Consider the following 66,791-nt stretch of genomic DNA (forward strand, 5'->3'; position numbering starts at 1 on the left):
TAGGGAGTGAGTCCCGGTCCTTTGTTCAGTGAGATTTTGTAGGTTTTGGGGGGTACTCTATGCATCACAACATCACACAGCAAATCATTCCATACTGCGGGAAAATCAAACAACAACTCTTAACATTGATTAGCACATTCACTGGCGGGAACAAGTTGGGTAGGGGTGATTAGTTAAGTACAAGAGGGGGATTCCTTTGAACTGATTGGTTTAATCCACGAGGGGTGTACGTGCTAAACTACATGGTTTCCCAACATGTTATCAGCCACCATAAACTACTGGGGGGTCATCTGGAATCCCAGATATTTTCCCTGTCTCATGCTGATTGGAGGTTGCTAGGGGGTTGCTATGGATCCTCACCTAGCCTAACTGAGTCAGGGACACCTGGACCTGCAGATCTCTTGTGTTATTTGTAGAAAAACAACTCAGCAGGGTGGATATGTACTTAGGAGTGCTCTGTTGGTTTTTCCAAGGACAAGGGTCACATCCCCTTCCTTGGACAGGCTTTGAGACAGCTGTTTTCAAAAATGGAGTCATATCATTTTCTCACATCCTCCCTATCAGTCCATAAGGTATAGACCTATGGGAGAAATACATTAGAATTCAGAATTCATATCTTCGTTTTATTTCTAGTTACAGGCAATATGAATACAATATTGCATGATGCTCTAGGACAAAGACTATGAAATTTGGAAGTGACGTCCATCATTTAGTTTGTGGATGTGAAGCTGCTGAACTATTCACCAGAGCTTCCTTCTTAGGAAAGAGGGCAACAAATAGGGAAGAAGATTACCAGGGGAACCTTACTTTATTTGTTTTCAAAGTAGCAGATATAAACGCCAGTGTACAGATTCACATTGAAGGAGACACACACATGCAGTTGGACTGCTCAGAAACATAATCCCTGTCATTACTTTACCCCTGCCATACAGAACAACATGAATCAGGGAGGCTCCTGGGGCCTGGGAAAATGGAAATATGGCTCTAATATTCAGGCCATCATGGTTACTGCTCCCATCCATGTCCCCAGTGCCACCTGGGAGTCTCTTTGGTGGGAAGTTCCTGTCTTAGAGATCACAGATAGTGTGTAACTTTTTGTTAAATAAAGGTATGCCTATGTGGGGCTAACCCCACAGCCCTGGATCAGGGTCTGTTCATTTATATGGGGCACTGGAAGTTTAGCACAAGTTCTAACTCTAGATTAATGCCCCCTTGTCCCAAACACATACCACTTTATACTCCTTTGTGACATGAAGTCAAATCTACCCCTTCAATTATGTAACTCTCAAAGGTATGCCCTTTTCCATCCTTTGTGTACAAATCATGCTGCCACACAATCATGATGATCTTCTATAAGGAAAAAGCAATGGATGTCACATAGCTTCACATTTGTGGCTGAAAGAAATTCCTGCATCGAAGACATGCTAGGAGCAGGCTTCTGCATTAGGGAAAGAAAGAAGAAGAAGAAGAATATACAGAAAGAAAGTCAAACAAAAAAAATAGTATTTAAAAAAGTGACTTGGTTATGTGCCTACATATTCAATTTAGGAGTTACATCTCCTTTGAGGAAAAGGTTTTGTGGTTTAAAATAACGTTAAAAACCATTGTTATAGGCCTTTATCATACTCAGGAAGAGGAAAAAGAAAGGAATGTCCAGGAAAGGTGTGTCCAAAGGTGTTCACACCAAGCCCAGGTCCCCCCACCACCATGCCAGAAAGGGACCTTAAGTGTCTCTAACACTCAGCCTGGGGTGGCTTCCCAGCATCTCCAGGCAGGAGATGAGCTGCTTTCTGCTCAGAAACCTCCCTAGAGAGAAAGTCTCTGCGCCCTCCTGCAGTTGCTCAGTGACAGGATTTCATAGCACCTTCCTCTAGTAGTAGAAACCACCCAGAGGCACAAGTGGGTGGATTCAAATGTCAATTGAAAATCTCTCTGGTAAAGTTAACTACATGGATAAATATGAAAGCTAGTATTGTTGTATTTTTTAGTCTCTAGATCCTCTTTTTCTCCTAAATGATTTAAAAGAAAAATGCATAAAATAATGTTAATTTGTTGAGAGCCACAGCCGAAGGGGCCCCAGCAAACTTCCAGCTGCCAGCAAACTTCCAGCTGCCGGCTGATGATTGGCTCACAGCGGCCCCAACAACATCTAGCTGATTGGCTCCTCTGCGGTGATGCTCATTGGGCTGTTTCCCTGCCCTTTCAGACCACGGAGCTGCTCATTGGGGGACTTTTTTGGCTCCGCCCACATGACCCAGCCAATCGGCCTCAAGAGCAGGAGGATTGTGGGAGGTGGAGAGAGGCTTGTGTTGTTGGGGAGAGAGGCTTGTTGGAGAGAGAGGCTGGTTGGAGAGAGAGGCTTGTGTGGTTGGAGAGAGAGGCTTGTGGAAAGCCGGTGGTGGCAGTTGGGTCTCTGAGGGTTTTTCCTGAGAGGCTGTTTTGTTTGGCATGTGTGGTTCTAAAAATAAAGTTAGTTTCTTTTGACAAGTGGCTCCTGATTGTGCCCAGCCAGACTGCGGCATTAATTGGCACACAGTATATTAGGACATAATTTGTGATGATAACAAAGAGCAGTATGGATCTGGATAGGAGCAGAGTTAAGTTGTGTTGTTGAAGCTACATTGGTATTAATTCAAGCAACATCAGTATACTTGTAGGATATTTACTGTATATTATATAGTGATCATTAAGAAAATAACTTAAAAATATACTCAGAAAAGTAAACAAATCATTCAAAATTGAGCTTTAGAAAAAAATCCACCATAAAAGACAGCAATATTGGATGAATTGAGGAGCAAAAAATATACAACATAAAAAGCACACAGCAAAATGGCAGAAAAATGTTTCTTGTTATCAATAATCACTTCAGTGTAAATGGACTACTCTTATACCAATTATGTCAGGAATTGAAAAAATGGATTAAAACTGTGATCTAACTATATGCTGCTTTTGAGACTTACCTTAGATGCTACTATATAACAAGGGTGAAAATGAAATAACAGGGGAAGATATTCCATGCAAAAGTAATCTAAAGAGAGCTGGGGTGGCTATGTTAACATCAGACAAAATAGACTGTAAAATAAATCATATTAAAAGACACAAAGAACATTGCATATTGAATAAAAATCAATACCTCAAGAAGACAATATAGTGTAACCTTCACAGAAATATAGGCACCCAACATCAGCTCTCCAGAAAGATGAAGCAAACATTGGCAGAGCTGAAGGGAGAAATTAACAGTTCCATAAAAATCCTTGGGAGCTTCAATACCTTGCTGTAATAGTAGATAGAACATCTAGACAGAAGTTCAACAGGATGCAGAATTCTTGAACAACACATAAATCATCCAGACTCTCTGATAGCAAAATAATGCACATCTCTCTCAAGTGCATATATAACGTTCTTCAGAATAAACAATACATTATGCCATAAACCAATTTTCAGTATGTTCAAAAAATATTGAAATAATTCAATCTGCTGCATTTTGAAATGTTCCATAAGTTTGTTAGGTCCATGTGGTATATGAGGCAGGTGATTTTTTTTATTTTTTTGAGACAGAATCTGAGCTACCTAGACTTGTCAAGCTCACCATCCTCCTCCCATTATCTTCCCTGTAGCTGGCATTTTAAATGTATACTTCATGTCTGGACCCATTTCTTCAAAATTGTAGTTCAAGTCTAATGTTTCCTTATTAGTTTTCTATCTAGATAATCTGTCCATGGTCAACTTGTGGTATTGAAGTACTCTACTAGTACTGTATTGCAATCTTTTCTCTACTTTTTACATGTATTTTACAGAGGGTCTAATGTTGGGTACCAACATAATTATAATTGTTATATAATTGTCACTTTGTCACTATCAAAAAAAAGAACTAATAAAAAATCAAATAAATAACTCAACCCAGCCAAAGAAAGAAAATTATAAAGATTATAAAGAAATCAGCAAAATGGAAAGAAATAAAATCACAAGTGGTTTCTTTCAAAAGATAACAAAATCGACAAGCTTTCAGCTAGATCAACTCAGAACAAAATATTTATATTACGAAAGGCAGAATTGAAAGTACAGACTTCTAACCATGAAATAGATTATAAAAGAACAATTGAACTCAGTAAAACTAGATAATTTACATGTAATGGACAAACTCCTAGAAATCCAGAAATCATCACAACTGATTCAAGAAAAATAAGAAAACTGACTAGACCTATAACCACAAAAGAGTTTGAGTCAATAATTTTAAAATTTCCAATAAAGAAAACCTCAGGACTAGAGAGCATCACTGGCAATTTCTACCAAACATTTACCTAAGAATGTCACCAAATTCTTCTTTTAAAAAAATCTAATAGGGGCTGGGGTAGTGGCTCAGCAGAAGAGCGCTTGCCTTGCACGTGCAAGGACCTGGGTTCAAACCTGAGCACCACATAAAAATAAATAAATAAAACTATTGCGTCCAAATGCAAATTAAAAATAAATATTGAAAAAAATTGAAGAGGAGGTAACATTCCCTGACATTCAAAGAGACCAAAACACAGATACAAAAGTCAAGTAATTATGTCCAAAGAAAAGAAAATCACACACCAATATTCTTTATGAATATACATGCACAAATCCTAACAAAATTATAGTAAATCAAAACTTACTGCACAATAAAAGGATTACATATCCATGACTAAGTGAGATTTGTTCCAGGAAAGCAGGGTGTGATTCAACATAAGGAAATAATCAAGGTGATACACTATATTGAGACAATGGAGAAGAAAGGCCATACAATCATCAAAACAGATGCAGAAAAACACATTAGAAAAAATTCAAAACTCCTTCATGATTTACAAAATTCAACAAACTAGGAAAAAGAGAAATTCCTTAACATAATGAAGGATGTTTATCAAAAACTCAAAGCTATCATCATACACAGTGTTGGAAGACTGAAAGCTTCCCCCTAGCTTTACCACAAGATGTATATATAAAACACTAGAAAAACCAGGCACAGTAGGAACTTACCTCAACATTGTAAAAGCTATGTATGCTAAACCCAAACCCAAAAACATTCTAAATGGAAAAAAAAAGTAAGCATTCCCTCTAAAAACTGGAACAAGACAGGGATGCCCTCTTTCACCACTTCTATTACATAATCCTCTTTGACCACTTCTACATAATCCTTGAACCTCTAGCCAGAGCAATTAGACAGATGAAAGAAATGAAAGGGAAACAGATAGGAAAAAGAAAAACTCAAATTAGCACTATTTACCAATGATATGATTCTATAACTAGAAGACCCAAAAAATTCCATCAGAAAACTTCTAGAACTAGTAAATTAATTCAGCAAAGTAGAAAGATATGAAATCAATACCCACAAATCAAATGCATTTCCATATATCAATGATGAAGTCACTGAAAGAGAAATTAGGAAAACTGCCCCATTCATAATAGCCTCAAAAACTAAAAAAATAAAATACTTGGGAATCAACTTAACAAAAGAGGTGAAAGATATCTACAATGAAAACTACGGAACACTAAAGAAAGAAATTGAATAAGACCTTAGAAGATGGAAAGATCTCCCATGTTCTTGGATAGGCAGAATTCATATTGTCAAAATGGCCATACTACCAAAAGAACTATACAGATTCAATGCAATTCCAATTAAAATACCAATGACATGCCTTATAGAAATAGAAAGGCAATCATGAAATTCATCTGGAAAAATAAGAAACCTTAAATAGCTAAAGCAATTCTTAGCAAGAAGAGTGAAGCAGGAGGCATCACAATACCAGAACTTAACCTATACTACAAAGCTATAGTAACAAAAATGGATACTATTGGCACAAAATAGACATGTAGACCAATGGTACAGAATAGAAGACACAGAGACAAACCCATATAAATACAGTTATGCCATACTAGACAAAGGTGCCAAAAACGTACATTGGAAAAAACATATGGTGCTGGGAAAACTGGAGATCCATATGCACCAAAATAAAAATTCTTATCTCTCATCATGCATAAGACTCAACTGTATGTGGATCAAGGACCTAGGAATTAGACCAGAGACCCTGCGTCTAAGAGAAGAAAAAGCAGGCCCCAATCTTCATCTTGTTAGATTAGGCAATGACTTCCTTAACAAGACTCCTAAAGTACAAAAAATAAAATAAAGAATCAATAAATAGGATGGATTCAAACTAAAAAGCTTCTTCTCAGCAAAAGAAACAATGAGGTGAAAAGAGAGCCTAGAGAGTGGAAGAATATCTTAACCACATGCAAATCAGATAGAGCACTAATCTCCAGGATATATAAAGAACTCAAAAAGCTTAACACACACACACACACACACACACACACACACAATAACCCAATCAATAAATGGGCTAAGAAATTGAACAGACACTTCACAGAACATGTACAAGGGACCAACAAGTATATGAAAACAAATGTTCAACATCTCTAATAATTAGAGAAATGCAAATCAAAATTACGATTTCATCTCACTCCAGACAGATGGTAGTTATCAAGAATACAAACAACAATAAGTATTGGCAAGGATGTGGGGAAAAAGGTACATTCATACATCGCTGGTGGGAATGCAAATTGGTGCAGCCAATATCGAAAGCAGTATGGAGATTCCTTGGAAATCTGGAAATGGAACCACCATTTGACCCAGCTATCCCTCTCCTCCAACTCTACACAAAGGACTTAAAAACAGCATACTACAGGGACACAGTCACATCAATGTTTATAGCAGCACAATTCATAATAGCTAAACTGTGGAGCCAACCTATATGCCCTTCAGTGGATGAATGGATAACAAAATGTGGCATATATATATACAATGGAATTTTACTCAGCAGTAAAAGAGAATAAAATCATGGCATTTTCAGGTAAATGGATGGTGTTGGAGAAGATAATGCTAAGTGAAGTTAGCCAATTCCAAAAAAACAAATACTTAATGTTTTCTCTGATATAAGGAAGCTGACTCATAGTGGAGTAGGGATGGGGAACATGGGACAAATAGATGAATTCTACATAGGGAAGAGGGGAGGAAGGGTAAAGGAAGAGGTAGGTGCTGAACAAGGATGGTTGAACGTGATGGACATCACTATCCAAAGTACATGTATGAAGACAGATGGGTGTCAACCTACTTTACATACAAACAGAGATATGAAAAATTGTGGTATATATGTGTAATAAGAATTGTAATGAAAAAAAACAAGTGCATGTATAAAGACATGAATTGGCATGAACATACTTCATGCAAAGATATGAAAAATTGTGATCTGCAGTGTAATAAAAATTGTAATACATCCCACTGTTGTGTATCTAAAAAAAATAAAATAAATTAAAAAAAAGAAAAAATACAAGCAATGATAAGTGTTGATAAGGATGTGAGGGGAAAGGTACACTCATACATTTCTGGTGGGACTGCAACTTGGTGTAACCATCCAGAAAGCAGTATGGAGATTCATTAGAAAACTTGGAATGGAACCACCATTTGACCCAGCTTGGTCTATACCCTTGGTCTATACTCCTTGGTCTATACCCAAAGGATTTAAAATCAGCATACTATAGTGACACAGCCACATCAAAGTTTATAGCAGGTGAATTCCCAACAGCTAAACTGTGGAACCAACCTAGATGCCCACCAATAGAAGAATGGATAAAGATAATGTAGTGTATATATATAATGAATTATTATTCAGCATTAAAAGGGAATAAAGTTATTTGCAGGTAAATGGATGAAGATGGAGAATATCATGCTAAGCAAAATAAGCCAATCTCAAAAAAACCAAAGGCCAAATGTTTTCTCTGATAAGTGGATGCTGATCCATAATGGGGGGGGGGGGGGAAAAATGGAGAAACTTTGGACTGGGCAAAGGAGAGGATTAGGAGGAGAGAGGATATAGTGCAGGAAAGATGGTAGAATGAGACCTATTACCCTAAGTACACATACAATTGCACAAATGTTGCAACTCTACATCGTGTACAATCAGAGAAATGACAAACTATGCTCTATTTGTGTACAATGAATTGAAATGCATTCAGCTGTCATGTATAACTAATTAGAACAAATTTTAAAAAGTTTTTAAAAAGACTATATATAAAGAAAACATCAAAGATCCAAACCAAAAACAGACATAGTTTAGTAAATGAATTCAGCAATTTGAAAGATACAAGATTAGTTGTGTTTCTATATACCAGCAATGTGTATGATAGAAAAAGGAAATTTGGAAAACAATTCTATTGATGAGAACATACAAAAGAACAAAACACCTAAAACTAAATTTCACCAAATAAATGAAAAAATTTACACTGAAAACTACAGCGCATTGCTGAAATAAAATAAAGAAGATCTAATTAAAAGGACAGACACATCTATGTTCACAGACTGAAAGACAATATTGGTAAATGGCAATACTCTATGAAAATTCCAGTGGCTTTTTGTTTTCTCAAATGGAAAAGACAATGCAATGGAATTGCGAGAATCCCCAAAAAGCGCTAAGGCTGTAGCTCAGTGGCAGAGCACTTGCCTAGCATGTGTGAGGCACTGGGTTTGATCCTCAGGACCACATAAAAATAAACAAATAAAATAAAGTCATTTTGTCAATCTACAAACTACAACTACAAAAAATAAAATAAAAATTAATCCCAAGAGGCAAAAACCATATTGACAATGAAAAAAAGTTAAAAGACTTCCATTTCTCAATTTCAAAACTTACAAATTATAGTAATCAAAACATGGTGGTACTGGCATAAAGAGAGACACATGGACCAATGGAATGGAATTGAGAGTTCAGAAATAACCAGTTTATAGCCAATTGATTTTTTTCCTCCAAGCAGATTTATTTAACCTAACAAAATTTTATATACAAAGTGATCTGGACATGCTGCTTCAAAACATGATCCTTATTAATATCCTGATACATTGGTTAAAAAGCAACTTAATCTAAAATAAATAGAAAAGTACCCAATGCATATTCAATGAATGGCTTAATCAGTGCAACTTAACTAGTTTTGTAAGATGATTAACATAGTAGGATTGAGTCCCTGTGACAGGCTGCTGGAAAACTGATGAGAGACATCAAGAGGCCATTTTGTGCACTGCCACAGTGATGCCATTATGATTTTGGATCATAATGTTCCCATTATCTGATTCTAGGCAAACCACAGGAATATCAGTGGGGTCAGAGGTTAGCTTAGCTGCTTGTTGGGCAAGAACAGATATAACCCCAGCATGTTCATCTGAAAGAGTCCCACTGACAGCCCAGATTAAGTCCTTGTGAATCTGTGCACAGGACTCCAACAATGGACGGATCCTCCAAGTGCTGCTCCAAAGTCGCCTCCATCCGCTAGAAGCCCACCTCGGCGCAGGACACCGCAGTGCATCCGGTCTTCGGCCGCCAATTGATTTTTAATAAAAGTGGTCAAGGAAGTCTTCACCATTCATGAAGAAAGAATAATATCTTCGACAAATGGAACTGAGACACATGGACAACCACAGGCAAAAGAATATGGTGGACCTCCATCTCATTCCGTGCTTCATAATCAAATCAAAATAGATCAACAGCCTATATAATAGTTAAAAACATAAAACTCTTAGAAGAAATCCTCAGGGAAATCTTCACGCCCTTCTGATTTGACAATGGATTCTTGGGTCTGACACCAAAAGAATAAACAAACCATGAAATAAATAAGTTGGACTTCACAAAAATCTTTTGTATTAAATGACAGTGTTGAGAAAAATGAAAAGACAACCAGCAGAAAGGGAGAAAATGCTTAAAAATCACATATCTTAAAATAGTTTGGTATCCATGACATATGAAGAACTCTGATAACTCAACAATGAAACACCAAACAATGTAATATTTTAAATGGGCCTAGGGCTTGAGTTAACATCTTTCCAAAGAAGATATGCAAATGAACACTCAAAAAGGGGCACAATATTATTAGTCATGAAGGAAATGAAAATCAAAAACCAAAGTGTCACCCCACTTCACACCACTACAACAAGTATAATAACAATAGCAATTGGCAAGTATGTGGAGAAATAGGTACCCTCATATATTGTGGGTTGGAATGTAAAACAGTGCAGCTACTGTGGATAATGCTTTGGTTCCTAAAGAGTTTCAACATTGGATTACCATATGACCCAGAAATTCCATTCCTAGATATGTATCCAAGAGAAAGAAAGAAAAACATATTGGGCAACAGAAATTTGTAAACAAATGTTTATCTCTGAATTAACCATAACAGTCAGAATGTAGAAACAATATGAATGCTCATCAAGAGATGAATGAATAAATTGTGGTGTAACACAATAGTCATAGGATAGAATAAATACCAATACATGCTGTGGCTTGGATGGATCTCAGCACACTATTCTAAGTGAAAGAAGCCAGGCCCAATAGATACATACATGATTCCAATTCTATGAAATATCCAGAATATGCAAATCCATAGAGATTGAAACAGTAGTGGTTGCCAGGGGCGGTGTGGGGGATGGTAGAGTAAAGGGGAAAGTGGAGTGACTGACAGGCTACAGAGTGTCCTGGGCTGATGAGAAACTTGGAATTACAGAGAGGTTGTGGTTTGCACATTTTGAAACCATGAAATGTCACCGAAATTATACACATTTTTTCTTTGTTTGTTTGCTCTAATTAGTTATATATGACAAAGAATGCACTTTAACACATCATACATAAATGTAAGATAACTTCTCATTCTTTTGATTGTACATGATGTAAAATCTCACTGGTCAGGTAGACCTATATGTACATAGGGTAATAATGTCTGGTTCATTCTACTATCCTTCCTAGTGCCATACCTACCCACTCCCTTTAGTCCACTCTGCCTTATAGGAAATAACTCTGTTCTTCCCTAGGTTCCCCTGACACATACTTATTGTGAATTATCATCTACATATCAGAGAAAACACTCTGGTTTTGGTCTTTTAGGTTTGGCTTATTTCACTTAGTACAATATTCTCCAGCTTTATCCATTTACCAGCAAATGCCATCATTTCATTCTTCTTGAAGGTCGAGTAAAATTCTACTGGATATATACACCACATTTTCTTTATCCATTCACCTGTTGAAGGACATCTAGGTTGGTTTCATAGTTTAGCTATTGTGAGTTGAGCTGCTATAAATACTGATGTGGCTGCATTGCTGTAGTATTCTGATTTTAAGCCCTTTGTATAAACCAAGGATGGCCGAGTCAAAGGTGATTCCATTTCCAGTTTTCTGAGAAATATTCACACCACTTTCCATAATGGTTGCACCAGTTTGCAGTCCCACCAGTAATGTATGAGTGTACCTTTTCCCCCACATCCTCGCCAACATTCATTGTTGCTTGTAATGTGCAGGTTGAAATTGTACACTTTTAAGTGATTAATTTGTATATTATATTAATTTCACCTCAATATTTATTTATTTTTCTGCAGTGCTGGGAATCAAAGTCAGGGCTTCATACATGCTAGGCAAACACTGTACCACTAAGGTACACCTCCAGATCCAAACCTAAATGGTTTTTAAATAGGCCATACCAATGCTTAGCATAATACATTTTTGAATTAAAAAATGAAGATATTACATGAGAAAAAATGTGTTAGATCATAGAAGACATTAAAGGTAATTATCAATGTATGGTAAGAAATCAGGTAATTTTAATTCATTTGCTTAAGCTATTTATAAATCTTACAACATTAAGAATTAAATGCATATAAATTTTTAACAACTAGGAAAAAGATACTATGGAAATATTAACTGTTTTTTTTTTTCCACTATTAGGGATTGAACTCAGGGCCCTGCATGTGCACAGACTCTACCAATGAGCTACATCTCTAGCACTGTTTATTTTTTTTACTTGTACTAATTAGTTATACATGGCAGTAGAATGCACTTATATACTTTGATGTTTCATACATAGATGGGATATAATTTCATTTATCTGAATTTACGTATTGTAGAATCACATTGGTCATACAGTCACAATAATGGATGTTTCATTCTACTATTTTTCTTATCCCCATATCCCCTGCCTTCCCCTCCTTTCACTTCCCTCTACCTAATCTATGGTAACGCTATTTTTTTTACATTACAATTCTTATTACACATATATACCACACTTTTTATATTTCTCTTTGTATATAAAGTGTGTTGACATCCAATTCAAGTCTTCATACATGTAGTTTGTATGATGATGACCATCATATTCCACCATCCTTGTTACTCCCCTACCTCCTCCCTTTCCCTCCCACCCCTCTTCCCTATCTTGAATTCATCTATTCTTCCCATGCTCTCCCTCCCAATCCCACTATGAGTCAACCTCCCTATATCAGAGAAAACATTCAGTATTTGTTTTCTTGGGATTGGATGACTTCACTTAGCATTATCTTCTCCAACACCATCCATTTACCTGCAAATGCCATGGTTTTGTTCTTTTTTAATGCTAAATAAAATTCCATTGTGTATATATACCACATTTTTTTATCCATTCATCCACTGAAGGGCATCTAGGTTGGCTCCACAGTTTAGCTCTTGTTAATTGGGCTGCTATAAACATTGATGTGGCTGTGACCCTGTAGTATGCTGTTTTTAAGTCCTTTGTGTAGTGTCCGAGGAGAGGGATAGCTGGGTCAAAAGTGGTTCCATTCCCAGATTTCTAAGGAATCTCCATACTGCTTTCGATACTGGCTGCACCAATTTGCATTCCCACCAGCAATGTATGAGGGTATCTTTTTCCCCACATCCTCTCCTATGCTTATTGTTGTTTGTCTTCATAATAGCTGCCATTCTGACTGGAGTGAGATGATATCTTAGAGTGGTATTGATTTGCATTTTTCTGATTGCTAGAATTTATGAGAATTTTTTCATATGTTTATTAATTGATTGTATATCCTCTTCTGAGAAGTGTCTGTTCAGGTCCTTAGCCCATTTGTTAATTGGGTTATTTGTCTTTTTTGGTGTTTAGCTTTTTGAGTTCTTCATATACCCTAGAGATTAGTGCTCTAATTGATGTGTGAGGTAAAAATTTGCTCCCAGGATGTAGAGGTAGGCTCTTTGTTCGCCTCACAGACTGTTTCTTTTTCTGAAAAGAAACTTTTTAGTTTGATTCCATCTCATTTATTGATTCTTGGTTTTAATTTTTGCGCTATAGGAGTCTTATTAAGGAAATTGGGGCCTAATCCCACATGATGACGATTAGGACCTAATTTTTCTTCTATTAGATGCAGAGTCTCTGGTTTTAATTCCTAGGTCCTTCATCCATTTTGAGTTAAGTTTTGTGCATGGTGAGAGATAGGGGTTTAATTTCATTTTGTTGCATATGGATTTCCAATTTTCCTAGCATCATTTATTGAAGATGCTATCTTTTCTCCAGAGCATGTTTTTGGCACCTTTGTCTAATATAAGATAATTGTAATTTTGTGGATTAGTCTCTGTGTCCTCTATGCTGTATCATTGGTCTACCAGTCTGTTTTGGTGCCAATACTATTATGTTTTTGTTACTATTGCTCTGAAGTATAGTTTAAGGTCTGGTATAGTGATACCACCTGCTTCACTCTTCCTGCTCAGGATTGCTTTAACTATTTTGGGTCTCTTATTTTTACAGTTGAATTTCTTGATTGCTTTTTCTATTTCTATGAGGAATGACATTGAGATTTTGATTGGAATTGCATTAAATCTATATAGTGCTTTTGGTAGTATGGTCATTTTGATAATATTAATTCTGCCTATCCAAGAGCAAAGTAGATCCTTCCATTTTCTAAGGTATTCTTTTATTTCTTTCTTTAGGGTTCTGCAGTTTTCATCATATAGTTCTTTCACCTCTTTTGTTAAGTTGATTCCCAAGTATCTTATTTTTTTTTTGAGGACATTGTGAATGGGGTGGTTTTCTCATTTCCTTCTCAGAGGATTTGTCACTGATATATAGAAATGCCTTTGATTTATGGTTGTTGATTTTATATCCTGATACTTTGCTGAATTCATTTACTAGTTCTAGAAGTTTCTGGTGGAATTTTTGGGGTCTTCTAGGTATAGAATCATATTGTCAACAAATAGAGATAATTTCTTTTTTTTTCCTATACATATCCCCTTAATTTCTTTCGTCTAATTGCTCTGGCCAGTGTTTCAAGAACTATGTTAAATAGAAGTGGTGAAAGAGGGCATCCCTGTCTTGTTCCAGATTTTAGAGGGAATGCCTTCAATTTTTCTCTGTTTAGAATGATGTTGGCCTGAGGCTTAGTGTAGGTAGCCTTTATGATATTGAGATATGTTCCTGTTATCCCTAGTTTTTCTAGTGTCTTGAGCATAAAGGGGTGCTGTATTTTGTCAAATGATTTTTCTGCATCTATAGAGATGATCATATGATTCTTATCTTTAAGTCTATTGATGTGATGAATTACATTTATTGATTTCCATATATTGAACCATCCTTGCATCCCTGGGATGAATCCCATTTGAGCATGCTGCACAATCTTTTTGATGTGTTTTTGTATTCTATTTGCCAGAATTTTATTGAGAATTTTTGCATCTATGTTCATTAGAGATATTGGTCTGAAGTTTTCTTTCTTTGAAGTGTCTTTTTCTGGTTTTGGAATCAGGGTGATGTTGGCCTCATAGAATGAGTTTGGAAGTGCTCCTTCTTTTTCTATTTCCTGAAATAAATTGAAGAGTATTGGTATTAGTTCTTTTTTAAAGGTCTCGAAGAACTCAGCTGTGTATCCATCTGGTCCTGGGCTTTTCTTCATTGGTAAACTTTTGATGGCTTCTTCTATTTCCTTGCTCAATATTGGTCTGTTTAAGTTGTGTATATCTTCCTGACTCAATCTAGGCAGATCATATGACTTAAGAAATTTGTTGATGCCTTCAATGTCTTCTATTTTCTTGGAGTATAAGGTTTCAAAATAATTTTTAATTATCTTCTATATTTCTGTAGTGTCTGTTGTGATATTTCCTTTTTTGCCACATATGCTGGTAATTGGAGTTGTCTCTCTCCTTCTCTTCATTAGCATGGCTAAGGGTCTGTTAATTTTATTTATTTTTTCAAAGAACCAACTTTTAGTTTTGTCATTTTTTTCAATTGTTTCTTTTGTTTCAAGGTAATTGATTTCTCCTCTAATTTTAGTTATTTCTTGACTTCTACTGCTTTTGCTGCTGATTTGTTCTTCTTTTTCTAGGGCTTTGAGATGTAGTGTGAGGTCATTTATTTGTTAACTTTTTCTCCTTTTAAGGAATGAGCTCCATGCACTGAATTTTCCTCTTAGTACTGCTTTCATAGTATCCCAGAGATTTCAATATGTTGTGTCTGTGTTCTCATCTACCTCTCAGAATTTTTTAATCTCCTCCTTTATATCTTCTGTAACCCATTGTTCATTCAGTAGCATATCGTTAAGTCTCTATATAATGCATAAAGTTTTCTTTTTTATTTTGTTGTTGATTTCCAATTTCATTCCATTATGATCTGATAAAATACATGGTACTATCTCTACTTTTTTGTATTTGCTAAGAGTTGCTTTGTGACATAGTATATGGTCTATTTTAGAGAAGGATCCATGTACTGCTGAGAAGAAAGTGTATCTGCTTGATGCTGACTCAAATATTTTATATATGTCAGTTAAATCTAAGTTATTAATTGTGTTATTGAGCTCTATAGTTTCTTTATTCAACTTTTTTTGGATGATCTATCCAGTGGTGAGAGAGGTGTGTTAAAGTCACCCATGATTATTGTGTTGTGCTCAATTTGACTCTAGAATTTGAGAAAAGTTTATTTGATGAACATAGCTGCACCTTTGTTTGGGGCATATATATTTACGATTGTTATGTCTTGTTGGTGTTTGGTTCCCTTGAGCAGTATGTAATGTCCATCTTTATCCCTTTTGATTAACTTTGGCTTGAAGTCTACTTTATTTGATATGAGGATGGAAACCCTTGCTTGCTTCCATAATCCACTGAGTGGTAGATTTTTCCCAACCTTTCACCTTCAGTCTGTGTATGTCTTTTCCTAGCAGATGAGTATCCTGGAGGCAGCATATTGTTGGATCTTTTTTTTTTAATCCAATCTGCTAGCCTATGTCTTTTGATTGGTGAGTTTAAGCTATTAACATTTAGGGTTACTATTAGACATGGTTTTTGTTTCCAGCCATATTTGTTTATTTCTCTTTTTTAATTTGACTTGGTTTTCCTCTTAGATTAGTTTTTCCTTTAGTGTGCTACTTCCCTCTGCTGGTTTTCATTGTTGTTTTCCATTTCCTTTTCATGAAATATTTAGTCAAGGATGTTTTGTAGTGCCGGTTTTCTAGCTATAATTTTTTTTAACTTTTGTTTATCGTGGAAGGTTTTTATTTCATCTTCGAATTTGAAGCTTAATGTTGTTGGATACAAGATTCATGGTTGGCACCCATTATCTTTCAGAGCTTGAAAAATGTTGTTCCAGTATCTTCTAGCTTTCAGGGTCTGTGTTGAAAAATCTGCTGTTATCCTAATTGGTTTACCCCTATATGTAATCTGATTCCTTTCTCTTGTGGCTTTTAAAATTCTCTCCTTATTCTGTATGTTGGTCATTTTTATTATAATGTGTCTTGGTGTGGATCTATTGTGATTTTGTACATTCGGTGTCCTGTAGGTTTCTTGGATATAGATTTCTGTTTCATTCTTCATGTCTGGAAAGTTTTCTGACAATACTTTTTTTGGGGGGGTACCAAATTTCTTTATTTGAAGGAATGGTACAAATTAAAGAACATAAGTGGATGTTTTGGTACAACTTATAGAAAAGGTAAAGGTAACCCCAACATGCATGCACTGCCTTGGTGACCAGGTAAGTCACTTCCACTGCTATGGGAAAATCAGCCTAAGGTTTAGCTCTCATTATCACTTTCTCCCAGGGTATGCTTGTCAAAGAAATACTCTGCCATACCAGATTCTGGGGCTCCCATCTTGCCCAAGTTGGTTACATGGTCACTCAATTCTTTGATGTATGTCACCTACTCATTCAGGTAATGAGTCTCAATGAAGTCACACAAGTGGGGGTCATTTTTGTCAGTGGCCAGTTTGTGCAGTTCCAGAAGTGACTGTTCACACTTTTCTCCGAGTGCAAAGCACACTCCATTGCATTGAGCCCACTCTCCCAGTCATCACGATCTGGTTTCTTGATATCCTGAAGGAAAATTCGGCCACCTCCTTTGTTCTGCAGCTTCATCAGTTTCTCGGCATGTTCCCTCTCCTCATAAGATTGGTGAAGAAAATATTTGGCAAAGCTCTTCAAAGCCACATCATCACGGTCAAAGTAGTAAGACATGGACAGACATAGGAGGCACAGAGATCCAGGTTGATCTGGTGGTAGTTCTGGTACACCTGCAAGGGGGACATGGTAGTCATGGTGGGGGCTGAGGAGAGGTGCAGCGCTGGAGTGGCAGCCAAGGCCTTGGGTGGTCCGAGGGCGCTGTGAAGAGGGGGTGAAGGACTGCGGCCCGAGCAGCCAGCCGGGGTGGGGGTCAAGCGCCGGATTCTATCCAAGCACTGTTGAAGCAGGAAATAATATATCTCTTCTGATATTATTTCATTGAACAGCTTGCTCATTCCTTTGATTTGGACCTCTATGCCTTCCTCTTCCCCATAATTTAAAAATTTGGTCTTTTTATGCTATCCCATATTTCTTGGATGTTCTGCTTGTGGTTTCTTATCACTTTCACTGTGCTGTCTACGTTCTTTTCAATATGATATAATTTATCTTCAATATTGATGTCCTTCATTATTGATGGTCTACTCTATTGGTGATGCTCTCATTTGAGTTTTTAATTTGGTTTAATATTTTCTTCATTTCAAGGATTTCTGATTGGTTTTTTTGTATAACCTCTATCTCCCTGTTGAGTTGATCTTTGGCTTCTTGGATTTGTTTATGTAGCTCATTGTCAAAGTGATCTTTTTCTGCCTGTATTTGTTGTCTAATGTTTTCTTGAGACCCCAAAACAATTTATTCATGTATATCCTGAAGTCTTTCTCTGTAATTCTTTCTGCTGTAGCTGTCAATTGTTCTAATGATGTGTTGTCCTGAATTATTTGTGGTACTTTCTTCCCTTGTCTTTTCATGTTGCTCGTGTTTATTTTTTTTTCCCCTGCTGTATGTGACTGGTGTGTTGTTGTTTTTACTCTATAGATTTGTAGTGCTCTTGTATTGTTCCAAGATCCCTCCTTTGTGGGGAAGGACAATGTTAACAGATCCTAATATCATCAGTACATCACCTATGAACAAATTATTGTTATTAAGACATTTCTATTTAGTCTAAATGTCCAAAAATGTTGGATTCAATTATTATTTAAAATATAATCAGTAGTTTCATAAAATTTTCTGGTGGCAGACAGTGAACTGGGTGATGGGCATAGGACAATATGCTAAGTGGGAAAGATATGAGGGTTAATTTACCTTAGGAAATTTGAAGGAGAACTCTAATGAAGAGGATTAGAGGCCGGGGAATAGATAGGAGGTAATTTAAGGTAGACAAGTACATGGGAGGACAGTAGAGTACATAAAAACAGACACACATATGTATTTAGAAAATTAAAGATTGTTAAAATAGTAAAGTTTGGAGGGTATAAGAAGAAGAAAGAAGAGAAAAGGGGAAAGAAAAAAAGGGAAAAGAGAGATAGAAGAAAAAGAAAAGAGAATAATAATAAAAATTTTTAAATAAGTAAATAAAAACCAACAACAGCAAACAAAACTCTTAGAATTCCATTTCCTTTCTGCTTCTCTTCTCTTCCAGTAGGTGGAGTTGTCTTAACCAGGGTGAGAGGATTTGAGCCCCCACCCCCACCCCTCCCTCTATTTTCTCCCTCTTCTGCCTGGAGCTTCCCAATCCTGGTTTCTCTGATTTGCTTCAGGTTTTCCACTCTTAAGTCACTAGATCCCTTCCCTCCTTTGCTTATCAGGTCTCAACTGCGGTACTTCTCACTCTGGGCTCGCACCAGATGGGCGGTACCCTAGTTGCACTGTGCTCCAGCTCCCATTCAGCTGAGAGAGGTTTTTGAGCTGGGTAGTCACTGTGCTGAGTAATGGCCTCTGGGGAGGGAGGAAGGGGGAAACCAGGTGCCGGTTCAAATAGAGGTCTGTGCTGATAGCCAGTGCTCCCATTCCCATTTAGCAGCTACTGGTTTTTGCACTGGATAGTCACTGTGCTGAGTAATCACAACTGGGGAGGGGGGAGGGGGAGGAAGTTGGGAACCAGGTACCTGTTAAAACAGAAATCCCCACTGATAGCCACGCCCACCAAAAAATGGCGAGAGGGGTTTTCCGAGATGGAGTCGGTCTGTCTCTAGCCCTGGGGTGTCTGGTAAGGTGGGGAGAGCTGGGATAGTTTTGTGCTATGGCTAGATTGCAGCCTTGTGGCCTGTGTGGGAGCAATGCGCAGCTGATTAAGTGTTTCTTTTACTCTACTTGAGTGCCATGTGTGCGCTAGAACTGCTGTCTTTGGGTCTGGAGTCTTACTGGAACATAGAGGCTCTGATTTACATGTAGTTGGTCACAGATCTGATGTATTCTATGAAAAATCCGCTGTGTAGGGGTCCTGGTACATGCTCTGAGATGTTGTATTCCATCTAGGTGAGGCCTTGTGGAGATGCCGCCTGACTATTTTCTTGGTTTAATTCCACAGAGCAGCCAGAAACAGTACCCCCTCTATTCTGCCATCTTGGATCCCCCTTCCAATCCTGTTTATTTTGAGACAGAGTCTCACTAAAATGCCCAGGCTGTCCTCAAAACTTGTAATCCTCCTGCCTCAGCCTCCCATGTACCTGAGAATAACAGATTTTTTTTAAGCATTAAGACAATGTTTAAGCTGTAGGTTTGAGGATAAAAGGAAATTTCATTACATGTACAGTATTGTCCCAAGTAGAATACACTGCTTAACTTTGAACATATGTCTGTGGGAGACAGGAAAATATGTGTTACTTTTCCTTTCTACTTTCTAAATTTACTTAATGACACATAATAACCACAATCAGACAGGTAATTTATTTTTTAAATGCTTGCTGTTGGGCACATAAAGTTTCGTTTAAAAGCAAAGCTTTTAATAAATGTAGATGGTTTTCCACTGACAAGAAGGATGCCTACACTGGAATCACTCATTTTGAAACTTAACGTTCTGCCTAGAAAGATTGTAAAATGCAGAGAACACAAAGATGGAATCTTAATTCACCAGAATCTAACAATTTCAAGACATAGTTAACTCTTTAACAACATCGGTTTGAACTGGATAGGTCCACTTGGATGTGGACTTTGGCGGGATGGATTTGTGAAAATTTTTAAAAAGAAAAAGGAACTTTATAGCCTAGACTATTGAGAAAAATTAAGAAAAGGGTATGTCATAAATGCATTTTATGATTTTCTATAATTAAATATGCATAAATCTATTATAAAAGTTAAAATTTATCAAAACTCACACACATAATCACAGATCATACACAATGCCATTCAGTGGAGAGAAAGGCAAAAAAAAAAGTGAATAAGCTGCATTAAATCTTACTGCATGAATGAACTGCAGCACATCCTCATCCACTGCAGTAATTTCATAGCCATCTCCAGTTACTGTTGCTGTGAGCTCCCATGTTGTAATTCTTTAAAAGCCCCTGTGATGCTGATCATCTCCAGGTGTGCTCCACACTTTCAAAGGTGGACAGTAATTAGTTGTTCTTGTAACAGACCTGAGAATGGGCTCAGCTAGAAGCAATCCTTCACTTCCAGTGGAGTATGAACATTGGCATTACCAGTGTCTACTGTGAGACTTCTGTCAAGAGCTTCCCTCTCTGGCCAAACATACGGAGGACTAAAAGGACAATTATTGTCATTTGGCTGCCCAGCTTGCTTTCTCATGTCACATTGTATTAGTGACCTGACTATCTTTTAGGATATCAGCCCTCTTTTATCCTTAGTTCAATTGGTTTGGGTGGAACCTACCCCAGTCTACTGAGAAGTAGGAGTAACCTGGCTGAGGTCAATCAGAGGATTCAACTCTTTGAGCCTTAGCAACTTGTTAATTTAGGCCAGTGAATGTTCAGTGTGAAAATTTTGCTTGAAACATTGAGATGAGAGGTGGACTCTATCACACTGAGTTTTGATAATTAAATGAGAGATGTATAAAACTGCCCTGGAAAGAAGCCATGATGATGAACGATTTGCAAGGTAGGATTAGACGGTGGTAGATGTGCCTTGTTACTGACTATTCCTCACTCTACTATGGCACTCCAAAAACTGTTCCCTGATCATCTTCTACCAGGTCAGGGAAAGGAGACACATCTCCAACATGCTTGGTCCTACTATAAGAAATGGAGGCACATCTGCTAAATGCATGTCTGCTGCAAAAATTACACTACTGAGCTTAGCAGCATGGCATGGAGACCATGAATGGTTGTATCACTGGGAACCCAGAATGCTTCACTGACCAATACTACATCCTACAGTCTCCACCTTATGCTCTTGGGTTCCCATTCTGAGCTGGAATAGGTGGGGCACTCTGAGTCATCAGCACTGGGTACTGATGTGGTCACTGCCTGATTCTCACACAACCACTCAAAAGACGTCATCAGGCCAGGCAGTGAGGGTAGGGAGCTTTCATAGAAAGCCTTCTATTATAAAGCACCTTAAGAATAGAAACACAAGATCAAGGAACCCACTCCATCTTTTTCTGCCCCTGAGGACTAAAAGAGAATAAAAGGAAGCTCCACAAGCCCTCCTAGGAAGATACATTTGCGCCTGCTCCTGTTGGCCTTCTTTCTGCCTCCCAAGGCAAGGACAGGTGAGTGACCATCCCCTCTCTCAGAGGTCCAACCCTGAACCACAGCTGGCACAGAATTCCTGTCCCTTCTGCACACCCCCGATCCATCCTTCTACCCAGAGCCTTCTGAATCCCAGTTCCAGCCCCACTGCAGAACCCCAAGAGAGACACTGGGTAAGCTAGCAACAGGAACATAGGGGGCAGGAGTCTGATTTGGAGAAGAGCCAGTGGATTCAGTCCCCTGTCTAGACACCATCCTGGTCATCTGGAAAGTGGGGTTTGGCTACAAGTGCACCCAGAGGGTGGAAGGGAGAAAATGTTCAATACTCCTAGAAAGGGGCAGAGTGAGTCTGACACCTGTGTCTGGGGTGAGACAGGTGCACCCCTTGCCAACTGCTTAGAAGAGAACTCTAGAGCCCAGGTGACCCCAGAAATCATGGAATCACTGTCCTCAGAATACTTCCTTTGCTCAGGTCCCAAGCCACTCCATCCCTTTCACAAACTCTGTTTCTCTTCCCAGACCTCTGGTGACTCCCCTGTTTTCTAGTAGGAGCCACTGTAGCAGACACTAATTTCTCTGCTTTCCAGAACCCCAGCAGCACTGCCCTACCAACCCTCACCCAGAGACAAACTGGAGCCATTCTTTTGTGCATCCCATGGGCTACACGTCAGGCCTAGGAAATAGGACTGAACAACATCTGGAGTAAACTGAAGTCCTGTCCATTAGCAAGCAGCCACTGTCCTAGGCATCACAGCACTCAGGAGGGCTTCAGAAATTGCTGGAAGCAGAAAGCTCCCCTGGGATTTGATTGTCCCTAGAAATGTATGCTGAACTCCACCTATGAAAGGAAGAAGAATTCATAGACCAACACCTGCTTTCCTTCCCGTTCTCAGAAGAGGAAGTTGAGGCCCACTTCCTCAGCCCCTGCCCAGACTCAGATCATCCCAGGTTCCCAAATGTCCCCCCTGGATCTAGAGGCATGAAACAGATGCCCACCTGATGGATTCAGTGGGTGCACACAAGCAGGGTGACTTTTCCTTCAGGGGAGATCATCGGGGGACATGAATCGAAACCCCACTCCCGCCCCTACATGGCCTATCTTGAGTTTGTTGCTCAGGGTGTATGGAAGAAGTGTGGTGGGTTCCTGATAAGAGAAGACTTTGTGCTGACGGCCGCTCACTGCTTAGGAAGGTGAGGACCAGAAAATAGCCCAGACCCTCCTGCAAATATTACACAGAGACCTCTGCCTCTTTCTCAGTAGAAAAATGGACACCTGGGAGAATATGTGCAGGAGATGCCTTTAGGGGTGAAAAAGAAAGAGGATGGGCCAAGTCCTATGAACAGCAAGGCAGGTGACTCTGGAGGCACTACTGAGTAAGAAAGACCAGAGTGGCCAAGCCTGCCATATCAAGAGCTGGGAACATGCTTTTAAATGACAATGAAAACTAAAAAAAAAAAAATTGTATGTGTTTTCCTGGGCATGATTGAGTCCTGAGAACCTATGGCTTCAGAAATCTCCTCAACTGATAAGAAACAGAGGGCACTGTCACTCAACCCAAGGTCTCCTCTCCTATCTGCTCCCCCTCAGCTACAGCTCTGCCCTGCCCTGCTGTAGCCTGCTCTTCACAGCTCCTAGATGTATTCTTTATGACTCCACATCACCCATGACCACTGCACTCTCTATGCAGGCCAATGAATGTCACCCTGGGGGCACACAACATTAAGAATCTGGAGAAGACCCAGCAGGTCATCCCAGTGAAAAGAACCATCCCCCATCCAGACTATGACGATCATTACTTCTACAATGACATCATGTTATTGCAGGTATGTCCCCCTCCCAGCTGCCTCTGCCCTCCCTAGTACAGGTGCTACCCTCCCACCATGACCCTGCCCTTTTACTCACTTGCACCCTGGCCATCATGGTGTCTAGGCCCAGAGGCCCTTGTCTGAACTGGACACTTTTTCTTCTCCCCCATAGCTAGAGAAAAAAGCCAAGTTGAATGCAGCTGTGCAGCCTATCAAGCTGCCCAGGGGCAAGGACAAGGTGAAGCCTGGGAAGGTGTGTCTTGTGGCTGGCTGGGGGAGAGTGTCCCCAAATGGCAAATGCTCCAACACACTGCAGGAGGTAAAGCTGAAAGTACAGAAGCACCAGGTGTGCGAGCGCGAGGAATTCTTAAAAGAGTACTACAAGAGTAGCATCCAGATATGTGCGGGAGATCCAAAGGAAAACAAGGCTTCCTTTAAGGTGAGATTGAGTGTCTGTCTCTCTTGGCTCTGAGGAGAGGGGTGTTTGGGGGAAGATCTGGGGCCTGGAGACCAGGCAGCATGAGCCTCCCTCACCCAGTTGGCTGTGATTTCTCCCTGGAAAGAGAAGAAGGGAGCAGCTGGGAGTACCTAGGGCCTGCATTGAATGATGCCTGCCTGGAAAGCTGAGCTTGCAGTGCTCCACACTGCCTCAGCTCACAGGCATTAGAGACCTGTGCACCTATGTGTGCAGTTGCTCTCACTAAGTGGCTCCTCGGTGCTGGCACCCACCCTGGTCCCTGGGCTCATCCTCCATTCGGGTGTCTGTGCCACTCACCTGCTTCCACAACCTTGAACAATGCAACAGTGGACCCTCACACTTTCATAGGAAGATGACCCAGAACCTGGGGATCAGGACAGAGGCTGACCCCGGGAGGGAGGTGAAGTAATAACAATGTCCACAGTCAGAACATATCAGCTGAGGGCCCTTAGAGTCCTGCAGAGTCCTCTGAATGCAGACCCTACAGGTCGTCCTTGTCTACAAGAGGGCTTGAGATGGCAGGAAGGATCCAACTAGGAGAATACAGGCTCAGCCCTCCCTCTTCTCTCTTCACAGGGGGACTCTGGAGGCCCTCTTGTGTGTAACCATGTGGCCCAAGGAATTGTCTCTTATGGAAATAAAAATGGGACACCTCCTCGTGTCTACACCAAAGTCTCCAGATTTCTACAGTGGATAAAGGAAACCATGAAAAGACACCAACTGCAGGAGACAAACTAAGGCACCTATGGGACTAATCTTCTGTCCAGAAACTGAGTCTAGAATCACCCTGGAGGAGGTGCCCAGAACTGAATAAATGTCTCTTAGCCATGTGGGAAGGCTGGTTTCTTCTTTATTCACTGGCCTTCATTCACAGGGTCTGTGTGCCAGGCAGCCAATGACACAGTTCTCCTACCTGCTGCTTTTCCCTCATCTTTCTCCCTCAACAACTTCCTAAACCCCACACAAAGCTGTGACCCAGCTCCTTCCCACCTACTCCAGTATTTCCGGGGCTTGCCTTTCTGCCAGTGTTGGAGCTGGGCACCACCAGGAGAAATTTTGGATGGCTGTTGTCCTGGGTCTCATGGTGAGTTTTCTACCTCCTTCCTTGTATGAGGGGACAGAAAGGAAGGGGAGAGCACCATGGGTCCTGGAGGCCAGGTAGGCACAACTGAGGTCACTGCTCAAGGACATGGTCCTACCTCCTGGGCACAGGAAGGTCCCTTCTAAACAGGATATTTCTCTTCCCCAGGTTTATCCTTAAGAGGGACAGTCCTTGAATAGCCCCTCATTCTCACATGGAATTACATTCCTTCCCTGCCCTCCTCTGAGTTCAGGGTCCACCTTCACCTCCAACTTCATGGCTGCCCATTCTTCTCCATCCCTGCTCATATTCTATCAACTCCTCTCCAGATCAGACTGATCTGGGCTGCTTCCTTACTCAAATCCCTCCACCTAGGACTCCCAGATCCCCGTGGGGTTCCATCAGGCCTTTCCATTGGGGTGCCAGCCCAGCTCATGCCCTGGCAGAGAGGGGACATCATAAGAACCAGGGCAGTGCTGGCACCAGGCAGGGCCCATGGAGGACCTGGCTGGCAGGATCTCTCTCCAGAACACTTGGTCCTTCTTTCACTTGGGCACAGCTAAAGCAACCCCTCACTTTCAGATTGGTGTTCTCCCATGTGCTCAGGGTCCACTGGCCACCTGATCACTCAGCAGCCTAAGCCACTTTCAGCCTTTCCCTCTTGGTCACTGCCAGCCTATAGCCTGAGACTCCCTGCTAGTCTTCTAGGCTATATCAGTTGTATAAGTTCCATAAAAGACTGCCTTTCTGCAGAAGGACTGTGAAACACAGCTTTTCCCAGCAATCACACTCATTGAGCACTTCATAATGGCCAGAACTTGGGGATACACCATTAAAACAGTAATAGACCCAAGTGGAAAGAACAGTGTTGAAGACTTTCTAAATTGTCCTGCTCCATCTGTAATGCCAGATTTGTGGGGCCCCAATAGACCTCCAGGAGCCGAATCTGATGCAATCACACAAGAGTCTTTATTGCAAGCTCCAGCCTGGACTCACAACTGTTTCCAATGCAGTGGTCCCAGGGAATGAATCCCTGTCCTTTGTTCAGTGATATTTTGTAGGTTTTGGGGTGTACTCTATGCATCACAACATCACACAGCAAATCATTCCATACTGCAGGTAAATCAAACAACAACTCTTAACATTGATTAGCACATTCACTGATGGGAACAAGTTGGGTAGGGGTGATTGGTTAGTACAAGAGGGGGATTCCTTTGAACTGATTGGTTTAAGCCACAGGGGTGTATGTGCTAAACTACATGGTTTCCCAACATGTTATCAGCCACCATAAACTACTGGGGGGTCATCTGGAATCCCAGGCATTTTCCCTGTCTCATGCTGATTGGAGGTTGCTATGGGGTTGCTATGGGTCCTCACCTAGCATAATTAAGTCAGGGACACTTGGCGCTGCATATCTCTTGTTATTTATAGACAAACAACTCAGAATGGTGGGTATGTGCTTAGGAGTGCTCTGTTGGTTTTTCCAGGGACAAGGGTCATGCCCCCTTCCTTGGACAGGCTTTGAGATAGAAACTGTTTTCAAAAATGGAGTCACATCAGTTTCTCACATCCTCACTATCTGTCTATAAGGTATAGACCTATGTGAGAAATACATTAGAATTCAGAATTCATATCTTAGTTTTATTTCTAGTTACAGGCAATATGAATACAATATTGCATGATGCTCTAGGACAAAGACTATGAAATTTGGAAGTGACGTTCATCATTTAGTTTGTGGATGTGAAGCTGCTGAACTATTCACCAGAGCATCCTTTTTAGGAGAGAGGGCAACAAATAGGGAAGGAGATTACCAGGGCAACCTTACTTTGATTTGTTTTCAAAGAAGCAGATATAAATGCCAGTGTACAGATTCACATTGAAGGAGACACACACATGCAGTTGGACTGCTCAGAAACATAATACCTGTCATTACTGCACCCCTGCCATACAGAACAACATGAATCAGGGAGACTCCTGGGGCCTGGGAAAGTGGAAACATGGCTCTAATATTCAGACCATCATGGTTACTGCTCCCATCCATGTCCCCAGTGCCACCTGGAAGTCTCTTTGATGGGAAGTTCCTGTCTTGGAGATAACAGATACAGTGTGTAACTTTTTGTTAAATAAAGGTATTCCTATGTGGGGCTAACCCCACAGCCCTGGATTAGGGTCTGTTCATTGATTTGAGGCACAGGAAGTTTAGCACAAGTTCTAGCTCTAGATTAATGTCCCCTTGTCCCAAGCACATACCACTTTACACTCCTTTGTCACATGAAGTAAAATCTACACCTTCAATTTTGTAACTCTCAAAGGTATGCCCTTTTCCATCCCTTTGTGTACAAATCATGCTGCCATACAATCATAATGATCTATAAGGAAAAAGCAATGGATGTCACACAGCTTCACATTTGGGGCTGAAAGAAATTCCTGCATCTAATACATGCTAGGAACAGGATTCTGCATTAGGAAAAGAAGGAGAAGAAGAAGGAGGAGGAGAAGACACAGAAAGTCAAACAAAAAATAATATTTAAAAAAGTGACTTGGTCATGTGCCTACATATTCAATTTAGGAGTTACAGCTCCTTTGAGGAAAAGGTTCTGTGGTTTAAAATAACTTTTAAAACCATTCTTGTAGGCCTTTATCCTCCTCAGGAAGAGGAAAAAGAAAGGAATGTCCAGGAAAGGGTAATGACTGAGCAAAGGTGTTCACACCAAGCCCAGGCGCCCTCACCACCATGCCAGAAAGGGACCTTAAGTGTCTCTAACACTCAGCCTGGGGTGGCTTCCCAGCATCTCCAGGCATGAGATGAGCTGCTTTCTGCTCAGAAACCTCCCTAGAGAGAAAGTCTCTGTGCCCTCCTGCAGTTGCTCAGTAATAGGATTTCACAGCACCTTCCTCTAGTAGTAGAAACCACCCAGAGGCACAAGTGGGTGGATTCAAATGTCAAATGAAAATCTCTCTGGTAAAGTTAACTACATGGATAAATATGAAAGCTAATATGGTTGTATTTTTGGTCTCTAGATTGTCTTTTTCTCCTAAAATATTTAAAAGGAAAGTGCATAATATAATGTTAATTGGCACACAATATACTAGGACATAATTTGTGATGATACTAAAGAGTGGTATGGATCTGGATAGGAGCAGAGTTAAGGTGTGTTGTTGAAGCTACATTGGTATTAATTCAAACAACATCAGTATACCTATAGGATATTCACTGTACATTCTATAGTAATCATTAAGAAAATAACTTAAAAATATACTCAGAAAAGTAAACAAATCATTCAAAATTGAATATTAGAAAAAATCCACCACAAAAGACAGCAATATTGGATGAATTGAGGAGCAAAAAATATATGACATAAAAAAACACACAGCAAACTGGCAGAAAAAAAAGTTTCTTATTATCAATAATCACTTCAGTGTAAGTGGACTAAACTCACCAATTCAAAAATAGGGATTGGAAAAAGGGATTAAAACTATGATCTGACTATATGCTGCTTTTGAGACTTACTTTAGATGCTACTATATACTATATAAAATGAAAAGACAGGGGATAGATATTCCATGCAAAAGTAATCTAAAGCGAGCTTGGGTGGCTATGTTAATATCAGACAAAGTAGACTGTAAAATAAATCAAATTAAAAGACACAAAGAACATTGCATATTGAATAAAAGTCAATACCTCAAGAAGACAATACATATGTAAACTTCAAAGACATATAGGCACCCAACATCAGCTCTCCAGAAAGATGAAGCAAACATTGGCAGAGCTGAAGGGAGAAATTAACAGTTCCATAAAAATCCTTGGGAGCTTCAATACCTTGCTGTAATAGTGGATAGAACATCTAGACAGAAGTTCTACAGGATACAAAATTGTTGAACAACACTGAAACCATCTAGACTGTCTGACAGCAACAGAATGCACATCTCTCTCAAGTGCATATATAACATTCTTCAGAATAAAAAATACATTATGCTATAAACCAATTTTCATTGTGTTCAAAAAATATTGAAATAATTCAAATTCTGTTCTCTAGTCACAATAGAAGAAAGCTAGAAATCAATAACAGAAGGAAAATAAAAGTTCTCAAACTTGGAAATTGAAATAGCCACTTAAATAATCAATGTTTCCAAGAAGAAATCACAAGAGAAATTAGAAAATTCTTTGAGATGAAAGGAAATAAAACATAACAAAATGGATGGGATACAGACAAATCAGTGCTAAAAGAGAAACATATAACTGGGAACATGCACATAAAAGAGGAAAGGTCTCAAGTCAACATCATAACTTTACAACTGAAAGAACTAATAAAAAATCAAATAACTCAGTCCAGCCAAAGGAAGAAAATTATAAAGATTAGAAAGAAATCAGTAAAATGGAAAAAATCAAACCACAGGTAGTTTCTTTCAAAAGATAACAAAATTGACAAACTTTTAGCTAGATCAACTCAGAACAAGATGATTCATATTACTAAAGGCAGAAATGAAAGTAGAGACATTCCACCCATGAAACAGATTGTAAAAGAACAATTGAACCCAGTAAAACTGGATAATCTACATGGAATGAACAAACTCCTAGAAATCCTGAAATTATCACAATTGACTCAAGAAAAATAAGAAAACTGACCAGACCTATAACCTGTAAAAACTTTGAGTCAGTAATTTAAAAATCTCCCAATAAATAAAACCTCAGAAATAGAGAGCTTCACTGGCAATTTCTATCAAACATTTACCTAAGAATATCACTAAATTCTTCTTTTAAAAAATCAAAGAAGGGCTGGGGTTGTGGCTCAGCAGTAGAGCGCTCGCATTGCACATGCGAGGCCCTGGGTTCGATCCTCAGCACCACATAAAAATAAATAAATAAAATAAAGGTATTGTGTCCAACTGCAAATTTAAAAATATACATTAAAAAAATTGAAGAAGAGGTAGCACTTCCTGACATTCAAAGAGACCAAAACACAGATACAAAAGTCAAGTAATTATGTCCAAAGAAAAGAAAATCACACACCAATATTCTTTATGAATATACATGCACAAATCCTAACAAAATTATAGTAAATCAAAACTTACTGCACAATAAAAGGATCACACATTGATGACTAAGTGAGATTTGTTCCAGGAAAGGAGGGTGTGGTTCAACGTAAGGAAATAATCAAGGTGATACACTATATTGAGAAATGGAGAAGAAAGGCCGTATAATCATCAAAACAGACACAGAAAAACACATTAGAAAAAATTTAAAACTCCTTCATGATTTACAAAATTCAGAAAACTAGGGAAAAGAGAAATTCCTTAACATTATAAAGGATGTTTATCCAAAACCCAAAGCTATCATCATGCACATCTTCAACACAAGATGTATATATAAAACACTAGAAAAACCAGGCACAGCAGGAACTTACCTCAACATTGTAAAAGCTATCTATGCTAAACTCAAAACCAACATCATTCTAAATGGAGAAAAACTGGAAGCATTCCCTCTAAAAACTGGAACAAGACAGGGATGCCCTCTTTCACCACATCTATTACATAATCCTCTTTGACCACTTCTACATAATCCTCGAACCTCTAGGATTAGACAAATGAAAGAAATTTAAGGGGAGCAGATAGGAAAAGGAGAACTCAAATTAGCACTATTTACTGATGATATGATTCTATAACTAGAAGACCCAAAAAATTCCATCAGAAAACTTCTAGAACTAGTAAATTAATTCAGCAAAGTAGAAATATATAAAATCAATACCCACAAATCAAATGCATTTCCATATATCAATGATGAAGTCTCTGAAAGATAAATTAGGAAAACTACCCCATTCATAAAAGCCTCAAAAAAAATAAAATACTTGGGAATCAACTTAACAAAAGAGGTGAAAGACATCTACAATGAATACTACAGAACACTAAAGAAAGAAATTGAAGAAGACCTTAGAAGATGGAAATATCTCCCATGTTCTTGGATAGGCAGAATTCACATTGGCAAAATAGCCATACTACCAAAAGCACTAAACAGATTCAATGCAATTCCAATTAAAATACCAATGACATGCCTTATGGAAATAGAAAGGCAATCATGAAATTCATCTGGAAAAATAAGAGACCCTAAATAGCCAAAGCAATTCTTAGCAAGAAGAGTGAAGCAGGAGGCATCACAATACCAGACCTTAACCTATACTATAAAGCTATAGTAACAAAAATGGATGGTATTGGCATTAAAATAGACATGTAGACCAAAGGTACAGAATAGAAGACACAGAGACAAACCCACATAAATACAGTTATGCCATACTAGACAAAGGTGGCAAAAAACGTACATTGGAAAAAAGATAGCCTCTTTAACAAATAGTGCTGGGAAAACTGGAGATCCATATGCACCAAAATAAAAATTCTTATCTCTCACCATGCATAAGACTCAACTGTATGTGTATCAAGGGCCTAGGAATTAGACAGAGACCCTGAATCTAACAGAAGAAAAAGCAGGCCCCAATCTTCATCTTGTTAGATTAGGCACTGACTTACTTAACAAGACTCCTAAAGTGCAAAAATAAAATAAAGAATCAATAAACAGGATGGATTCAAACTAAACAGTTTCTTCTCAGCAAAAGAAACAAACAATGAGGTGAAAAGAGAGCCTAGAGAGTGGAAGAATATCTTAACCACAAGCAAATCAGATAGAGCACTAATTTCCAGGATATATAAAGAACTCAAAAAGCTTAACACATGCACACACACACACACACACACACACACAAAGAACAATAACCCAATCAATAAATGAGCTAAGGAACTGAACAGACTACATACATGTACAAGTACAGAACATATACAAGTGACCAACAAATATATGAAACAATGTTCAACATCTCTAGTAATTAGAGAAATGCAAATCAAAACTACTCTAGAATTTCATCTCACTCCAGACAGAATGGCAGTTATCAAGAATACAAGCAATGATAAGTGTTGGTGAGGATGTGGGGGAAAAGATACACTAATACATTTCTGGTGGGACTGCAACTTGGTGCAACCATTCCAGAAAGCAGTATGGAGATTCATTAGAAAACTTGGAATGGAACCACCATTTGACACAGCTATACCACTCCTTGGTCTATACCCAAAGGACTTAATATTGCATACTATAGTGACACAGCCACATCAAAGTTTATAGCATGTGAATTCACAATAGCTAAACTGTGGAACCAACCTAGATGCCCACCAATAGAAGAATGGATAAAGAAACTGTAGTATATACAAACTATGAATTATTACTCAGCATTAAAAGGGAATAAAGTTATGGCATTTGCAGGTAAATGGATGAAGATGGAGAATATCATGCTAAGCAAAATAAGCTAATCTCAAAAAAAATAAAGGCCAAATGTTTTCTCTGATAAGTGGATGCTGATCCATAATGGGGGTGGGGGGCAATGGGAAGAATGGAGAAACTTTGGACTGGGCAAAGAAGAGGATTGGGAGGAAAGGGATATGGTGCAAGAAAGATGGTGGAATGAGATGGACAGAATTACCCTAGGTACACATACAATTGCACAAACGGTGCAACTCTACATTGTGTACAATCAGAGAAATGAAAGACTGTGTTCCATTTGTGTACAATGAATTGAAATGCATTTGGCTGTCATGTACAACTAATCAGAATAAATTTTTTAAAGTTTTTAAAAAGACTGTATATAAAGAAAATATCAAAGATTCAAACCAAAACCAGATAAAGTTTAGTAAATGAATTCAGCAATTTGAAAGATGCAAGATTAGTTGTTTTTCTATATACCACAATGTGTATGATAGAAAAAAGGAAATTAAGAAAACAATTCTATTGATGAGAACATACAAAAGAACAAAACACCTAAAACTAAATTTCACCAAGGAAATGAAAAATTATGCACTGAAAACTACAATGCATTGCTGAAATAAAGTACAGAAGACCTAATTAAAAGGAAAGACATATCTATGTTCACAGACTGGAAAATTATACTGATAAATGGAAATACTTCCCAGATTCAATATACTATGAAAAGTCCAGTGGCTTTTGTTTTCTCAAATGGAAAAGACAATGCAATGAAATTGCAAGAATCCCAAAAAGAGCTGCAGCTGTAGCTCAGTGGCAGAGCACTTGCCTAGCATATGTGAGACACTGGGGTTTGATCCTCAGACCACATAAAAATAAACAAAGAAAATAAAGGCATTCTGTCCATCTATGAGTACAAAAAAATATTTTTTTAAATTGCCAAAAAGCAAAAACCATATTGAAAATGAAAGAAATAAAAGGACTTCCATTTCTCAAATTTCAAAATTTAATACAAGTTATAGTAATCAAAACATGGTGGTACTGGCATAAACAGAGACACATGGATCAATGGAATGGAATTGAGGGTTCAGAATTAACCTAACGTTTATAGCCAATTGATTTTTAATAAAATTGGTCAAGGAAGTTTTCACCATTCAGTGAAATAAGAATAATACCTTCAACAAATGGAACTGGGACACATGGACAACCACAGGCAAAAGAATATGGTGGACCTCCATCTCATTCCATGCTTCATAATCAACTCAAAATAGATCAACAGCCTATGTAATAGTTTAAAACATAAAACTCTTAGAAGAAATCCTCAGGGAAATCTTCATGCCCTTCTGATTTGACAATGGATACTTGGGTCTGACACCAAAAGAACAAACAAACCATGAAATAAATAAGTTGGACTTCAAAAAAATCTTGTGTATTAAATGTCAGTGTTGAGAAAATGAAGACAACGAGTAGAAAGGGAGAAAATGCTTAAAATCACATATCTTAAAATAGTTTGGTATCCATGACATATGAAGAACTCTGATAACTCAACAATGAAACACCAAACAACGTAATTTTTTAAATGGGCATAGGGCTTGAGTTAACATCTTTCCAAAGAAGATATGCAAATGAACACTCAAAAAGGGGCACAATATTATTAGTCATGAAGGAAATGAAAATCAAAAACCAAAGTGTCACCCCACTTCACACCACTACAACAAGTATAATAACAATAGCAATTGGCAAGTATGTGGAGAAATAGGTACCCTCATATATTGTGGGTTGGAATGTAAAACAGTGCAGCTACTGTGGATAATGCTTTGGTTCCTAAAGAGTTTCAACATTGGATTACCATATGACCCAGAAATTCCATTCCTAGATATGTATCCAAGAGAAAGAAAGAAAAACATATTGGGCAACAGAAATTTGTAAACAAATGTTTATCTCTGAATTAACCATAACATTCAGAATGTAGAAACAATATGAATGCTCATCAAGAGATGAATGAATAAATTGTGGTGTAACACAATAGTCATAGGACAGAATAAATACCAATACATGCTGTGGCTTAGATGGATCTCAGCACACTATTCTAAGTGAAAGAAGCCAGGCCCAACAGATACATACATTATTCCAATTCTATGAAATATCCAGAATATGTGAATCCATAAAGACTGAAAGAATAGTGGTTGCCAGGGGCAGTGTGGGGGATGGTAGTATAAAGGGAAAAGTAGAGTGACTGACAGGCTACAGAGTGTCCTGGGATGATGAAAAACTTGGAATTACAGAGAGGTTTTGTTTGCACATTTTGAATGCATGAAATGTCACTGAAATTGTACACATTTTTTCTTTTTTGTTCTAATTAGTTATACATGACAACAGAATGCACATAATACATAAATGGAGTATAATTTCTCAATCTTCTGATTTACATGATGTAAAATCTCACTGGTCATATAGACCTATATGCACATAGGGTAATAATGTCTAGTTCATTCTACTATCCTTCCTAGCCCCATACCTACCCCCTCCCTGCACTCCACTCTGCCTTATACAAAATAACTCTGTTTTTCCCTAGCTCCCCCTGATACACACTTATTGTGAAATATCATCTACATATCAGAGAAAACATTCTGGTTTTGGTCTTTTAGAATTGGCTTATTTCACTTAGCTTGATTTTCTCCAGCTCCACCCATTTACCAGCAAATGCCATCATTTCATTCTTCTTGAAGGCTGAGTAATATTCTACTGGATATGTATACCACATTTTCTTTATCCATTCATCTGTTGAAGGACATTTAGGTTGGTTACATACTTTAGTTATTGTTAGTTGAGCTGCTATAAACACTGATGTGGCTGCATCACTGTAGTATTCTGATTTTAAGCCCTTTGGGTATAAACCAAGGAGGGGGATAGCCAGGTCAAATGGTGATTCCATTTTAAGTTTTCTGAGGAATCTCCATACCACTTTCTATAATGGTTGTACCTTTTTGCAGTCCTACCAGTAATGTATGAGTGTACCTTTTTCCCCACATCCTTGCCAACATTCATTGTTGCTTGTAATGTGCAGATTGAAATTGTACATGTTGAAGCAATTAATTGTATATTATATGAATTTTACCTCAATATTTATTTATTTTTCTGCAGTGCTGGGAATCAAAGTCAATGCTTCACACATGGTAGGCAAGCACTTTACCACTCAGCTATACCTCCAGGACCAATCCCAAATAGTTTTTAAATAGGCCATACACAATGCTTAGTATAATTTCTTTTTAATTTAAAAAATGAAGTTATTACATGAGTAAAAATGTGATAGATCACAGAAGACATTAAAGGTAATTATCAATGCATGGTAAGAAATCAGCTAATTTTAATTCATTTGCTTAAGTTATTGTATAAATCTTACAACATTAAGAATTAAATGCATATTAATTTTTAACAACTAAGAAAAAGAAACTATGGAAATATTAACTGGTTTGTTTTCTTTCAGTACTAGGGATTGAACTCAGGGCCCTGCATTTGCACAGATTCTACCATTGAGCTACATCTCTAGCCCTGTTTCTTTTGAGACAGAGTCTCACTAAGTTGCCTAGGCTGTCCTCAATACTTGTAATTCTCCTGCCTCAGCCTCCCATGTACCTGAGAATAATAGATTTTTTTAAAGCATTAAGAGGATGTTTAAGCTGTAGGGTTGAGGATAAAAGGAAATTGCATTGCATGCACAGTATTGTCCCAAGTACAATACACTGCTTAACTTTAAACATCTGTGTGGGAGACAGGCAAAGGTGTTACTTTTGCTTTCTATTTTCTATATTTTCTTAATGACACATAATAACCACAATTAGACAAGTAATTTATTTTTTAAATGCTTGCTGTTGGGTACATTAAGTTTCTTTCAAAGCAAAACTTTAATAAATGTAGATGATTTGCTATTAATAAAGAGGACACCTACACTGGAATTACTCATTTTGAAACTTAATGTTCGCCTAGAAAGATTGCAAAATACAGAGAACACAAAGATGAAAACTTAAATCACCAGAATCTAACAATTTCGAGACATAGTTGACTTTTGAACAACATAGGTTTGAACTGGATAGGTCAGCTTGTATGTGGATTTGGCAGTCAGGTGGATTTGTGAAAATTTTGAAAAAGTAAAAGGAACCTCATAGCCTAGAATATTGAGAAAAATTTTTAAAAGGGTATGTCATAAATGCATAAAATATATGTATATAAGACTCTATTTTACCATTTGCTACCATTCAGTGTGCATGCATTTATTATAAAAGTTAAAACTTATCAAAACTCACACACACAAACTCAGATTATACGCGATGCCACTCAGTGGAGAGAAAGGCAAAAAAAAAAAAAAAGTGAAGAGGCTGCATTAAATCTTGACTGCATGAATGAACTGCAGCACATCCTCATCCACTGCAGTAATTTCATAGCCACCTCCTGTTGCTATTGCAGTGAGCTCCCGTGTTGTGACTCTTTAAAAGCCCTTGTGATGCTGATCATCACCAGGTGAGCTCCACACTTTCAAATGTGGACCATATTTAGTTGTTCTTATAAAAGACCTGAGCATGGGATCAGCTAGAAGCAATCCTTCACTTCCAGTGTAGTATGAACATCAGCATACCAGTGTCTACTGTGAGCCTTCTGTCAAGAGCGTGCCTCTCTGACCAAACATAGGAAAGATTAAAAGGACGATTATTGTCCTTTGGCTGCCCAGCATGCTTTCTCATGTCACATGGTATTAGTGAGCTGACTATCCTTTAGAATATCAACCCTCTCCCATCCTTAGTTCAAGTGGTTTGGGTGGGACCTACCCCAGTCTGCACTGAGAAGTAGAAGTGACCTGGCTCAGCTCAATCAGAGGATTCAACTCCTGGAGCCTCAGCACCTTGTTAATTTAGGCCAGTGAATGTTCAGTGTGAGAATTTTGCTTGAAACATTGAGATGAGAGGTGGACTCTATCACACTGAGTTTTGGTAATTAAGTGAGAGATGTATAAAATCTCCCTGGGAAGAAGGCATGATGATGAAAGGTTTGCCAGGTAGGATTAGAGGGTGGTAGATGTGCCTTGTTACTGCCTGTCCATCACTCTGGTCATGACCTTCCCCTCCCCAAACTGTGCCCTGCTCATTTTCTACCAGAGGGTCAGCTCTCCAAGGGAAGGAGACACATCTCCAACATGCTGGTCCTAGCACAAGAGATGGAGGCACATCTGCTAAACGCATGTCTGCTACAGAAATTACCCTAATGAGCTTAGCAGCGGGGCATGGAGGCCATGGATGGTTGTATCACTGGGAACCCAGAATGCTTCACTGGCTAACACCACATCCTACAGTCTCCACCTTATGCTCTTGGGTTCTCATTCTGAGCTGGAACAGGTGGTGCACTCTGAATCATCAGCACCCGGTACTGATGTGGTCACTGCCTGATTCTCACACAACCACTCAGAAGACGTCATCAGACCAGGCATTGGGGGTAGGGAGCTCTCATATAAAGCCCTCTATGATGAAGTGCCTTAAAAACAGACAGAAACACAAGATCAAGGAGCCCACTCCACCTTCTTCTGCCCCTGGGGACTAAAAGAAATCAAGAACGAAGCTCCACAAGCCCTTCTAAGAAGATGCATTTGCGCCTGCTGCTGTTGGCCTTCTTTCTGCCTCCCAAAGCAAGGGCAGGTGAGTGACCATTCCCTCCCTCAGAGGTCCAACCCTAACCCACAGGGGGCACAGAACTCCTATATCCCTTCTGCACACCCCCTGATACAGCCTTCTACCCAGAGCCTTCTGAATCCCAGTTCCAGCCCCACTGCAGAACCCCAAGAGAGACACTGGGTAAGCTAGCAACAGGAACATACGGGGCAGAAGTCTGTTTGGGAGAAGAGCCAATGGATTCAGTCCCCTGCCTAGACCTCATCCTGGTCATCTGGAAAGTGGGGCTTGGCTACAAGTGCACCCCAGAGGGTGGAAGGGAGAAAATGTTCAATTCTCCTGGAAAGGGGCAAAGTGGGTCTGGCACCTGTGTCTGGGGTGAGACAGGTGCACCCCTTCCAACTGCTTAGCAGAGAATTCTAGAGCCCAGGTGACCCCAGAAATGCTGGAATCACAGTCCCCAGAAAAGTTCCTTTTCTCAGTCCCAAGCCACTCCATCCCTTTCGCCAACTCTGTTTCTCTTCCCAGACCTCTGGTGACTCCTTGTTTTCTAGTGAGAGCCACTGTGGCAGACACTAACTTCTCTGCTTTCCAGAACCCCAGCAGCACTGCCCTACCAACCCTCATCCAGAGACAAACTGGAGCCATTCTTTTGTGCATCCCATGGACTACACGTCAGGCCTAGAAAATAGGACAGAACAACATCTAGAGTGAACTGAAATCCTGGCCATTAGCAAGCAGCCAGTGTCCTAGGCAGCACAGCACTCAGGAGGGCCTCAGAAATTTCTGGAAACAGAAGGCTCCTCTGGGATTTCATTGCCCCTAAAAATGTATGCTCAACTCCACCTATGTAAGGAAGAAAAATTTGTAGACCAACACCTGCTTTCTTTACCTTTTTCAGAAAAGGAAGGTGAGGCCCTATCCCTCAGCCCCTGCCCAGACTCAGGTCATCCAAGGTTCCCAAATGCCCCACAGTTCTGGAGGCATGGAACAGATGCCCATCTGCTGGATTCACGGGGTGCACACAAGTGAGGTGACTTTTTCCTCAGGGGAGATCATCGGGGGACATGAGGCCAAGCCCCACTCCCGCCCCTACATGGCTTATCTTCAGTTCTTGAGTCAGAATTCATTGCGCACTTGTGGTGGCTTCCTGATACGAGAAGACTTTGTGCTGACGGCCGCTCACTGCTTAGGGAGGTGAGGAACAGGAAACAACCCAGACCCTCCTGGAGACATTCCAGAGATATCCCTGACTCCTTCTCAATGTTAGCACAAAAGGACTGGGCTAGACACAAACTTCACAGATCAGCAAAAGCCTATATTCAGGAACAGTGTCACACCTCTGATGGACACACTTTCCTGGTAGAAAATGAGCTACTGGCCAAAGTGAGAGCTTATGCTTATATAGGTTACCCTGAGAGGTGATTTTAATTAATAAGCGTATCAGTTTGGGCACTCAGGAATTTGAGATCTGTTATTACCTGGGCCAAGGGGAGGGTTCTGGGTCAGTGGTCAGTATTTAAGATTTATCTTTATTGGGCCAGATGGAAGGACTGGGCTAGGATTTGTTTTGAGAAGGATCAATGTTTTCCCTCTTTCCAGAGCCTGCCATTCCATGCTTGATAAATATCTCCTCCCTGAGAAAGAATGTACTGGGAAGGGATCAATATATTGCCTCCATCCTCATTCTCATTTCCCAGGCCATACAATTTTGCAGTTTGTTGTTTTCCATATTCAGTACGCAGTAGACACACAGATCCCTGAGAGAATATGTACACAAGATAACTTCAGGGATGGAAAAGAGGGTGAGACAAGTCTTATGGGGGGCAAGGCAGGTGACTCAAGAGGCACTACTGTGCAAGAAAGACCAAGGTGGCCAAGCCTGCCATATCAAGAGCTGGGAGTGTGCTTTGCTATGACAATGCAAACTTAAAATATTTGCATGTGTTTTCCTGGGCATGATTGAGTCCTGAAAACCTATGGTTCAGATACCAATGGCTTCAGAAATCTCCTCAACTGGTAAGAAGCAGAGGGCACTGTCACTCAGCCAAGGCCTCCTGTCCTCTCTGATCCCCCTCAGCTACAGCTCTACCCTGCTCTGCTGTAGCCTGCTCTTCACAGCTCCTAGATGTATTCTTTATGACTCCACATCACCCATGACCACTGCACTCTCTATGCAGGCCAATGAATGTCACCCTGGGGGCACACAACATTAAGAATCTGGAGAAGACCCAGCAGGTCATCCCAGTGAAAAGAACCATCCCCCATCCAGACTATGACGATCATTACTTCTACAATGACATCATGTTATTGCAGGTATGTCCCGTTCCCTGCTGCCTCTGCCCTCCCTAGTGCAGGTGCTACCCTCCCACCATGACCCTGCCCTTTTACTGACTTGCACCCTGGCCATCATGGTGTCCAGGCCCAGAGGCCCTTATCTGAACTGAACTCTTTCTTCTCCCCCATAGCTAGAGAAAAAAGCCAAGTTGAATGCAGCTGTGCAGCCTATCAAGCTGCCCAGGGGCAAGGACAAGGTGAAGCCTGGGAAGGTGTGTCTTGTGGNCTCCCTCACCCAGTTGGCTGTGATTTCTCCCTGGAAAGAGAAGAAGGGAGCAGCTGGGAGTACCTAGGGCCTGCATTGAATGATGCCTGCCTGGAAAGCTGAGCTTGCAGTGCTCCACACTGCCTCAGCTCACAGGCATTAGAGACCTGTGCACCTATGTGTGCAGTTGCTCTCACTAAGTGGCTCCTCGGTGCTGGCACCCACCCTGGTCCCTGGGCTCATCCTTCATGCTGGTGTCTGTGCTCCTCACCTGCTTCCACAACCTTGAACAATGCAACAGTGGACCCTCACACTTTCATAGGGAGATGACCCAGAACCTGGGGATCAGGACAGAGGCTGACCCTGGGAGGGAGGTGAAGTAATAACAATGTCCACAGTCAGAACATATCAGCTGAGGGCCCTTAGAGTCCTGCAGAGTCCTCTGAATGCAGACCCTACAGGTTGTCCTTGTCTGAGAGGTAGCCTGAGATGGCAGGGAGGATCCAACCAGGAGGATACAGGCTCAGTCCTCCCTCTTCTCTCTTCACAGGGGGACTCCGGAGGCCCTCTTGTGTGTAACCATGTGGCCCAAGGAATTGTCTCTTATGGAAATAAAAATGGGAAACCTCCAGGAGTCTACACCAAAGTCTCCAGATTCCTACAGTGGATAAAGGAAACCATGAAAAGCCACCAAGAACAGAAGACAGACTAAACCACCTCTGTAACTAACCTCCTTTCCCAGAACTGAGTCTAGAATCACCCTGGAGGAGGTGCCCAGAACTGAATAAATGTCTCTTAGCCATGTGGGAAGGCTGGTTTCTTCTTTATTCACTGGCCTTCATTCACAGGGTCTGTGTGCCAGGCAGCCAATGACACAGTTCTGCTATTTTCTGCTTTTCCCTCCTCTTTCTCCCCTCAACACCTGCCTAAACCCCACACAAAGCTGTGACCCAGCTACTTCCTACCCACTCCAGTTGTCTCTGGGGCTTGCCCTTCTGCCACTGTTGGAGCTGGGCACCACCAGGAGAAATTTTGGATGGCTCTTGTCCTGGGTCTCATGGTGAGTTTTCTACCTCCTTCCATGTATGAGGGGACAGAGAGGAAGGGGAGAGCACCATGAGTCCTGGAGGTCAGGTAGGCACAGCTAAGGTCAATACTCAAAGACATGGTCCTACCCCCTGGGCACAGGAAGGGCCCTCCTAAACAGAATATTTCTCTTCCCCAGGTTTATCCTTAAGAGGGACAGTCTTTGAATAGCCCCTCATTCTCACATGGAATTACATTCCTTCCCTGCCCTCCTCTGAGTTCAGGGTCCACCTTGACCTCCAACTTCATGGCTGCCCATTCTTCTCCATCCCTGCTCATATTCTATCAACTCCACTCCAGGCCACACTGATCTGGGCTGCTCCCTTACTCAAATCCCTCCACCTAGGACTCCCAGATCCCCATGGGGTTCCATCAGGCCTTTCCATTGGGGTGCCAGCCCAGCTCATGCCCTAGCAGAGAGGGGACATCATAAGAACCAGGGCAGTGCTGGCATCATGCAGGGTTCATGGAGGACCTGGCTGGCAGGATCTCTCTCCAGAACACTTGGTCCTTCTTTCAGTTGGGCACAGCTAAAGCAACCCCTCACTTTCAGCTTGATGTCCTCCCTTGTGCTCAGGGTCCACTGGCCACCTGATCACTCAGCAGCCTAAGCCTCTTTCAGCTTGTTCCTCTTGGTCACAGCTGGCTTGCAGCCTGAGACTCCCTGCTAGTCAACTAGGCTTTATCAGTTGTGAAAGTTCCAGAAAAGAGTGTCTTTCTGCAGAAGGACTGTGAAACACTACTTTTTCCATCAATCACACTCATTGAGCACTTCATAATGCCCAGAACTTGGGGATATACGTTAACACAATAACAGACCCAAGTGGAATGGACAGTGTTGGAGACTTTCCAAATTTTCCTGCTCCACACTCCCTATCAGTCCATAAGGCATAGACCTATGTGAGAAATCCATTAGAATTCAGAATTCATATCTTAGTTTTATTTCCAGTTAAAGGCAATATGAATATGATATTGCATGATGCTCTAGGACAAAGACTATGAAATTTGGAAGTGACTTTCATCATTTGGTTTGTGGATGTGAAGCTGCTGAACCATTCACCAGAGCTTCCTTTTTATGAGAGAGGGCAACAAATAGGAAAGAAGATTACCAGGGCAACCTTACTTTCATTTGTTTTCAAAGTAGCAGATATAAACGCAAGTGTACAGATTCACACTGAAGGAGACACACACACACATCCAGTTGGACTGCTCAGAAACATAATCCCCGTCATTAATGCACCCCTACCATACAGAACAACATGAATCAGGGAGGCTCCTGGGGCCTGGGAAAATGGAAACATGGCTCTAATATTCAGGCCATTATGGTTACTATTCCCATCCATGTCCCCAGTGCCACCTGGGAATGTCTTTGGTGGGAAGTTCCTTCTTGGATATGGTGTGTAACTTTTTGTTAAATAAAGGTATGCCTATGTGTGGCTAACCCCGCAGCCCTGGATCAGGGTCTGCTCATTAATATGGGGCACTGGAAGTTTAGCACAAGTTCTAGCTCTAGATTAATGCCCCCTTGTCCCAAACACACACCGCACTACATTCTTTTTAGACATGGAGAAAAATCTCTCTCTTCAGTTATGCAACTCACAAAAGTTTGCCCTTTTCCATCTCTTTGTGTACAAATCATGCTGCCACACAATCTCATAATGATCTTCTATAAGGAAAGAGCAATGGATGTCACACAGCTTTGCACTTGGGGCTGAAAGAAATTCCTGCGTCTAAGACATGCTAGGACCAGGCTCCTGCACTGGAAAAAAAAAAAGGAAAACACAGAAGGAAAAGCAAACAAAAAATAGTATTTAGAAAAGCGGCTTGGTCATATGCCTACATATCCAATTTACGAGTTACATCTCCTTTGAGGAAAAGGTTCTGTGGTTTCAATAACTTTGAAAACTATTGTTGTAGGCCTTTACCCTCCTCGGGAAGAGAAAGAAGAAAGGAATGTCCAAGGGTAATGACTGATCAAAGGTATCACAAAATGTGGGATAGACCTGGAAGGTCCCCGCACTACCATGCCAGAAAGGGACCTTACATGTCTTCTAACACACAGCCTAGGATGGCTTCCCAGCATCTACAAACATGAGATGAGTTGCTTTCTGCTCAGAAACCTCGCTAGAGAGAAAGTCTCTGTGCTGAAACCACCCAGAGGCACAAATGAATGGACTCCGAGGCAGGTTAGCACCTTAAACAGGCTGACTCCTTCCCCTCTTCCTGCTCTGAGAAAGAACCCCCAGTCTTCCCCATTTGAGGGGAACCCCTTTCTTTATCTCACCCATTTTCCCCATAGTCCCAGAAACTGAACACAATTAAGCAACAAATGTAGCACTTATAGTAACTTTGAAATCTTTTTCATGTTTTTAGAAGTCTATTCATTCATGGTAAACCACAGGTAAATTCTAGGGCATTTGAATACACACATATACATACACATACATACATAGGGAGCATATATATAAGCTCCAGATTATTATTTACAACCTATTTTAATACACCCATGATGCTTTCATTGAAATAGTAACAGAACTGAACTTGGGACTCAATGGGTTAATCTCTAAGACAGGAAATGCTTGGACTCACCAAGACCCACTTCCCCATCACTCCTTTCCTCCAGGCCCACTGGAAGTCAAATCCCAGCACAGCCAGGGAGAGAGCTGCAACATGGTCCCAGTAGGACACAGAACAAATGGAATACAAGGTCTGCTCATGTGTTTGGGGATTGTGTGTTGGTATAATTCTGTTTCCCAGCCCAACGCCATACTGCTGCCAGCACCAGTCTTGGATCAGCTACAGAACTTGCAGGATTTCTTTGGTGTACTGTCTCTCACCCAACACTGCTTTTTACCGACAAACATATTTCACCATAAGAGAAGTGCTGAAGTAGGTTCATGTGCCATATCACCCAGAAGCAGCTAAACTGATAAACTTGTGAAAGAGTCCATGGAAGATAACAAGGACAGATGACAGACCACCACCTGTGAGATTGGGATACTGTAGTGGCTTTAAGCCAGCAGTAAAGGTATGCTTGTGTTTCCCCACAGGAAGAATACCTGGTTCCAGAAACAAAGGGGTGTTGGTAACAGTTTTCCCTTTGACTATCACATGTAATGGCTCACACTCAAGCAATTTTGCGTCTATCTCCACAATCTTGGTCTTTGTTGGCCTAGAGGTCTTAATCCTTGAGAAATTAATCAACTGTAAAATAAGTGGATTCCTATGGTTCTGGGTGATTGGGACTGACTTCCAGGAGAAAGGGCATTCAAAATAAGTGAACATCAGTGAAAGACAACTGCAGCACAGAAATGGATACTGTTGAGAATCTTCAAGAATAAGGTTGAAGTCGCTATAGGTGAAGAATCCTACCAGGGAGGATATCTGAGGTAAGAGTCTTCTGAACAGCTTCTCAGAAATCACATAGGACCCCTTCTCATAATGGCTTTCCAGCTTTCTTGGCCATGGACCCTAAAAATTCTCCTTAGAGAACTCCCGAGAAAGGAAAAAATCTTGGGATTACCAGGCTCCCTGCTGTCACAATCCAGCTGAGACCAACCTATTGCTTGCTTTCACCCTGTCATTGTGGTTTTGAACCACTGAGCTCTTGGGCAACTGAGGCACACCATCTTCAGCATTGCTCGCACCCCACTCTGCCCATCCCTCTAACCACAGCCCCTCCATCTTCTCTATTTACTAACGTTTTTGTATCCTCTGCCATAGCCAAAGAGGCTCATCTCCATTTATCCAACTCTTACACAGGAAAGGGTTTCAACAAATGATCATCCTGAAGGTCAATGAAAGCCCAGGAAATAAATACTTTCCTGGATCTATCACAATGACATGCAGATTCCTGAGTCCCAGGAGCCACTATGGCCAATGTAACACTTCTAGCAACCCTAACTTCTGACCACAGGTTCCAGTTTTTTGCTTTTGTGGTCAGCACTGAATCAAGAGTGATGGGTGGTTAGGCTTGGCCAAATTATTACTCAACCATCAGATCTTGATCAGGCAGTGATGGAAGGCTGAGATCATCTCAGAGGAAAAAGCCCCCACCACACCAGAAGAGAACACTGGGAGTTTAAAGACCAGGAGGATGCACCAACCTCTTTGACCAGAGAGGCCTTCCTGGGAAGATGAAGCCACTCCTGCTCCTGTTGGTCTTTCTTCTGTGCCCAAGGGCAGAGGCAGGTGAGTGACTATCCCTAAGAACTGAGGCCCAACCCCAAGCTCAGCCCTGCTCAGATGCTGCACCCCACCATCCCGGCTCAGGTGCACCTCCAGCAAATTTCTGCATAGTAAGGTAAACCTCACCCAAAGACTAGCAGGTCTCATGGGGATGGAAGCACAGGGGAGGAGCAGGGCAGAAGGCTGGTCTCCATGAGAGCCACTGGGAACCTTCCACTTCCCCAGCTCTACCTTTACCATCTGGAAAGCAGGTCCGTTCACGAACACATGACAGTACAATTACCAACAGGAAAGAATAAATAACTAATTCCCCAAGAAAGGGAAATTTATAGAAAGGGGCTGGCTTCTGTAATCAAGTTAAAGCCCATTAATTTTTTAACCAAATATTTTAATATCTACCCTCAATATCCACCTGCTTATCCAAACTTTATCATTCTCACACTGCACAGGAATGCAGCCAAGGACCCATTTGATCTCAGAGTCATGGGCATTCTCATCCCTTAACACTTACATGTGCCTTGGTTCAGCCCCGTGTTCTCTCAGGTCATTTTCAGTTACAGATGGGTACAATGACTTTGTCAGACCCCATCTTCCCTGGTGCTCACAATCTCACCAGCACTGCCCCTCCAAACCTCAGCCACAGGATTCTCAGGAGCCATTCCCTCACACAGCCAAGACCTTTACTGGGCACCTACTTGGTGTCTGGCTCCAGCAGACAAACATCAAACACAACTCAACATTCTGACTTTATGCGCATTACCCAGTAGGAGCTCAGTGGGACCTAAGGGGGAAACAAGAGGGGAAAGAAGACTGGGACAATTCAGAGAAAGGACTGACCAGGATCTGTAGGGACTTTGCTACTTGTTCCAAACTTAAATCCTGTCAGTCAACATTGATGGCTGAAGCAGGAATTACAGAGCTAGGACTACCCTGCTGTTCATCAGAGGGAGTATCTGAGTCTTTGGGTCACTCTTCAAGCCAGGAATGCTGCCAGGTGCACACTCAGGGACCCATGTTTGTTGCTGCTGGCTACTTAGACCCTGCCTCTAGGGCTTAAGAGCCAGGGTTACATGGCAAGCAAGGAGATCAGGGGCAGGGCCAGAAGAAGGGAGCATGGAGAGGGTCTTTGGTAAGGTCAACTTTCTGCTTGATGAAAGTGCTTGAGGACACCAGCCAGGCACCCAATCAGACACTTTATATTAATGCTCCTAAAGGAGGATCCAGTAGAAAAACTAAAACAGAAGCAACGACAGAGAAGACACCAATCAATAATAGTGAGCAGAGGGTGAACAGTGGACATGATAAAGACAGGAGGAAATTCCAGAGACCATAAAAAGAACAAACCAAAACTCCCACACCAGATACCAGCACTGGGGCATTTCTCTTCAGAGCCATCTCTCTGTCCCTTTGTCCATAAACCTGCTGCTTGCTTCATATATCTGTGTCCTTTTCTTCAATTCTTTGATGAACAAGGACAATGAACCCCGCACCCCTAGATGGTAACACCACCACACTCAATCCTTCCCTCCCTGGAGTTGATCCCAGTCTCCTCTCTTCAGCCTTTGGCTCCATGAGCACCAAGGGCAGGACAGAACCTTTCTTTCAGGGAAAATCATCGGGGGCCGGGAAGCCGTGCCTCATTCTCATCCCTACATGGCATTTCTTTGGATCAAGACTCCAACTAAAACAAAACGATGTGGGGGTTTCCTTGTGCGTGAGGACTTTGTTCTGACAGCAGCCCACTGCTGGAAAAGGTGAGTTCATACATCTAAAGAAAACGCCACAGGGAATCCTCTCCTTTGGGCCTGAAGACAAGACTCTGTGGAGGACAGGTAAGCTATGGGGAGAGAGGAGCAGGTCAGTGCAAGTGGCTTGTTATACAAAAGGAGAACATGGATCAAGGCTGGATGGGAAGGAGGTGGGTTTTTCCCAAGAGCCCAGAGTGCACATGTGAGAATTTCAGAGTCTCACCTGGAGACACCTGAGCTCTGTGCATGACTGAGCACACTCCATCTGCTCCAGGAACTGCACCAGCCCTGGCTGCCAGAGACACTCAGCCCAGAGTCCTGTCCCCTACACGTCCTCCCAACTCCACCCTGCCCTGCCCTGAGTAACCATTTTCCTTCAGGGATCCTGAGCTGTATCCCCTGTGACTCTACCTCCCTGTCTGCTCTAGGAGCAGATCCATCACTGTCATCCTGGGGGCCCACGACATCAAAGACAATGAGAGGACCAAGCAGATCATCCCTGTAAAAAAAGCTTTCCCCCACCCAGATTACAACAGCAACTATTTCAATGACATCATGTTACTGCAGGTGAGGAATGCCATTCCAATGGGTCTTGCACACTTTAATCCTGAAGGATTAAATCTGCTGTCCTTCTGTCCAACCATCCTTCCTAAAATGAAGGCTTCACTTGTCCCAATGCCATGAAGAAGGCAACCCCATTACTGTCTGGAGATTTGTGGACTATTTGTTGAAAAAATTGCCTTTATCTGCCTTTAGTTGGAAAAGAAGGCCAAGCTGACTGCTGAGGTGAGCCTCCTCAAATTACCCTCAAGAAAATCCCAGGCTACACCAGGGATGGTGTGCACTGTGGCTGGATGGGGACTCATTGGCCAAAATATATCCACAACAAAACTGCATGAAGTACAGATTGAAATCCAAAAGGACAAGGAATGTGTCTCTCGTTTCAAAAAAGTATACAACTCCACCATCCAGATGTGTGTGGGGAATCCAAAGGAGAACAAGACTTCTTTTAAGGTGAGTCACCGGCTTTAACCATTCCCTGCCTTGGGCACAGCAGAGTTTGAGGAGAACCAGGGCAAAGGGAACAACTCATGCCCCTATGTACTCAGCCTTTCACCAATTCAGTCTCTGGTCCTGGGGTCAGTGGAAACTGAATGTCATTGGTCACTTCATGGAAATAGACTTACTGGGGGAGGAGAGGCCTTAGTCAACTGGAAGGAGTAGTCAGGATCAGTCTGAGGACCCCCGCCCCCGGACTGAATGAGGACTGCCCTATTTCTGAATTCACAAACAAAGTGTCCACCCCCAGTGGAGAGGCCGGGGTGTGAGAATTGGAGGAGGCCAGCTAATGGTGTTTTCTCTGCCCACAGGGAGACTCTGGGGGCCCCCTTGTGTGTGAAAACGTGGCCCAGGGCATTGTGTCCTTTGGGGAAAAGAAGGGGATACCTCCACGTGTCTACACCAGAATCTCAAGCTTTAGGCTCTGGATTGAAAAAACAATGAAATCCTTCAAACTCCAGGGGCAAGACTGAGAGGCCTCCAGAACTGATCTTCATCTTCTCTTGTACAAAGGCACAAAGTACACTGGGTAGAGGAGTAAAGGGGACACTTCCAGGTGCTTAATAAACTTTCATCTCTAGAACAGAAGTGCTAGATTCCTCCTTTCTTCACCAGCATAACATTTTGTAAGGTTCTGATTGCATGTCCAGCAGGATCTCTTCACATTTATGATTTCTTACATGCTTCCCCTCAAGCACACTCCACCTTCCACCTCTAGAATATAAAACCTTGCTGTGTTGATACTGGCTCCAAATAACTGTTCAATGCCAGCTCCCTGCCACAGGTTGAGTTTAAGCTATCCAGGAAAAAAAAGGACCTTCTCTAGACAAAACTCATTCCTACAATGCCATCTTACATCATTCTGTCCCTACACCCTAACACTACCTTGCTTGGGCCACTATTAAAACACAAAAGACCCCAGATTTATAACGGGAATTGTATTTCCCACCTGGTGGAAAAGAGTAGGAGCCTTTTGGAAAGGTGTGATTCATGCAGGGCTCCCTCTCCAAATCAGCACACCTGGCAGCTTGGAAGCATGAAGACTTTCAAGAAAAATATTCAGTGTCCCCAGATGCACCTTAAGTGTCTGTCATGGCCCTGTCATGGGGCCAGAGCCCAGTGCAGTGTCTGGTCTCCCGTCAGCCCATCCTCCCACAATCCCAAAAGATCTTCCATCTTAGTCTGAGCCAGCTTCTCTCCACCTCCCATGTCCAGGTTCCATGGTACCCTTTCTATCTGTGTTCACCAAGATTCTCATCCTTAATGGATCTTGAGCACTAGCTCACCTTCTGCCCCATTCATGAAGGACCAGGAAGCTGGGAATGTCCTCAGAACTCTAGTCCAGAGCTTTCACCTGGTCAAGGCCATGTCAGTCCTCCCATGCAGAGGATTCTTGCTCCTGAGCTCAGAGCCAAAGACAGGTCACACTCAGCAGCCTGATCCCTTGCAGGCTCTTCCTTTGGGTACCACTGAAAGCCTGGCCTCTGGACCGAACTCACTGATTGGTACCCTGGACTATATTGTCCATCAGTGTGAGAAAGCCTGCCTCTGTAGCAGGACAGAAGCAGTATTCTGCCATCAACCAATACATCAGTGCTCATTGGGCAAATACTTCGTGCCAGGCAACAGGATCCCTGCAAATCAGCAGTCATCATGGAATCCATGTGGTTTATCTGATTTGCATGTCACTTCCTTCTGTGGCTTTCCAGGCCTGGATCTAAGTTTAATTTACAAAAATCAAAGGCATGTGCTTGTCAAGATAATAAAACACATTTGAATTGTCCTGATGTTACATGGTACAGTTTTTGAGCACATTATCACAGCAGACCTAAGAACTGCTGTTTATGAGGTTTAGAGGAAATAGAGATTTTCTAGTTTGTCAGTGCTTAAGAGTACTACCCTGGGGTTGGGGTTGTGGCTCAGTGGTAGAGTACTCACCTAGTATGCATGAGGCACTAGGTTTGATCCTCAGCACCACATAAAAATAAAATAAAGATATTGTGTCCACTAAAACAAAAAAATAAATATTAAAAAAAGAGCATCCCTCCCAGGAGGCAGGAGGAAGTTAGGGAGGAGTACTAGAGTGGAACATGCCTATCTTGATTTAACTATGGCATGGAAAAGGAGCTTGTACAGAAACTCAAACATGGAACATATTCTATCTTTTTCTGAAGTCTGGGGTCTAACTTTAAGCCTGGGCCAGTATGAAAAGTTACCCTAGTTATTACTAAGACCTGGCCACACCCAAAATTGAACCAAGATAGGCAGGCTTAGGTATGCTTAAAAAAATGTAAGCTTCCTCTAATCTTTTTTTAATATATTTTATTGCAGCTTTATACATAGTATGTGGGTTCATCTGACAAACTCACACATACCTGAAAATCAATTTTGGTTCATAGTGCCAACCCTGTCACTCCCATCTTTTTCTTCCCATTCTCTCCTCTCCCATTTGCCTTCTTCTATTCTATTTGATTTCCTTTTGTTCATCTATTAATTAATTAAGTTTAATTAGTAATGGTTATATTTGATTAGTTAGTATAATTAACCAAATTATTAATTGGTATAATTGATGTGCTTATTATATTTGATTGGTTCTTTATAATAGCTATTCCTCCCTCTGTTTTCCTTAATTTTACTCTAGTTTCAGCACAAGAGAGAAAACATTCAACATTTGGATTCAAAGTTTGGCTTATTTCCACTTAGCATGATATTCTCCATTTCCATCCATTACTGACCATAATTTTATTCTTTTTTATGGCTGAGTCAAACTATACTGAATATATATACCATAATTTCACAATCCATTCATCTACTGACAGGTATTTGTGTTGATCCCAATATTTGGCTATTTTGAATTGTGCTGCTATAACCTTTGAGGTGATTGTATCGCTATAGTGTATCCATTTTTTTCTTTTTTCTTTTTTTAGTTGTAGTTGAACACAATACCTTTGCTTTATTTATTTATCTTTTTATATGGTGCTGAAGATCAAACCCAGCGCCTCACACATACTAGGTGAGTGCTTGATCACTAGCCACAATTCCGGCCCCAGTATATCTATTCTTTTCTTTGGGAAAATAGCAAGAAGCAGGATAGCTGGATCTATCCCTAGGATTGGGTTCTATCCCTAGTTTCTTGAGGAGTCACCATACTGCTTTCCAGAGTGGTTGTACTGGTCTGCCATGCCACCAACAACATACAAGTGTTCCTTTCTGCCCATAACCTTGCCAACATTTATTGTTGTTCATATTCTTGATCATTGCCAACCTCACTAGAGTCAGATGAAATCATAGAATAGTTTGGATTTGATTTCCCTGAGTCTAAAAATTGGGAACATTTTTTCATATATTTGTTGTCCATTTGTTTTTCTTTTTTTGAGAAACTTCCATGTGTTCTTTTGCCCATTTATTGATTAGATATGTTGTGGGGGTGGGGACATTGTGTGTTAAGGCTCTGAGTTCTTTTTATATTCTGGATATTAATCCCCTATTGGAGGATTAGTGGGCCAGGATTTTCTCCTATTCTGTAAGCTCACTCTTCACACTCTTAATCATTTCCTATTCTGTGCAGAAGCTTTTCAGTTTGATGGCATCTCACTTTTGAAACTTGATTTTTTTTCTTATTCACTGGGGGTCTTATTAAGGAAGTTGGTGCCAGCAACTACATGCTGAAGTATTGACCCTATGTTTTTTTCCAGCAGTTGTACAGTTTCTGGTCTAATTCCTAGTCTTTGATCAATTACAATGTGAGCTTTGTGCATGGTGTGAGAGAAAATCTAATCTCATTTTTCTTCAGATAGTTATGGCTGAGTCAAACTCCACTGAATATATATATATACCAGAATTTCTGAATCCATTCATCTACTGACAGGTTTTGTGTTGATCCCAATATTTGGCTATTTTGCATTGTGCTGCTGTAAACTTTGAGGTGATTGTATCACTATAGTGTATCCATTTTTTTTTCTTTTTAGCTGTAGTTGAACACAATATCTGATGGGATGCCAGCAAACTGAAAAGCTTCTGCACAACATAGGGTTTCCATTTTTAACAGGCTGTCTTTTCTCCAAGAGGCATTTTAGGTGCCTTTGTAAAATATCAGACCGCTATGGGTATGTGAATATCTCTCTGGGTCTTCTATTCTGCTCCATTGGTCTTCATGTCTATTTTATGCCAATACCAAGCTGTTTTTGTTACTACAGTTTTGGATTTAATTACAGATCAGGTATTGTGATACCTCATGCTTTATTTTTCTTGCGTACTATTGCTTTGGCTATTCTGGGTCTCTGATTGTTCCAATTGAATTTAAGAATTGTTTTTCTAATACTGTGAAGAATTATTCACTGGGGGTCTTATTAAGGAAGTTGGTGCCAGCAACTACATGCTGAAGTATTAATATTTTGATGATGATTGAAATGAATCTGTATATTGCTCTTGGTATTTTGGCCATTTTGATAATATTGATTCTGCATATTGAAGATGGCATGTTTTTTCATCTTTTAAGGTCATCTTCAATTCCTTGCTTTGGTGTTCTATATTTTTTATTGCCAGGCTCTTTTCCCTCCTTATATGTGCTTTTAGTTAGATTAATTTTTTGAAGTTACTATGAATGGGATTATTTTCATGATTTCTTCCTCAACTGAATCACTGTTGGAGTGATGTTGAAGTGATGGGGGGTTCAGCAACTGTCAACTGTTAAAATAATCATAAACTTTATTTTGTTTTAAAGAAAACAGCAGGTGTCAACTATATCATCCATAGCAGTAATGATTATATCAGCACTAATGGAGGTGGCCAGAGTTATATAAGACAATTAGTTCTCAAAGATGGTAAAAATACACTTTGGGGGAAAGAAAATACATTGGGAAATTAGAATGAGTGCCCAGTTTCAAAAAGTGAACAGAGAGAATGCAGAAGAGATGTAGCATGTGATGTTTATGTAAGACAAAGAGGAAAAATTGAAGCAGCAAAGTATTGGGAGAGAGGGAGAGAGAAAAATAGAATTTGGCCATTAGCAGGAGAAGGTACGAGAGAAAGAGAATCGAAGATATGAAAATAATACAAACCAAGCCAAAATATATAATAAAAATCCTAAACCCTCAAAAGATAATATTACAGAAAATTATATTTGAAAATACTCAAAATAAAGAAAAAAATAAGTGTATGTACTTATGTTCCTCACCATCAGCCAGAATTCACATGTATGCATGCAAACACATAAACACACACACACGTAAACACATGAGACATATTATAAATAAATAAATAATAATCTCAAAAGGAATGAAGGAAATATCTCCACTGAGATGGTCAAAATAGTTGACCATATTGGGTGGTCACTGCCCCTTTCCAACAATCTTTGTTTCTGTTTCTTCTTGAGCTATGTGCTGATATGGCAAGGGTTGGAGATTTTTGTGTTGCTCTATGGTTGCCAATTGGAGCAGATTAAGATTGAAGCTGTTTGATATAATATTCAGCTTCCCTTCTACCAGTGTGAGTTGAGATGGGTTAGGATGTACTGTCAGTTGCCATTGTGTCCATTTGAACCAGTTCAGTCCACTCCACTAGAAACCCGTGCCTAATAGAAGAAAAAAAATAGATCTAAATCTTCATTATGTTGGCCTAGGATCTGAACTTCCTTAACAATACTCCTAAAACATAAGAAGTAAAATCAATAAACAATAAATGGAATGGATTCCAATTAAAAAGCTTCTTCTCAGCAAAGTAAACAATCAATAATGTGAAGAGAGAGCCTATGCAATGGGAGAAAACCCCTACTACATGAACCTCTGATAAAGCATTATTCTCTAGAATATATAAAGAACTCAAAAAATAAAACACCAAAAAAAACAAATAACCCAATTAATGGGCTAAGAGAAAGAACAGACACTTCACAAAAGAAGAAGTAAAAATGATCAAGAAATATGGGAAAAAGTGTTCAACACATCTAGGAATTAGAGAAATATAACTCAAAACTACTCTAAGATTTCATCTCACTCCAATCAGAATGGTATTCATCAAGAATTCAGGCAACAATAAATGTTGGCGAGGATGTGGGAGAAAAGGTACACTTATACATTGCTGGCAGGACTGCAAATTGGTGCAACCATAATGGAAAGCACTATGGAGATTCCTCAGAAAACTTGGAATGGAACCACCATTTGATCAGTTATTCTACTCCTCGGTTTATACACAAAGGACTTAAAATCAGCTGTAGTAACAGTGATACAGCCACATCAATGTTTATAGCAGCTCAATTCACAATAGCTAAACTATGGAACCAACCTAGGTATCCCTCAATAGATGAATGGATAAAGAAAATGTGGTCTATATACTCAATAGAATATTACTCAGCTTTAAAGAAGAGTGAAATTATGGCATTTGTCAGTAAATTAATGGAGTTGGAGAATATCATGCTAAGTGAAAGAAGCCAATCCCCCGCCAAAAAAAGGCCAAATGTTTTCTCTAATATGGAGATACTAATACACAATAAGGCGGGGGCCAGTAGAAAAGACTAGTGTTACCTTAGACTAGGTAGAGGGAAGTGAAGGGAGGGAAGGGGAGGATATGTGGAAATAGGAAAGATAGTAGAATTAAATTAAATTTTATATATATATATATATATACACACACACACACACACACACACACACACACACACACATACTTTTTGAGAGAATTGAGATCAAGATGTTCCAAGCTGGGAGTTTTTCACAATGGCAGAATAGAGGCCAGCACATTCCTGGCTGCTTCGTGGCACGAAATCAAGAAAGCAGACAGGCAGCTAGCTTCTCAGCAAGTAAGGAAATGGTAAGTATCAGGGACATTGTAAGTCCACAGGGTAGAAACTCTAGCCTAAGATCCATACTACTAGAAAGATAGACACATAAAAATATGAAAAAGCAATGGAAAATTGTTCCAGACAAACCAAAATACTCCCATAACAGAATCCAGCAACACCACCGTGGAAGGAATGTTAGAGAAGGAGTTTAGAATTTGAAGTAAATGACAGTATAAGGAATGAAAGCAGGAAAATACAGGAAGTGAAAGATAACTTGAATAAAGAGATGAACATTCTGAAAAACAACAAAGCAGTAATTCTAAAAATAAAGAAATCAATTAAAAAATTAAAAATTTTAACTGAAAAAAAATCATTAATTTAAAGAGAATTTAATTGAAGAAATCTTTAATTGAAAAAGACTAGATCACTTGGAAGACAGAGTTTGAGACAAAGACAAAATATATACTCTAAAAAACAAAGTAAACTGTGGAGAAAATATGTTAAGAGGCCATGAACAGAACTTTCAAAAATATGGGATAACCTGGAAAGACCAAATTTAAGATTTATAGGGAAAGGTGAACACACAGAGACACGAATGAAAGACACAAACACAATCTTTTCAATGGAATAATATCAGAAAATTTTCCAAACCTAAAAAGTGAAATGGAAAATCAAGTACAGAAGGCAAATAGGACTCCAAATATACAAAATTCCAACATACCAATAATGTTACCATGACTATGAAAACACTAACATACAGATTAAAGATAGAATCTAAAGGCTGCAAGATAAATACTATAGGTAATATTTAGAGGAAAACCAACATGGATCCCAGCTGATCTCTCAACCCAGCACCTCAAAGCCAGGTCTTAGAATAATGCATACAAAAATCTGAAAGAACATGAATGCCAACAAAGAACCCCATATCCAACAAAATTAAGCTTCAGTTTGAAGATAAAAAAAAACTTTCCATGAAAAACCAAAGTTAAAGGAACTCACAACTAGAAAGCCTGCACAATAAAACAATCTCAACAAAATACTCCATGAAAGAGAAGTGGAAAAAAAACTGTGGGGGGAGACTAGCAAACAGAGGAATTACATTACAGGAATAGTCAATCAAAGGAGAAACTAATTCAGATAAAAACAAGAAATGAATGGGAATACAAATCACATCTCAATGATAACCTTGAATGCAAATGGCCTAAGCTCATCAATCAAAAGACATAGAGAGATTGGACTGGAAAAAAAAAGACCCAACAGTATGCTGTCTCCAAGAGACTCACCTCATAAGCAGAAAAAAAAATCCATAGACTGAAGGTGAAAGTATGGGAATAAAACATATCACTCACATGGATCACCTACACAAGCAGGGGTTTCTATCCCCATATTAGGTAAACTGGACTTCAAGCCAAACTTAATCAGAAGCATAAAGAAGCACTTTTCATACTGCTTAAGGGATAATACATCAACAAGACATAACATTTGTAAATATCTATACCCCAAACAATGAAACATTTATGTACATCCAACAAATCCTTCTCAATTTCAAGAAGCAAAGAGATCACAACATTATAATACTGGGTGACTTTAACTCATCTCTCTCACCACAGGATAGATCCTCCAAACAAATACTAAAAACAAGAAAAACATAGAACTAAAAAATAAATTAATATTTAGACTTAACAGACATATAGAGAATATTTTGTCCATCAAAGACTAAATACACTTTATTTTCAGCAGTAGATGGATCCTAGTCTAAAATAGAAGGTATCTTATGCCAGAAAGCAACTCTTAACAAATACCAAAAAAAATACAGATAATAACTTGCATCCTATCAGATCATAATGAAATGAAATTAGAAATCAAATATATAATAAAAATACCAGCCACTCTAATACTTGTAGACTAAAAAGTATGCTACTGAATGATAGCAATTACAGAAATGCAAATGGATAGCTTCTGTAATCAAGGTAAAGTTCACTAATTTTCTAAATTACTTAAAATCTACCCTCAATCTCCACTTGCTCTTCCAAACTCTGTCATTCTCACACTGCACAGGAATACAGCCAAGGACCCATTTGATCTCAGAATTGTAGGCATTCTCATCCCTTAACAGATACGTGTGCCTTGGGTTAGCCTCAGTTTCTCTCAGGTCATTTTCAGTTACAGATGGGTACAATGGCTTTGTCAGACCCCATCATCCCTGGTGCTCACAATCTCACTAGCACTGCCCTCCAAACCTAAGCCACAGGATTCTCAGGAGCCATTCCCTCACACAGTCAAGATCTTTACTGGGCACCTACTTGGTGTCTGGCTCCAGCAGACAAATATAAAACACGACTCAGCATCCTGACTTTATGTGCAGAACCCAGTAGGAGCTCAGTGGGATCTAAGGGGGAAAGAAGACTGGGACACTTCAGAGAAAGGACTGACCAGGATCTGTAGGGACTTTGCTGCTTGTTCCAAACTCAAATCCTGTCAGTCAACATTGACGTCTGAAGCGGGAATTACAGAGCAAGGACTGCCCTGCTCTTGGTCAGAGGGAGTATCTGAGTCTTGTGGGTCACTCTTCAAGCCAGAAATGCTGCCTGGCAAACACTCAGGGCCCCATGTTTGCTGCTGCTGGCTACTTAGACCCTGCCGTTAGGGACATGTATAAGGGCTTGAGCAGCCAGGGCTACATGGCACGTGAGGAGACCAGGGGCAGGGCCAGAACAAAGGAGCATGGAGAGGGTCTTCTGGTGAGGTCAACTTCCTGCTTGATGAAAGTTATTTTGGGCAAATGGAGGGGACCTATCAGACAGACACTTCTGTGCTTATGCTCCGAAGTGGGGGATCCAATAGAAAAACTAAAAGAGATGTGTGTACTGATGGGACACCAATCAATAATAGTGAGGAGAAGGTAAACTTCAGAGACCATAAAAGAACAAGAGAAACTCTACCACCAGATTCCCAGCTCTGGGGACATTCTCTTCAGAGAAATCTGCCTGTTGCTCTTGCAATAAACCTGTTGCTTGCTTGCTCTCTCTGCATCCTGTTTGTCAATTCTTTGCTGATCAAGGCCAATGAAACCCGCACCCCTAGATGGTAATACCACCACACTCAATCCTTCCCTCCCTGGAGTTGATCCAGTCTCCTTTCTTCAGCCTTTGACTCCATGAGCACCAAGGGCAGGACAGAACTTTTCTTTCAGGCAAAATCATCGGGGGCCGGGAAGCCGTGCCTCATTCTCATCCCTACATAGCATATCTTTGGATCAATACCACAGAGAAAACAAAAAAAATGTGGGGGTTTCCTTGTGTGTGTGAGGACTTTGTCCTGACAGCAGCCCACTGCTGGAGAAGGCAAGTTCACACATCTAGAGAAAACCCCACAGGGAATCCTCTCCTTTGGGGCTGAATACATGAAGACCATGGTGGCAGGAAAGCTCTGGGGAGAGAGGAGCAGGTCAGTGCAGGTGGCTTGTTATACAAAAGGAGAACATGGATCAAGGCTAGATGGGAAGGAGGCAGGTTTTGCCCCAGATCCCAGAGTGCAATTGTGTGAAATTCAGAGTCTCACCTGGAGAGAGTCTCTGTACATGATTGTGCATGTTCTGTACATGACTGAGCATACTACAACGCTCCAGGACCTGCACCAACCCTGGCTGCCAGGAATCAAAATGAAGATATACTCAGCCCAGAGTCGTCTTCCCATGTAGCTTCTCCCAACTCCAACCTGCCCTGCCCTGGGCAAACCATTTTCCTTCAGGGATCCTGACGTGTATCCCCTATGACTCTACTTCACTGTCTGCTCTAGGAACAGATCCATCACTGTCATCCTGGGAGCCCACGATATTGATGAGCAAGAGATGACCCAGCAGGTCATCCCTATAAGAAGAGCCATCCCCCATCCATATTTTAAAAGAAATTCATTCAATGACATCATGTTACTTCAGGTAAGGCATGCCATTCCACTGAGTCTTATACAGGTTAATCCTAGAGGGTTAAATCCTCATGGCCTTGTTTCCATTATTCATTTCCAAATTCACCCCTTCACTTGTCCCCATGACTGTGTGGATTTTCTGGAGCTGTTGGTTGATCAAAATTCCCTTTATCTGCCTTTAGTTGGAAAAGAAGGCCAAGCTGACTGCTGAGGTGAGCCTCCTCAAGTTACCCTCAGTACATTCCCAGGTTACACCAGGGATGGTGTGCTCTTTAGCTGGCTGGGGACCTATTGACCAAAACATATCCACAACAGAACTGCATGAGGTACAGCTTGAAATCCAAAAAGACGAGGAACGTCTCTCTCATTTCAAAAGACCATATGACTCCACCACCCAGATTTGTGAGGAGAACCCAAAAGAGAAGAAGAATGGTCTTCAGGTAAATTCACATGCATTGGTTATTCCCTGCCTTGAGCACAGCAGAGTTTGAGGAGAATCAGGGCAAAGGGAACTACTTATGCCCCTATGTACTCAGCCTTTCACCAATTCAGTCTCTGGTCCTTGGGAATCAGTGGAGACTGACTGCCATTGGTCATTTCATGGAAAGAGACTTACTGAAGGAGGAGAGGCATCAGTAAAACTGGGAAGAATAATCAGCGTCAGGCTGGAGCCCCCCAAACTGAATGAGGACTGCCCTGGTCCTGATTTCATACACACAGCCCTCTAACAGTGCCCACACACACCTGGGGAGTGGGTGGTGTGGGATTTGGAAAAAACTAGCTAAGGGCAGCCCTTCTCTGTCCACAGGGAGATTCAGGAAGTCCTCTTGTGTGTAAAAACGTGGCGCAAGGCATTGTGTCCTATGGGAAAATGGAGGAGACACCTCCAAATATCTACACCAGGACCTCAAGCTTTCTGCATTAAGGTCCTGGATTAAAACAACAATGAAATCATTCAAACTCCAAGGACAAGACTGAGAGGCCTTCAGAATTGATATTCATTTTCTCTTGAACAAAGGCCCAAAATGCACTGGGTGGATGAGTCGAGGGGAGACTGCCAGGTACTTAATAAACTTTCATCTCTGCAACAGAAGTCATGGGTTCCTCCTTTATTCGCCAGCATAACATTCTGTAAGGTTCTGATTGCATGTCCAGCAGGAACTGTTTACATTTATGATTCCTTACACGCTTCCTCTCAGGCAAACTCCACCTTCCACCTCTAGAATATAAAACCATGCTGTGTTGATACTAGCTCCAAATGACCTGTCCCAATGCCAGCTCCCTGCCACAGGTCGAGTTTAAGCTACCCTCTCTAGACAAAACTCATTCCTTCAGTGCCATCTTACCTCATTCTGTACCTACATTCCTACCCCACCGTACATCAGGGCCAGTAACACAATACAAAAGAACCCATATTTGGAAAGGAAATTACATAATTCCCACCCTAGTGGTAATCGGTAGGAGCCTATTGGAAAGCTGTGGTTCATGCAGGGCTCCCTCTTCAAGTCAGCACAACTGGCAGCTTGGAAGCATGAAGACATTCAGGAAGAATTTTCAGTGTCCCCAGATGCAACTTGAGTTCTGTCATAGCCCTGTTGTGGGTCCAGAGTCCAGTGCAGTGTCTGGTCTCCTGAGAACCCATCCTCCCATAATCCCCAAAATTTTCATCTTAGTCTGAGCCAGCTTCTCTCCACCTCCCATGTCCAGGTTCCCTGGAATCCTGTGAGGATCCAAGTACCCTTTCTATCTTTGTTCACCAAGATTCTCATCCTTGATGCATCTTGAGCACTAGCTCAACTTCTGCCCCATTCATGAAGGACCAGGAAGCAGAGAAAGTCCTCAGAACTCTAGTCCAGAGCTTTCACCCGGGTCAAGGCCATATCAGTCCTCCTCATGCAGAGGAGTCTTGCTCCTGAGCTCAGAGCCCAACAAAGACAGGTCACACTCAGCAGCCTGATCCCTTGCAGGCACTTCCTTTTGGCCACAACTGACAGTCTGGCCTCTGGGACAGAACTCACTGATTGGGATCCTGGACTATAATGTCCATCTACGTGAGACAGCCTGCCTCTGTAACAGGACAGAAGCAACATTCTGCAAAGCAGCAGTCATCATGGAATCCATGTGGTGTTTCTGTGGCTTTCCTGGCCTGCATCTCAGTTTAAAATTTACAAGAATCACAGGCATCTTCTTTTCAAGATAATAAAACTTATTTGAATTGTACTGATGCTACATGGTACAGTTTTTGAGCATATTATCACAGCAGATCCAAGAAGTGCTGATTATGGGGTCTAGAGGAAATAGAGACTTTATAGTCTGTCAGTGCTTAAGAGCATTCCCTCCCAGGAGGCAGGAGGAAGATGGGAAGAAGGACCACAGTGTGAGCAAGTCTGTCCTGATTTAACTTTGTGGCATGTACACAAACTCAGACACGAATCATAGTTCACATTTTTCTGAAATCTGGGGTCTGACTTTAAGCATGGGCCAATGTGAAAAGTAACCCTAGTTATTACTGAGGCCTAGCCACACCCACAATTGAACCAAGATAGGCAGGCTTAGGTATGCTTGGAAAATGGAAGTCTTCTCTAATCGTTTTTAATTTTTTTATTGTAGGTTTACAGTGATACATTGTAACTGGGTTCATCCTGACAAACTTACACATACATGAAAATCTATTCGGCTCATAATGCCAATCTTTTCACTCCCCTCTTTTACCTCCCATCTAAACTCTTCTCTCCAATTCTCCTTCGTCTACTCTACTTGACTCCCTTTTGCTCATCTATTAATTAATTATATTTAATTAGTAAAGTTAGCCAAATTATTAATTGGCATAATTAATTATATTTGCTTGTTCTTTGTAATATTTATTCCTCCCTCCAAATTCCTTAATGTTACTCTAGTTTCAGCATAAAACGGTAAACATTCAACATTTGGATTTCAGAGTTGGCTTATTTCACTTAGCATGATATTCTCCATTTCCATTCATTACTGGCTATAACTTTATTCTTTTTATGGCTGAGTCAACTCCACTGAATATATGTACCACAGTTTCTTGTTCCATTCATCTACTGACAGGTATCTAGATTGATCCCATAATTTGGTTACTGTTCATTGTCCTGCAATAACCATTGAGGTGATTGTAGTATGTCGATTCTTATATTTGGGGGAATACCCACGAGTAGGATAGCTGGATGACATGGTAGTTCTATCCCTAGTTCCTTGAGGAGTCACCATACTACTTTCCAGAGTGCTTGTACTGCTCTGTAGTGCAACCAACAATATACAAGTGTTCCTTTCTGCCCACAACCTTGCCAGCATTTATTGTTGTTCATATTCTTGATCATTGCCAACCTGACTAGAGTCAGATGAAATCATAGGACAGTTTTGATTTGATTTCCCTAATTCTAAAAATGGTGAACATTTTTCATATATTGTTGCCCATTGTGTTTCTTCTTTTGAGAAACTTCCGTTTTGTTCTTTTGTTCATTTATTGATCGGATGCTTTGTGGGAGTGGGGTTTTTTTGTGTTAAGGCTTTAAGTTCTTTTTATATTCTGGATATTAATCACCTATTGTAAGATTAGCAGGCCAGGACTTTCTCCTGTTTTGTAGCCTCTCTCTTCACACTCTTAATCATTTCCTTGGCTGTGCAGAAGCTTTTCAGTTGGATGGCATCCCACTTCTTGAAACTTGGTTGTTGTTTTTTTCTTATTCACTGGGGGTCTCATTAAGGAAGTTGGTGTCAGCAACTACCTGCTGGAGTATTAAACCTATGTTTTCTTCCAGCAGTTGTATAGTTTCTAGTCTAATTCCTAGTCTTTGATCCCTTTCAATGTGGGTTTTGTGCATAGTGTGAGAGAAAAGTCTAATTTCATTTTTCTACAGATACCTATCCAGTTGCCCCAGCACCATTTGTTTTAACATGCTGTCTTTTTTCAAGAGGCATTTTTGGTGCCTTTGTCAAATATCAGACAGCTATGGATATGTGAATATCTCTATGGGTCTTCTACTCTGTTCCATTGGTCTTCATGTCTATTTTGATGTCAATACCATGCTGTTTTTGTTACTACAGTTTTGGATGTAATTACACTTCAGGTATTGTGATGTCTCATGCTTCACATTTCTTGCCTAGTATTGCTTTGGCTATTCTGGGTCTCTGATTTTTCCAATTGAATTGAAGAATTATTTTCCTAATTCTGTGAAGAATGTCATTGATATTTTGAGGAGGATTGAAATGCATCTGTATATTGCTCTTGGTATTTTGGCCATTTTGATAATATTGATTATCATATTGATTGATTCTGCTATTGAAGATGGCATTGTAAAGGTCAGGCGAGCGTCGGAGGAAGAGGCCACCAAGAAACTGTCTCATGCAACAGCAAGGGGTTTATTGGGGGTCCAGCATGCTGGGGCTCAGAGCTCACTTGAATAGAGCAAAGAGCCCCAAGAACAGTTTAAGTAGAGCTTATATACTTTCCTTGGAGAGGGCAGGGAGGGAAGTTCATTGATGGGTCAGGGCGAGTGGGCGATTTGCGTGCAACCGGGTAAGGGAATACATTCTGCAGTTTGGCAGTTGGGGACAGCACATTCTGGGAACAAGATTAGCAACCAGTTCTCAAGATTATTAACCTTTCATTCCCCACTTCTTTTTCTGGTTACTTTTAATCATAAAAGTGATCATTGGGGGGTGTCACATTTTATGTCTGCTAGTGGGGTATATTGTTTTCTGATTACCATAAGTTTGACTTGTCCAATTTGAGCTTGGAGAAAGGAAACTACACGGTTGAGCAAACAGGGTCCTACAGTTAGCAATAATATGAGGATAATTAATGGACCGGCCAGGGCTGATAGAAGCGTAGTTAACCAGGGGGACTGTGTGAACCAAGACTCAAACCACCCTTTTTGGGTTTCTCTCTCTCGTTGACGCTCTTAAAGGCGTCTTTTTAATTTATTCATAGATTTTTTTACAACTCCAGTATGGTCGATATAAAAACAACATTTTTTCTCAATGCAGCACAAAGGCCCTCTTCTCTCATGAAGAGGAGGTCCAACCTTCACCTGTTCTGTAAAACAACTTCAGAGAGAGAGGTTAAAGATTCCTGCAAAGCTGTGATGGAGGTTTCTAATATCTTTAAGTTTTGGTCTATTGCTGTTTTTTTAATTGGGTCATTTGTTGTGTCCCATGGACTAGGGCAGTGGTTCCTGTGCCCACCCCTGCAGCAACTCCTATTCCCAATAGGATGGCTAAAGTGAGGGATACAGGTTCCCGGCGGAACTGGGTTGTATGCCCCCCTATTTGATCTTCAAATGAACATGCATCATGATAGAGCACTCTGGGAAACATCTGCCCCATTACATAATTAATTACATCTGTTGACCATTTTATGAAAACATAAACAATGTTTAAGTATATAGAATTATACTGTTGTAGGGACGGACAAGGCAAGGTACCTAAGATAGCACCGAAGACAGGGAAACAGTCCTATTTGGTTGCAATCAGATTCAGAGGGCATTGCTTCTGTTGTAATCAATTAATCCCCTGAACCCCAAGTTTAGGTTGTTTCAGAATTTTGTACCCAACATGTAAGGGAAGAGGCTCAGAAGTTCACAGTCTGCAGAAGTTTATAAAAAGCAGTTTTTGTTTCTGTTTTTTCCTCTGTTCTGGGCAAGTTAACTTTTTAAGGACATCTGGGAGGGGGAGGGCTTTTTCTTTTCTCCCTGCCAGCTGTTACCATGGAGCCCAGTTGGTAACTTCTTTATCTTAGAAATGTAGCCATCTCTGTGAAGCCCCAGCTCAAGGCCAGAGGCCTTGTTCACATATTTTGTGAAAAACTAGTAAGGGGGTGTCTAGCTTAAGAGTGATTTTTTTAGCCAGTGGCCAAGTAGAACAGGGCAACATGAAAAGAGGAAGTTTATCTACATTGAACTCTTTTATAGGGACTCTTTTGCTGAAAGTCTTAAAGTTAGCCATGGTGAAGACTTCCGGATAAGGTCAGTTAAGACTTTTCTGTGGGCCTGGTACAGAGGGGGAAGATGGGGAAGGCGGGGCTGAGAGCAGCTCTGTGGATCTGAGAATGAGGAAGGAGAGATGTAAAAGAATAATGGGAAAGGGGTTGGGGATTTTCCTAGCAACAAAAACTTGAGTAGTAGAACAGGTAGAGCAGAGGGGAAGACAGGAGTGAGTATCCCAAAAAGCCTGTGAGGGACTTTAAATTCTTAGTAACCTATTCTCAGTGATAACAAAGCAACTTTAAAGGCCATTTTCATTACATCTTGGATAGGGGTCTGAGGGCTCTCCTCAGCTGGTTTGAGCTTTGGGTTAGCTGGTAAGAGGACCTGGTGGGACCCAGTGTGGGCACTGACAAGAGAAGAGAGGAGTGAATGGGTGGAGGGGTACCTCAGTACTTGCTACCTCAGCAAGGGGGCAATGGTCTGAGAACCGGCGGAGGTTTGGGTTCCATTAGGTAGCCCCTGTATGTTCACATCCTTATGACTTACAGAAGAAGTCGGCTTTTCCCCCACACAGCTATGACTGTTTGTGGCTTTGATAGTCTGCCGGGCAAACATAGTAATCTAGGCTAGCCAACCTGCATCTGGCTCGCGTGTCCCTACATCCATAATGTTTGTTTCCATTATCTATGGTATGGAAGGGATTTAATGGAATTTTAGTGGGATCCTCTTCATCAGGGATATCCCAATAGGAAAGACCTATAGCCAGCTGACAAATGTCTGGGTGGAGAGATTGCCATCAGCTCCCTAAGGGGGCTGTATGTGAGATAGACCATACTTCTTGTCCAGTAGGATTTGTGATCAGCCATCGCTGCTGAACGGGCTGATGAGGGTTAGGACTACTGGTGGTCAAGGGGAGAGTCTATAGCCCTATCCACATGGTGAATACGCAATTTGAAAGGGTTACCAGTTTTTTTTAGTTTCCAGCCAGAGTCTGGACAGGGCGCAGGCTTGAGATGAGAGGCATGGATCCAGGAAGTGATTCCATCTACCTTTACCACTGTAGGTGTTATAAGTAGCACCTGGTATGGTCCTTTCTAGCGGGGTTCCAGGGATGACACCTGATGTCGTCTTATGTAGACGAAGTTTCCCACTTGATATTGGTGTGGAGTCCTTTCGTCCCCAGGTTGGTAGGCAGTGACCAGCTGTTTCCATAGGTTCTTTCAAGAGCTTTAAGTCTGTCAAGCAAGGGGGTGTGGAAGGGATCGTTAGGTCTTAGAGTTGGGGTTAGGTCCCTTACTGGAGGAGGGGCACCATAGAGAATTTCATAGGGGGTAAGGTTACACAAAGAAACAGAGGGAGTATTTCTTGCATGAAACAGTGCATAAGGCAGGAGCATAGTCCAATCTTTTATGCCGGTCTCTAAGCTTAATTTCGTTAAGGTCTCTTTAATGGT

The 66,791-nt window shown here is 40.7% G+C and overlaps 3 protein-coding genes and 2 pseudogenes across 3 annotated transcripts; 3 read left to right on the plus strand and 2 right to left on the minus strand.

Moving 5' to 3' along the window:
* Positions 1–8,808: 8,808 nt before the first annotated feature.
* Positions 8,809–9,332, minus strand: LOC125615264 (annotated as a pseudogene).
* Positions 9,333–12,224: 2,892 nt separating this feature from the next.
* Positions 12,225–17,734, minus strand: LOC107143867 (annotated as a pseudogene).
* A 3,372-nt stretch (positions 17,735–21,106) lies between these two features.
* Positions 21,107–24,869, plus strand: LOC107143878 (granzyme B-like). The gene is made up of 6 exons (XM_048798444.1): positions 21,107–21,156; positions 21,711–21,769; positions 22,793–22,940; positions 23,438–23,573; positions 23,728–23,994; positions 24,610–24,869. Exons 1-6 carry the CDS (start codon positions 21,107–21,109, stop codon positions 24,769–24,771), a joined length of 822 nt encoding a protein of 273 aa, XP_048654401.1. The 3' UTR covers positions 24,772–24,869.
* Positions 24,870–37,929: 13,060 nt separating this feature from the next.
* Positions 37,930–49,274, plus strand: LOC107147376 (granzyme B-like). The gene is made up of 10 exons (XM_015491812.2): positions 37,930–38,095; positions 39,118–39,265; positions 40,249–40,384; positions 40,537–40,690; positions 43,614–43,659; positions 45,784–45,887; positions 47,491–47,638; positions 48,061–48,199; positions 48,389–48,646; positions 49,003–49,274. The coding sequence occupies exons 1-10, from the start codon at positions 38,041–38,043 to the stop codon at positions 49,162–49,164; spliced, it is 1,350 nt and encodes a 449-aa protein (XP_015347298.2). The 5' UTR covers positions 37,930–38,040; the 3' UTR covers positions 49,165–49,274.
* Positions 49,275–58,075: 8,801 nt separating this feature from the next.
* LOC107143891 (mast cell protease 1A-like) lies at positions 58,076–60,315 on the plus strand. Its single transcript, XM_048798445.1, has 5 exons — positions 58,076–58,154; positions 58,660–58,810; positions 59,271–59,403; positions 59,573–59,830; positions 60,199–60,315. Exons 1-5 carry the CDS (start codon positions 58,076–58,078, stop codon positions 60,313–60,315), a joined length of 738 nt encoding a protein of 245 aa, XP_048654402.1.
* The last annotated feature ends 6,476 nt before the right edge of the window (positions 60,316–66,791 follow it).

The sequence above is a fragment of the Marmota marmota genome, unplaced genomic scaffold (genome assembly GCF_001458135.2).
Source record: "Marmota marmota marmota unplaced genomic scaffold, marMar, whole genome shotgun sequence".
Taxonomy (NCBI): domain Eukaryota; kingdom Metazoa; phylum Chordata; class Mammalia; order Rodentia; family Sciuridae; genus Marmota; species Marmota marmota.

Bases quoted from the DNA above. Each gene is read 5' to 3' on its own strand.
- LOC107143878 (XM_048798444.1), top strand. From the start codon at position 21,107: ATGTATAAAACTGCCCTGGAAAGAAGCCATGATGATGAACGATTTGCA. The intron at 21,770-22,792 runs GTGAGTGACCAT...CTTTTCCTTCAG, and splicing joins GCCTCCCAAGGCAAGGACAG to GGGAGATCATCGGGGGACAT. The intron at 23,574-23,727 runs GTATGTCCCCCT...TCTCCCCCATAG, and splicing joins ATGACATCATGTTATTGCAG to CTAGAGAAAAAAGCCAAGTT.
- LOC107143891 (XM_048798445.1), top strand. From the start codon at position 58,076: ATGTTTGCTGCTGCTGGCTACTTAGACCCTGCCGTTAGGGACATGTAT. The intron at 59,404-59,572 runs GTAAGGCATGCC...ATCTGCCTTTAG, and splicing joins ATGACATCATGTTACTTCAG to TTGGAAAAGAAGGCCAAGCT. The intron at 59,831-60,198 runs GTAAATTCACAT...CTCTGTCCACAG, and splicing joins AGAAGAAGAATGGTCTTCAG to GGAGATTCAGGAAGTCCTCT.